General features: G+C 32.5%; 1 protein-coding gene across 3 annotated transcripts; it reads right to left on the bottom strand.

Annotated features, from left to right (window-relative positions):
- Nucleotides 1–12,606: 12,606 nt before the first annotated feature.
- On the bottom strand, nt 12,607–47,030 carry LOC131029850 (disease resistance protein RPV1). Of its 3 annotated transcripts, none has more exons than XM_059221672.1 (7): nt 46,302–47,028; nt 45,444–46,209; nt 45,153–45,377; nt 44,884–45,045; nt 39,781–40,104; nt 38,372–39,679; nt 12,607–12,645 (listed from the first exon to the last, which is right to left on the bottom strand). In XM_059221672.1, the coding sequence occupies exons 1-7, from the start codon at nt 46,760–46,762 to the stop codon at nt 12,622–12,624; spliced, it is 3,270 nt and encodes a 1,089-aa protein (XP_059077655.1). In that variant the 5' UTR covers nt 46,763–47,028; the 3' UTR covers nt 12,607–12,621. The 3 variants fall into 3 exon arrangements, with proteins under 3 accessions (XP_059077655.1, XP_059077654.1, XP_059077656.1); XM_059221671.1 differs by lacking the exon at nt 12,607–12,645 and adding an exon at nt 16,001–16,296 and having other exon boundaries at nt 46,302–47,030; XM_059221673.1 differs by lacking the exon at nt 12,607–12,645 and adding an exon at nt 26,527–26,797.
- Nucleotides 47,031–72,089: the final 25,059 nt, after the last annotated feature.

Here is a 72,089-nt window from a genome sequence, read left to right as displayed (position 1 = left end):
AATGTCCTTGGAAAGGACCAAGCAATTCACCCAAAGTTCTAATATTTTCTTCTTTCAATTACTTTTTAATATGATATAGTTGTGATTTAAAATTTAACTATCCAATGTCCTTGGAAAGGACCAAGCAATTCACCCAAAGTTCTAATATTTTCTTCTTTCAATTACTTTTTAATATGATATAGTTGTGATTCAAAATTTAATATACTCAAAGTCAAATCGTCTATTGTCCTCAGAAAGGACCAAGCACTTCACCTAAAGTTTTAATATTTTTATCTTTCATTTTCTTTTTAATATGATTAAGTTGTGATTCAAAATTTAATATAGTCAAAGTCAAGGATGTATAGTGTTCGAATTGTCTATTGTCCTAGGAAAGGACCAAGCACTTCACCCAAAGTTCTAATATTTTCTTCTTTCATTTAGTTTTTAATATGATTTAGTTTTGATTCAAAATTTAATACACTCAAAGTCAAATTGTCGATTGTCCTAGAAATGGACCAAGCACTTCACCCAAATTTTTAATATTTTCTTCTTTCATTTTCTTTTTAACATGATTAAGTTGTGATTCAAAATTTAATATAGTCAAAGTCAAGGATGTATAGTGTTCAAATTGTCCATTGTCCTTGGAAAGGACCAAGCACTTCACCCAAAGTTCTAATATTTTCTTCTTTCAATTACTTTATAATATGATTTAGTTGTTATTCAAAATTTAATATACTCAAAGTCAAGGATGGGGAGTGCTCAAATTGTCTGTACAGATGCTAAAAGAACAAAAGATTTGTGATATGAGAGTTTTTGGAATTTAATGATTAAATTAAAAATCATTGATTAACCTGATAGTTTTTGAAATTTAATAATTAAATTAAAATTGAAAACACTATTCTAATTTTTAATTTAATCATTAAATTTCAAAAATGTCCTATCACAGACCCTTTTGATGCATAGACATCTCCCCTACCACCACCATTAAGCAGCCATCTAAAAAGTATATAATTTACTTTTTATGTGGTTATTATCCCATCACTAGGTAAATGAGGCAAATAAATGCTTTGCATAGACCTAGTTGCATCGAAAAGGGTGGAAGTCGGCACGACTTATGTGTCTGGATAGCAATACAAAGAGTGTGTTGAATCAACATAATCAACAAATAAAGATAGAGAAAAGGAGCCAATAGTCGCCATAGCTAACTTCATGCAGCTTAAGCTCCTAAACGGTTCATCCGATTTTAACGATTTTTTTTGGTTCTCTCCATATGTGACTTAACTGCTTAATTATTGTTTTGTCTTGTGGGTAGTAATGATGCACGTTGTGGAATTCGTTATGTGCACAAAGGTAAAAAATTACACATTTCAAAGTGTGGTCCAATACATGATCACCTTTGCGCCAATAGTAGATAACTCAAAATAGCTGGTAGTAGTGGACAAATGCCCTAGTAGTAGTCGACAAATACCCAATAGTGGTGCACAAATGTCCCAGTAATGAGCTAATTATGATAAAAGAAGCTAAAAAATGCACCACTATTGATACATGTGATATTTATTAATGGACCTTCTATTACCATTTTTTTTTTACTCTTATTATGTCTACTAATGAAAGGTGAGGTTGACAAAAAAAAATGTAGGTTATTGAAGTTGCTTGGAAACTGTGCCACAATTATTTGAGCCAAACTAAGATGTCCATCCTTTTCATGATGTTCGGGTAATCACTTTGGTTTTATCCAGGTAGTCTAGATTCCCGTTAGTTTACCTCCATAAACCATGGCTTCGACTGCTAGCAATGAGAAAGAATTAAGTATTCATGGGCTTATTTCCAGAATAGACAAGTTAATGAACCTCATCCCTATCTCATCTTGTGTTTGATTTAGTAAACAATTTACAACTACAATTCTCGGTAACAGACACACATAATGCAACGAATCATCCATTCACTAACCTATGGACCACGAATCACATACCTCTAAAACTTTGTGCACATGGAGCTCACCATAGAAATATCTTTTTTGGAGTCTAGCGCTAATTTTCAATTAAATATAATTAACGTCATTTCATACAAATCAATGGTTGATAGTCGCTTAGACGCGTGCAAGATGATTGAAACGTCTGCCGTCGTCGATTTTTTCGGTTGCTTTATTATGTTATTTGAAATCATATTCGCCGGTTTGTCTTCCAAAGGGTTTCGACATATTACTCTGCCCACATAAATATCTTCTGGACACTTTTACCTAGTCTTCCACCTGCTCCCCAGTCACATCGAAGTTGAAATTGTTACACGTCTTTCGTCCATTCATCGCTACACTAGCAGATTCCGTAATGTGATCATTACTGCAATACTAATTCATTTGTACTTTCGTAAGAAGTACCTATTATTTCTCTTGAAATGAATGAAGACACAACATTTAAAATTGGCATTAATTTATACATGTAACTTTAACCAAAAGAACTCACCTCTCTGATCCATATAGTTTACTTAATATTTGGTTCTAAAACATTTTTTTGAGGATACAATGTTTACACAAATGACCTAAAACTTTTTTTAATATAATAAAATATTATTTTAAGATTGAAAATACTATTAAAAAAGGGAACGTTTTTCAAGAATGTTTTTTTCATATATTTTGTTATCTTTTATATCAATTATTTTATTATATGTTTAATTTACATAAATTTTATATTATAATTGTATATATTATTATATATATCTTATAAATTATATATTTAAATATGTTCATATTAAATATAATATATGTCAAGGAATATAGGGGAAGAGCACCAATAGCTGACATAGTTCCAATAACCATCATGTTATCGTCATCGTGACACCCTAATGGCCGTCATATTGAAAAACACCATTAATAAATTTGTTTTGTACCAATAGCCGATCATTTTTTGTTGATAATTGACCCATTTATGCACCACTATTGGAACATTTTTGCAAAACTATTGGGACATTTGTCCACAAGTACTGGCGGTTTTGAGTGGACAGTTAGTAGAACATCTTTAGTGAGGTATCAAGCGACACTTTGAAATGTGTACTTTTTGACATTTGTGCGCATAACTAATTCCACAACGTGCATCGTTACTACCCAGAAGCCAAATCAATAGCTTTAAGTAGTTAAGTCGCATACAAAGACAACAAAAAAAAAATTCAAAATCCGATGTACCATTTAGGATCTGTAAGTACGCAAAGTTAGCTATGACGACTCTTCCCCTAGGTTTAGTAATGATCTCATTTAATGTATCCAAACAATCCCATATTATTTTTAAGAGGAATTATATTTAATAATATGTTAGAAAAATTATATATATTATTAGTAACTTATATTATAATGTGGCACTTATTTATAATTTCTAATATTTTTTGGAAAAATGTGTATAATAATTTATTAAAAAGATATATTCAAGAAAAAGATGTAATATATATCATTTGAATATTTTTTTAAGAATTAATTAAATTAATTTATAATCTTGTATATATGAAAAAAAAAAATTTTAAATAACTTTATAGAAAAATGTAGAAAAAATTTCAATGAAAAGAAATTAAATATATCTCTCATGTAGTAATCTTTTTGGTTTTTAAGGTTTTCTTTTATGTTTTATATTGGACTCTTGGTTTTATATTTGTATTATAATTAATTAAATATTTTTTAAAAATTTAATTAAAATAAGATAGAACTATTTTTATTATAATAATTTTTAATTAAAATAATAAATATTGTAATAAGCTTAAAATAAAATCATATTTAAGAATTATATTTAGGATTAAGTTTAATAAATAGACATGTAGATATATGATATGAACAAGATTATTTTGAGTTGAAGCTTACATGTTTGAATGCACATTATTATTAGTTATTTGTTACATTTATATTTAAACACTCTAATAGTTAAATTATGTTTTCTTATTGGCCAATAGGATTGTAGGAGGGTACAATTGTTTAGTAATTTAATTTATTAATTGGAATCCATAAAATTCTAAAACATTAATAAAATGAAATTTAGTTATAATTATGTGATTTTAAGAAGACTGTTTAATTTTTTTATATCTTATTTACATAATTAATAATTAAAAATAATTTTTATTAAAATAGTTCACTTAATCAATTTTTGATACAAAATATACAATTGTCAATGTTTAAATATATTCAATATACATATTTTAAAATAATATTAAATAATTAATTTTGAATAATATCATATTTAAATTTTTTTCATATTATTGATTTGAAGAATGTCTAGAAAATAATTTTAAAAATTTCATCACAAAGCAAAAATTCAATCAAAGGAATACTAGTAATGTTATTGACTATCTATCATATGTGACACTTTTCACATTACTTACATGCTTTACCATTCTAGATTTAACTATTTGTTAGCATATACATTTTGTGAGATATTGAAGAACTAGATGGGCATTGTTAGATTGCAAGGTTGCTTAATCTATGGAGTTTTGTTGATAAAAAATGATTCATAAGGTGTGAAGCTATAAATCTATTTTCCACATCCCATTAAACATAATATTTAATAAAATTTTGAATTTTGCAAATGCACCACACTATCTCTCAAACTACTAGAAACATGAGATGTCCCACACAACATTCAACCATTGTCAATCCTATGTTCTAGATTCCATCGTCATAATAAAATCATGCATCTAATTTATTCATCAATGTCTAATCCCTTTTCTTATTAATTGGATGTATTTCATCTTCTAGGAAAAATATGTCAGTATTATATGTAATGAATTCTTGAGTCCTCAAGCACATGATGTATTGGATTGGTGGACACTTCCCATGGAAACATGCCATATTTTGATTGTTGACCAAAATGACAATAAAATATCAATTTCTCTATTGTCAATATCTCCTTCCCTCTATATCCATATGTGTTCTCCCTCTTTCTCTCTTTTACCTCTCTATCGATTTACCTCTCTCTCCCAATCATATGTCCCTATCTATATCTTTATTCTTATTTATCTCCTTCTCTAAATCCCTCTTTCTATATTCCCATCTCTCTATCAATATTCCTCTCAATAATCCTCTAACTAACACCCTCCCTCTCTTTTTCTCTCTTTTACTCTAGGGTAAAAGCACAAAGTTGTGTCACATTTTAGGCTAACTTATCAGCACAAGTGAATTTAAGGAATTCTAACTAAAAAATAATTTTAGTAAAACATATGGTCTATATAGATTCATTATAGCTAAGTTATATATGAGCCACAACTTTTCCAATTGGAAGTGTCTACTAAATGTATATTTTATATTACTTTTGGTCTAATTACAAAAAAAAAAAAAACTCGATGTTTCAACAACTCCTACTCTTATAAATAATTTTTTTTTTGAAATGGAAAAATTCCCTTTTATAGATCTATAAGTGAATTTTCCAAAATATATATTTTTTAATATTTTAATTAGTTTTTATGTTTTATATTTTATTTTTATTGAAAGTAGGTCATCACACTAAAAATATAAGGTTGATTATCTTGTCAAGGAAAAATACTAAAATTTATTAGAAAAATTGAAAAACATATGATGGAGCAGAGAAAAGAATCTATGTCAAGATGATATAATTCTTTTATGATTTGGATAAATAATTAAGAAAAAAGGTGGGAATTGGAAACAGTTATATTTCAGCACATACAACTTTTCAAATTTAATGAAAAATATATTATTATATAAAATAGTAAACAATATATCCATGCACTAAAGTTTCAAGTTATCAATATACAAAAAAAAAATTCAAGAAAAAAAAGTAAATTTTATTAAATAAAGTGTGGTGGCTTGTATAACTTCAATTTCAGCATTTTTTCAGCAACTAAATTATAGTATTTACTTTATAAAAAACTATATTCAAATTATTTTCAAATTTTTTGTTAAAATTATAAACTTAAAAGAGACATAAGAATATAAATTTGATTAGTTTACATAATTTCAAAATTCAAAACATATATTTCACTTTTGTTGATTTAATTTAAAAAGTTGAATCAGCATTGGCCATTTCCTTTATAAAAGTGTGACTCAACTTTGTACTTTTACGCTCTATCTCTCTCATATATATTCTTCTCCAAGTTATATATATATATATATATACCTTTCTCCATTCTTTCTTTTTCCTCTTTCAAACATCTTCCTCTCTCTCCCTCTTGCCCTCTTTCTCTTTCTACCTTCATCTTTATCTCAAACTCTTTATATAATTTTATGTTTATCTCTCTTTTTCTTCATCTCTCTTTGTTTCATTAGATTCCTTTAACTCAACTCTTTCTCCATATCTATCAATCTACATTTATTTTATCTATTTACCTCTCTCTCTCTCACTCTATCTCTCCTACTATATATCTCTATATTTCTATTTATACCTCTCTCTCTCTCTCTCTCTCTCTCTCTCTCTCTCTCTCTCCCCCCTCTCTTTTTATGTGTCCCCTCTCTCTTTCTCTTTGTCTCTCTCCCTCCCTCGCTCACTCCCTATCTCTACCTCTCTCCCTTTATCTTCCCATATATCTAAGCTATATCTCTTTCCTTTCTCATATATATCTGTTCTCTCTCTTTTTTTGTCCCTCTCTCGATCTTCTCCTATTTTTATCTCCCTCTCTCCATCTCTGTTTGTCTATATCTACTTCTCCTTGTTTGTTTTACTCTCAAATTGTCTCTTTGTTTATTTCCTTCTCACCCTCTCTCTATATCCTTATATCTCTATCATCATCTATATCTCTCACTATCTATCCCTCCCGCTCTTCCTCCACATATCTCTATCTTTCTATGTCTCTTTAGCTTTATCTCTCTTTACCTATCTGTATCTCTCCATAAATTTATTTTTCTCATCATATCTCCCTCAATATTTCTCTCTCCTCTTCTATCTTTACACATGTACCCCTCTCTATCTATTTATCTCTCTCCCCCTCCCTTTCCCTATCCTTTTTATACCCCTATATCTATATCTCTTTGCATATTCATTTCTATCTCTCCATATTTCTTCTATTTCTCCCTCTGTATATATCTTGTTATCTCCCCACATCTATCTACCCCTATATCTCTCTATCTAGCTCCCTCTCTATATCACTCCCAATATCTAAATTTATCTTTCTATCTCTCCCTCTCTCATTCTCTTCCTTCGTCTCCCTCTATATATTTATCTCTTCCATCTCCATCTTTTCATCCTCCTCTCCTTATCTCTCACTCTCCTCTCAATATCCATCTACTTCTCCATCTCCATATCCATATCTATCTCTATCCCCTATTTTCTATCTCCTGACCCCTCTCTCATTGTTTATCTCTTCCCCCTCTATCTCTCCTTCTTTATATCCTTACCCATCCATCTTTTTGTCTCCCTATATTGTAAACATAATGTGAGCATGTTGATAATGGGCTCTAACTATTGACCTTCCAGATCTTAAGAGTGGAAGCCCCACAAAATTTGTGTAGAGAAAAACTTGTAGCAAACCAACCACAAATTCGGAAAACCCCAACCTCAAAAGACCAAGGCTTCCATCTCCAAGGCTGCAGATAAAATATCTCACTCCCAAAGCCAAGACCACCCACCACAACCATTGCACCTTCCTGTAACCAGACATAGCCTCTTGCAGTCCCTAACCCTTGCCAAGGAGATCCAAGGAAAACTGGAGGAAAACATCACCTCCTTCCCCACCGTAATCAGCCAGATCTCAAGAAAACTGCAATCAAAAGCGAAACCGTCGCGTAGGGCAAAACAACAAGCATGGGTTGAAAAGAGAAGACCTTCTCCTAGCCCATTGCATCATCTGTTCCCGAAACCCTAGCTCATCCGCTTCCAGCATACACAATTCATTGTTAAAACAAATAAAATTTAATATAATTAAAAGTTGTATAGATTAATAATGTCTATATTCTCTGTAAGATATGACTATATATATATATATTTTGATTGTAATAAAGAAAAGAATTGTTATCAAATTGTTTATTACTATAAGTTCTCATTGGATAGCTACAATTTATTATTTGCATTTTATCTTTTTATTTGAGGCATACATTTTCTACTAAGATTTCACATTTATTTGATTGATCTAATTATTTTAATATTATTCTTTAAATATTATATTATCACATTTATTTTGTTGATCTAATTATTTTGATTTTATTCTTTAAACATTAGGTTTGTTAAAATTAATTTACTTATATTGTGAACAATTTTCACTATGCTAAACGCTGGTGTGAAATAAAAGTAGGAAAAATCTGCATAAGTATGAACTGTCAATTCACTCTCATGGCTCTATGCAGAGAGATACTAGCGATGTCTGTTCCTGCAGTCAAGTCAGTTGTCGTATAAGTTTTTCATCTACATTTCATATAGCGGAATGTGTGGTCAAGGAGCTTTGGCAGCAGCAATCCAAAGCTGTCATTAATTTGTTCTATTTAAGTCCATTTCATACAGCGAAATCGGGGTGAAGAAGTGTTTGGCACGGAATTAAATCTACGGCTGCGAGTAATTTGTTTTCTTCACACAATTCAGCGAAATTAAATCACTGTACCTATCGCTCCTTATGTCGCTGACATTGTTATAGACGTCCATTACAAATCGAAAATAGTGGAGGGTAGTTTCTCATTATCTTCCCTCATAATAACTTCGAGTGCAATCATGCATATAATATGATATCTCGTTGAATATTTGGAGATCTTGTTGGGTGCATTCCCTTTTACATTATCACCTAATAGATAATTAGAAAATGATTTATGTTTAGCATATTTAAATTGAATATATTAAATTAATTAAATCTCAACTATTTTTAAATATAATCTCGGAGTCAATTAATTTTGATGCATATTAATTTTTAAGTTATATTCTTCAAATTTGTTGAATAGAAAATGTTGCATGGAGTATTTCATCATTTCTTACATTTTAATATTTAAAATATAAAACAAACTATATTGAGTATTATCATATTTAGATTATTGTATTATTAAATAGATTTTGTTTTTAAAAATATAAGAAAGTTTTAATCAAAATTCATAATAAAAGGTCCACCCTATTGTTTGAAAATTCTATCAAACAATAACTATTAGCTATAATTTGTTTTGATGCATATTGCTCCAATGTGTAATTTTATTTGTCTAAAGTTTAGTATATTTTTATATGAGAGATATAAGTTTAAATAAGATTACTACATGTTGAAGAATCCTATCCCTAACTCTAACCCTAACCCTAACCCTAACCCTAACCCTAACTAAATATTTATTCTTATTCAACATTAAAAATAACCTTAATTAAAACCCAACTATAATTAATAAAACCTAATGATAGCCCTTATTGAACCAAAATTATAATCCTAATTAAACTATAATCTATCCCCTAATCAAATCCTAATCATTTATTAAACTTAATCCTAATCCTAAATGAAACCTTAACCTAATTGAATCACGACCCTGATTGAACCCTATACCATATTAGATTATAACCCTTCCACTTATTGAAATAAACCACTCACTATTAACCTAGCCTAATTCAATTATAACATTAACCCCAATTGGACTGAACCCCAATCTTATTTCAATCCCAAGCTTATCTCAAGACCAACATTAGCCCTTACCTTAATTAAACTCTAATATTAATCCTAAATCTCATCATTGGTCTCTAATCTTGAATGTAATAGAATGCAAAATTGAACTCTAATCCAAATTGATGCTTAACCCTAACTCTGACCCTAAGAAGACACTTAGTTAAATTCTAACCCTAGACCTTATGGAACCCTAATGCTAATATTATTTGAACCCTACCCTGATCTTAGTTACACCCAACCATATATGAGCCCCAACCCTTACACTAATTGAACTCTAACCCTAACCCTAACCCTAACCCTAATTGAACCCTAAACCTAATTGAACCCTAAACCTAATTATATTTGATTCCCAACTCTTACATATTGAAGATTCCTAGTCCTAACTCTAATCCTAAAACTAAAATATTTACCCTTATTGAGTTGTATCCCTAACCTTAATTAAACACCAATTGTTATTAAAATCTAACCCTAACTTTTAGTGAACCAAAATTGCACTCCTAATTAAACTATAACCATTTCCAAAATTTAATCATAATAATTTGTAAACCTTAACCCTAATGTTGAATGAAATCTATGAATATAATTGAATCACAACCTAATTGAACCCTGCCCATTAGTGACTACTAATTCTTTTTCCTAATTGTAAGATAAGTCACCATTAACCTAATTGAAATGTAACAATAAAATAGCTTAAGTTAATTAATTTTAAAATTAATTTCAATTTTTGTTATATTAAACATATTTTAATGTAATAATTTTGAATTGAATTTTATTTTAAATATAAAATAAAATGATTCATATTTAGCATATTTAAATTGAATATATTAAATTAATTAGATCATATTAAATATTTTTAAACATAATCTTGGAATCAATCTTGTTGTATCCAATCTTTTTTACATTATTAATTGCTTGATTGATGTACATTATTTTTGTAGTTTTATTCTTTAAATTCATTGAATAGAAAAAGTTGTATGGATCATGTCTTAAATTTTGATATTCAAAATATATAAGCAACATTTCATATTATCGTATTTAGATTATGGTAATATTAAATAGACTTTATTTTTAAAAAATTAAGAAGTTTTTCATAAAAATTCATAATTATTAGCTATAATTTATTTTTTATGAATAAAGTTATCTATAGAAACTATTATTGCAGTATGGGAGATAGAAGTTTAAATAAGATTACTACCCTTTGAATAATCCTAGCCCTAACTCTAACCCTAACCCTAATTGAATATTTATCCTTATTCAACATCAACCCAAACCTTAATTAAACCCAACTATAATTAAAACCTAATGCTAACCTAACTCTAATCTTACTTCAATCTCAAACTTACCTCTAACCCTAATTAGAAGTATTATATTTTTTTTTCATATTTTTTTAAATTTTATAAAGTTAAGATGCATGATTTTTATTTTTATTTTGAATTCTAATCCTAACCCTACCCCTAATTGAGCCCTAAACCTAATTATATTTGATTCTCAACCCTTACATATTGAAGATTCCTAGTCCTAATTCTAATCCTAAAACTAAAATATTTACCCTTATTGAATTGTATCCCTAACCTTAATTACACCCCAATTGTTATTAAAACCTAACCCTAACTTTTAGTTAACAAAAATTGCACTCCTAATTAAACTATAACCATTTCCAAAATTTAAGCCTAATAATTTATAAACCTTCACCCTAATGTTGAATGACTCTATGAATATAATTGAATCACAACCTAATTGAACCCTACCCCTTATTGAATTCTAATACTTTTTCAAATTGTAAGATAACCATCACCATTAATCTAACTGAATTATAACAATAAAATAGCTTAAGTTAATTAATTTTAAAATTAATTTGAAGGTTTGTTAAATTAAATATAACTTATTATCATGCAATAATTTTGAATTGAATTTTCTTTTAATTATAAAATAAAATGATTCATATTTAGCATATTTAAATTGAATATATTAAATTAATTAGATAGTAAATATTTTTAAACATAATCTTGGAGTCAATTTTCTTGTATCCAATCCTTTTTACATTATTCAATGATATATTGATGCACATTATTTTAGTATTTTTATTCTTGAAATACATTGAATAGATAAAGTTGCATGGATCATACCTTAGATTTTAATATTTAAAATATATAAGCAACATTTCATATTATTATATTTAGATTATGGTAATATTAAATAAACTTTATTTTAAAAATATTAAGAAGTTTTCCATCAAAATTCATAATTATTAGCTATAATTATTATTTTTATTAATAAAATTATCTTTAGAAACTATTATTGTAGTATGGGAGATAGAAGTTTAAATAAGATTACTATGTATTGAAGAATCCTAGCCCTAACTCTAACCCTAACCCTAATTGAATATTTATCCTTATTCAACATCAACCCAAACCTTAATTAAACCCAACTATAATTAAAACCTAATGCTAACCTAACCCTAATCTTGTTTCAATCGCAAACTTCTCTATAACCCTAATTTAAAATCAATGACTTTTTTTAATTAAAGAAACTTGTTTAATAATAAAATAACTTAAGTTCATTTTTTAATAATTAAAAACTTGTTTAATAATAAAATAGCTTAAGTTTAATTGAAAAATCTATTTTGTTTAATAACTTAAGCTATTTTATTTTTAAATAAGTATAACTATTTTGTTTAATTAAGTTATTTTATTATTAAATAAATATAGCTATGATTTATTTTGATGTGAACTAAAAATCTATTGATTATTTTCCTCAAATTTTGGGCATCTATTTTATTGTCTTAGTCCATGCTACATAGTTTCCATCATAGATTTTCAAGACTATTGTCTACTCATGGATAATGCATGAATAGTAGACAATTAAGTTCATTGTTATAAAATTCTTCTAAGCCTTTCACTAGTTGTTGCCAAGTCTAATTAGAGCCACTAACTAAAATTTTAACATCGTATGAGCAACTAAAATCATAACAAAGCATTAGGTTTGAATACAAGGTTAAAAGAAATGTATATCAAAAATAAATTAGTGACATCTTACCTTTAATTGAAAAAATAATCTCTAATTCATTTCAGATCACTGGAGGCTTTTCTTGTCCATTGGAAGCTATTGTGGATCGAAATGCATTGGCTTTTACAGAACATAACAACTAGCACCTTGGTGTGCAATGGGTATGCCGAAAGAAGTGTGGAAGGTTAATCAGAAAAGATTTGGTTTATTTTTTCACATATAAATTATTTGTAAATTATTTTATTCTTATAAATATTATTAAAATATTTTTATTCATAAAATTTAAAATAAAAAAAGTTAATAAATATTTATAAATCATGTTGAATAATTTATTATTATCTTAATATTTAACATTAAATTATTATTTTCAAACTACACAAATAATTTTTTTTTAAATTAAAATTTTATTTTTCTTACTAGTATTTAAATAAAAACTAAAATACTCATATCATTTTAATTCTATTAAAAATAAAAACAATAATAGTAGACAAATTTTGAAAATTATATAAATTAATAACAACTAAAACTTCTAACTTATATAATAATTAAATAAACTCATAATCTACGTTTTTGTGTCGTACTAATTTCTAGAAATAAGATTTGTATGGGTTGGATAGGGTTTTCAGGGTTTCTAGAAATAGATGTACAGAATTATTATCTCTTGTAGTTAAGGATTACATATTTTCCCATTTTAAAAATAAATTCAAAAATTTATTTTACTCAAACAAATAAGATAAAATATCTTAAAAGTGCAATGAGTGGTTGTCTAATTTGGAGATGAAGCATTTTTCGTACTTCGTACCTATTGTTTTCTTCCCACAAAAGCTGCAACCACCAAATTGTTTAGCCATTTTTCAATGTACCATTACTTCGTCATTAATACATGATTGGTGTATACAGTTCAAATATGTTCGTATAGGATGCATTTGAAACAATAGTATTATAAGGCTGCATTTACAACTTTCTACGCAATACTTCTTACCTGAAATTTGCCCAATAGTAACAGTGTGTTGCGGTGTAGTTAAAGCGATATGTATGTTCGTATTGCAAAGTTGCTCAACAATAATAAAACAAATAGACGGTCGTGATTTATTTGATCGTCTTGCAAGTTTTGAATGACAATGTCCATCGTTTATAGATCATATGAGTCCATCTCAATACTAATATACTAGCAATTGCATTTTGGTGTGCAATGGGTACGTCGAAGAGGTGTGGAAGGTTAATAAGGGAAAAATGGGTCTGTTTTTTTGCATACATTTGTGCAGTACATGAGGTTAATTAGTATCTTTGCAACAAAGGTCTCAATGGACAAGTGATGGCTTCAAAACAACTATTATAGAAATCTAAACATGATTGAAGCAAAACCTTTGAATAAAAAGGATAAGTAGGTTTCATTACCAAAAGATTCATCTTTTTTTTGTAATAGAGAGGGACGGGGATGAAAAGAGAGAGAGATATAGGGGTATAGAAAGATGGAGTGATAGTGATATAGATTTAGAGGGAGAGATGGAAAAAGAAATCTTGAGAGTTAGAGATAGAAAGGCAATAATTTATAGATATAGAGCTATAGGAAGAGAGGGGAGGGGGGGGGGGAATAGAGGAATACAAAGGTATAGATGAAGATAGAGTGAGAGATGAAGAGGGAGATAAATAGATAGAAATATCTAGAGAAGATAGAAGGAGAAATAAAGATAGGTAGATAGAGAGGAATAAATTGAGAGGAAGAGAGAGGTATAAATGTCTCACTTCAGCCCATGTAGGGTAGGTGGGGAGATATTTCCATCTTGATCATAATTATTCTAGTGATCAACCATGTTGATTAATGAGGGGTTAGATGAAAGCAATCTCTCCTTAGTAGTTTTGATAATAATCTTGGGTTGACTGAGCACTTAGAATAGTAAAGGGGTATGGAGCTCATACTACCTATAAAAAGAATAATGGCAACGGGAGTGTTAGTTTAGTCTATTAGGGGTGGGTTCGAGCTAAGAAAACTAAAAAATTATCTTAGAAAATAAATAAATATTTTCCTTTTATGTTGTCTACATCTTGAGAATACTATCAAGATGGATTTTAAGGAGGATTGTAATTGCTAGGTGATTCATATGCACTATGACAAGTTTGATCTAATTTTAATGATTGTTGTCTTGAATGCATTGAATATTCTCCAATACTTATGTAATAGAGGTGAATTGAGTGCATAATTTAAAATTGGTTAGGGCATGATGTGAGACTTGAATTGAATGCACTGAATTTTGTTATACATTAACATAACCAAAGTTAGACAATTAAGTTGTATTTGTTTCTAGAATGGGGTTGCATTATGTATAAAGATTGAACTAATCATCAATATTAGATAAATAAGTTAGCAAGACACAAATTTTGTGTCCATAAATAAAAAAGATTAAAAAACAAGGATAAATTATACCTAGAGTCCAACTACACATAAATTATTATTTTTATAACTATATAAATACATTACAATATCAACCCAAATTAAATGATAAAATGCATTAAAAAGCTAGTTTTCACCATCATAATATTATAAATATATTGAATATTGATTTAATTTCATTACAATTTTTTTATATGATTTATTTTAATAAATATTTTGAATATTGATTTTAATATTATAATATTTTTCAATAATTTAATCTATTAGTAATACACAATTTATATAATTGAAAGAATATACTATTCAATCATAAACATTGTATTACATTTTTTTTATTTGAAATATAGAACAATAAATAAAATTAGATGTATAAAAAAGTATAACCATATCTAATCTTTATCAAAAACTAATATTTAAACAAAAATAAAATAATATCTAAATAAAATTTTATTTATTTTTTATTATCATAAACAAATGATAAAAAATAATTTTACAAAAAATTCTAAATTAAATTTATACAACTTTAGCATATACTATTTTAATTATCAATAAATAACCATACCATATATAATCTAAAATGTTATATTCTACTTTTTAATAAAAGACAGATTTTAAATAAAATATAAACTCTAATTAATAAAAAAATACTTTTAGATTCTATAAAAATATGATCTGAACCAAGCATTGAAAAGATAATATTATTTTTAAAACAGATTATTTTGGAACTATATGATGGTAAACTATCTTATTCTCATTTTTATGAAGAATAACATGAGAATGTTTAATGTCTTTTTGTTGATCAAGATAGATGATTTCAAGAGGTTTTTGAACTTACCTTATGGTTAGTTTGAATGAAGATGTACATAAGGCTCTATTTATTCAAAGGGTTTCTTGCTTAAATCAGACTGGTAGATAGAAAAATGTGATCTGAACCAAGCATTGAAATAAATAAAGAAAATCTCTACAAAAGTTTGCACAAAAATATAACGGTTATAATAAAAAATATTACATGGGAAACAGTGATAGGTACCAATCCTTCAATTAGACTTGTACAAGCGTGGCAAGCTATTAATTGTGAAGGGTTTCCAAGTGCCCGCAAAAGAACGAATACTATGCGTACAGTTCACAACAAAAATAATACACAAGTTGCTCGATACGGAAATATCATTTGTAGTTGGACATTATAGTGGATGCGAAATGCTAAGCGGGAAAACCGATCACGCTCACTACAGAATTGGAATCTGACGGCTACAGAAAGCATAAGCAAGACAATACGTAGGAGCTAGTTGCGTGGAAGAATACAGACCATAAGAGCTAGTTGCATGAAAGAAGCTAGACCATAGTGATGCAGTCACTAATGCAAGCTGACAAAAAGAAATCTGACCAATCAAAAAGAGAGAAAATGAATGGCCAAGATTACATTAGAAGTGCCAATTAATATTTCTACCATTTGGAAAGAGTCCTAGCAATCTCAAGCATACAAAATAAAAATTAAACAGTCAAATTATGCATTCCCTCGAACATTTATAAAAGTGAGAATATTCCAATTTGTTGGTTGAATCAAACAATTAGATTTAGAAAAAATGCCTTGTTTGATATATGAATAATATATTCTTCACTTCAATCAATAACAAAAAACCTTTGTACAATAGTAGTTTCTTATGAAACTTTTTTTTCATTGGACATAAAATGTAATTAAAAACTGTTTGGTATGTAAAGATGTTTCTTGTATACATATAACCACTATTCTAAAGTAAACCATTAGTCTAAAGTGAAATCAATATTATAATAATAATCTAAAAATGACAAAAATAATATATGCACTAATTTCCTTTCATAGTTGTTTAATGAAAAGGTTGACCAAAATAACCTACCAAGAACCAAGGTAGAGCTTTTGATTGTTGATAATAATTTAATTTAATTCTCCACATCATTAATAGTCGTTCATTATTTATTTTTAATTTTATTTTGAAAACATATAATCTCTACTTCAAAATTAAATTATGTTAGTATGTTGTAATTAATTATCTTGTTATATTATGATAGTTATAATATATTGTTTTGATAATAAAAGAGGGATATGCCCATACCATTACATATTCGTAGAGCGACATTGGGGCACATTAGAGATGCAAATCCAAAAAAAACTCCCCTTAATAACACATAAAAAAACCAACTAGGGTACTCTAAAAGCTAGTAGATAAACTAGAAAACAAACAGAAACAAAAAAAACCAAAAAAAAAAGCCAGCACAACGACCCATGAAAGGAATAAAGAGATGGCTAAATACATGGGGGAAATTTTATCCTACCAATCCTTGCATAAAATTAACACTTTATTAGAGAATGACACCTTTTTCAAGACCCAATTCTAGAGTTAGAGGACACTAAACCAAAATCAGGGGTGGATTTCACTAGGGACTCCATGGGGTCTAAGCCTGCAATCAAGGACTTGTTCCATTTTTTTGCTTCTCCCTTTTCCTATTCAATTTGGTTTATATGGTCTGGATAGCCTATAGAGAGGCATTATGTGTGTTGGGTGCATTCATCCAAGATATATTTCCTTCCTCAATTTTAATTTTAAGGGCATCCTAAGAATTCTTAATCTCTTCCACCTCCATTATGGTCCCATTCCTCTTAAGCTTGGAATCCATGTCTTCAATCCTCTTGTTGACCTTGTCCCATTTCTTCATAAGTCCGACAAATTAATTAGCAGATCTCCATATTCTATCATCATCAACCTCCTCAAAACAAGTATTAGCCCTAGCTTCTGCCGCAACAACCACCTCCAACCTATTAATTTTCCTTATTGCCACATTCATATGCGCAAAAAATCCACTTCAACAAATCATCCTACCTTTGCACATCATCATGAATGTCTTTCATAGTTTTAGTGAGGACCCTAATCAAGCCTGGGGTCTTAGTATTTGTAGTGTGGGGAGGAGGGATTCTATATATAGTATTGTAGAGGCTAATAGGTTTGAAATCAGACATTCCCTTAGCACCATCCTTTATGGGAATGAGGAAAATTAAGGCTTTATTGATTTTATTGAGGATTATAGTACAAGATAAGAATTCCCTAGCCACAAGGGTAATATTAGGGCCAACAATATCCCAATACTCCTAGAAAAAGAAGGGTGGAAACTCATCTAGGATAGGGGCCTTGAAGGGGCCAAAGGAAAAGACCACAACTTTAACCTCCTCCTCTGAGAAGATCCTCTCCATGGACATAAGGTCATCATAACTAATGATAGAAGGTGTGAAATTGATAAGTTTGGCCAAGGTTTCAAGAACAATATAATCCATCACTGCCTTGGAGTTCAACAAAGAAGAAAAGTGAGAAACAACTTCTACACCGATTTCCTCTTCCTCAGTCCTAGAAGTACCATTAGACCATAGGAGCTTCTTAATATAGTTACGCTTTATGTGATGACATGAATATTGATGGAAGAACTTCATATTTTTATCCACCTCCTTAATGTAGTAAACTCTAGATCTTTGATTTTAATAAAGTTCCTCTTTAATAATCAAATTGTGAAGGTCACCCAGAAGTCCACATTCTTCCACTCTCTCCCCATCTGAAGCCCCAAGGGATTCGATGCATTTTTTAAGAAAATCAACCAAATCCTTAAGATCCTTCTTCTGACCAAAGATGTCTCCAAAAGAGGATTTACTCCAGGATCAAAGTTGTTCTTTGAGCATTTTCAATTTATGGGAAATAGTAAATATTGTCATTCAATGATTATTGACATTTGACTATTATGCCACAAAGTATTTAAAGTCAGGAAGTAGGGTCCACATGATTTGAAAATGGAAGGGAAAACCTCTTCTAGGATGAGGAATGTGCCAGGAGACAGATATGGGATGATGATTAAATCCATTATGAATAAACAATGAAATCTGGCACATTGGGGAGATATTCGACAAGAAGGAGATGGTGTAGCAATCCAATCAAACCTGAATGAGATTCCTATATGTTAGTTGGTTAGACCAAGTAAAACTCTTATCTTCAAGATCTGGGTCCGAAGGACAACCATTAAAAAGGAACTCTTGGACATCCAACATACTCTTAGAGACATCAAAAGCCCCTCCCAATTTCTCTAAGGGGAAGAGCAAAGTACTAAAATCTCTCATGACAATCCAATGGGGACCACAGAAGCCACTCCAGTGGGATATCAAAGAGGTCCAAAGATCCCACCTAAGAACAACATTATTAGGTGCACAAATGTTAGTGAGCCTCCAAGCCCTAGTAGGGGGTTGCTATCAAAGTCAATGCATTGAATTTCTTATCTTGAACAACCAGGGTGCTAGAGAAACAACTCAACCTCCATAGGACCAAAAGACCATCAGAAGCACCTTTAGCATGACTAGTATTATATATCATTACAATACATAATACTAACATATATTATTACAATGCATAATACAAATCTTATTATGTTTGTTATATTGTACTATATATTATTATATTATATTTAATTTTTAATTTTTATATTATATTTTATTAATTATATATTAATAAATTACACTACCCTAACCTTGATCTAAATAAACAACTATTATTAATTTATAATTGTGTGTGACTTGGCAACTAGTAAAAGCACATATGGTATCAAACAAATACATGGAGGTGATTGTCAAACATAATAATACAAGACATTCATGGTTGAGAGTTCTTTCTATAAAATAAAGAAAGAAATGTAATTATAGGTCTAAATAGGGATAGTGTTAAATTTTTTTTTATTAAATTTTACTCTACATTAATATTATATATATATATATATATATATATATATATATATATATATATATATATATATATATATATATATATATATATATATATATATATATATAATATTTTAAATTACTTTTTTTCATGTTTGTTTTATTTATTTGGAATATGCATATTAATTTAAAATATTAAGTTTAATATAAAATGTTAAATATCTGATCTAATTTTAAATGTAAAAGTACATATTAAATATTATGCAAAATTTTAATTTAGAATGTAAAAAATAAAAATAAAATTAATATCATATATAAAGTATAAAATTCAAAAGTTAATGTGAATCATAAATGATAATAAAATTTGCTTCATATTGTTATAACTTATGATTATTTTAAGTAAAAATGAAATAATTTTTAGAAAAAATAAAATATTAAACATATTGTAAATTTTTAATGGAAATAAAATATAAAATGTGAAATTAAATATAAGTAAAATATAATGTAATTGAAAATTGTATAAATCCCACTACAATACAAAATATGTAGAAAATAAAATCTATTTGAATATAAAGAGTTATTGAATGAAATGTGTAATCAATGTATGAGAAAAATATAAAGTAATATTAAATAGTAAACAAAAATCCGTGTAAAAGTAAAAATTATAAAAAATAGAAAATGATATTTTTTAAATTTTTTATTAAAAATAGAATTAAATATTTAATGGTATTCAAATATTTAATTTCATTAATTATCAAATTACACACCATTGAAAATATGTGATTATATGAATCTATTTCAGGAATAAACAAAATTAATTATATACACAATTCATTGTTAACACAAATAAAATTTAATATGATTAAAAGTTGTATAAGATATGACTATAATTATTTTAATATTATTCTTTAAATATTATCTCGTGGCTCTATGCAGAGAGATGCTAGCGAAATAAAAGTAGGAAAAATCTGCATAAGTATGAACTATACCAAACGCTGGTGTGAAATAAAAGTAGGAAAAATCTGCATAAGTAGGAAGTGTCAATTCACTCTTATGGCTCTATGCAGAGAGATGCTAGCGATGTCTGTTCCTGCAGTCAAGTCAGTTGTCGTATAACTTTTTCATCTACATTTCATATAGCGGAATGTGTGGTCAAGGAGCTTTGGCACCAGCAATACAAAGCTGTCATTAATTTCTTCTCTTTATGTCCATTTGGGTCAAGAAGTGTTTGGCACGGAATTAAATCTACGGCTGCCAGTAATTTGTTTTCTTCACACAATTCAGCGAAATTATATCACTGTACCTATCACTCTTTATGTCGCTGACATTGTTATAGACCTCCATTACAAATCGAAAATAGTGGAGAATAGTTTCTCATTATCTTCCCGCATAATAACTTCGAGTGCAATCATGCACATGATATGATATCTCGTTGAATATTTGGAGATCTTGTTGGGTGCATTCCCTTTTACATTATCACCTAATAGATAATTAGAAAATGATTTATGTTTAGCATATTTAAATTGAATATATTAAATTAATTAAAGCTCAATTATTTTTAAATATAATCTTGGAGTCAATTAATTTTGATGCAGATTAATTTTTAAGTTATATTCTTGAAATTGGTTGAAGAGAAAATGTTGCATGGAGTATTTCATCATCTCTTACATTTTAATATTTAAAATATAAAAGAAACTATATTGAGTATTATCATATTTAGATTATTGTAATATTAAATTGATTTTGATTTTAAAAATTTAAGAAAGTTTTAATCAAAATTCATAATAAAAGGTCCACCCTATTGTTTGAAAATTCATTGAAACAATAACTATTAGCTATAATTTGTTTTGATGCATATTACTACAGTATGTAATTTTATTTGTCTAAAGTTTAATATGTTCTTATATGAGAGATCAAAGTTTAAATAAGATTACTACATATTGAAGAACCCTATCCCTAACTCTAACCCTAACCCTAACTAAATATTTATTCTTATTCAACATTAAAAATAACCTTAATTAAAACCCAACTATAATTAATAAAACCTAATAATAGCCCTTATTGAACCAAAATTATAATCCTAATTAAACTATAATCTATCCCCTAATCAAATCCTAATCATTTATTAAACTTAATCCTAATCCTAAATGAAACCTTACCCTAATTGAATCATGACCCTGATTGAACCCTATACCATATTAGATTCTAACCCTTCCACTTATTGAAATAAACCACTGACTATTAACCTAGCCTAATTCAGTTATAACATTAACCCCAATTGGACCGAACCCTAATCTTATTCCAATCCCAAGCTTATCTCAGACATAACATTAACCCTTACCTTAATTAAACACTAATCTTAATCATAAATCTCATCATTGGTCTCTCATATTGAATGCAACAGAACCAAAAATTGAACTCAAATCCAGATTGGACCTTCAACCTAACTCTAACCCTAAGAAAACACTCAGTTAAGTTCTAATCCTAGACCTTATGGAACCCTAATGCTAATATTATTTGAACCCTGCCCTAATCTTAGTTACACCCAACCATATATGAGCCCCAACCCTTACACTAATTGAATTCTACCCCTAACCCTACCCCTAATTGAACCCTAAACCTAACTATATTTGATTCCCAACCCTTACATATTGAAGATTCCTAGTCCTAACTCAAATAATAAAACTAAATTATTCACCCTTATTGAATTGTATCTGATGCTCTGCAAAAAGGACAAGTTTAGATTAAAACCTGTGGTCGTATAACACACAAAAACACAAGAAATCGTAAGTGTTATTCAATCAAAGATTAATCTAAGCATGCATATCAAAAGAGACACCAAAAACATGAAAGAATATTTAACTAAGAAGGTAAATATAACGATGCATCTCCAAATACCTCCTAAAATGCTCTTAGCTCCTTCTCCCTTATTCCTCTCCTCTCCAAGTTCCAAATTAGTGTAGCTCTCAGCAGCTTTTTGCACTATGGATGCTTATGGAGATTCAAGATTGTAGATGATTACTCTAAATGCTTATGCAAATGTAAAATAAACTAGATATGAGAAGCTATGAAATGAACTAAGATTTATTTTAGTCCAAAATGACAATATATGAGTTGATTTATGCTAAATGCTCTCTAGAATTCACTATAGATTAAATGCATACAATTTTTCAGGATCTGGATTATGAAGGAATGGGCTCTATTTATAAGAAAAATGGAGCAATGGATGGCTGAGATTGAATTATCTCAACAAGGGTCAGGATTGAATGATATTCAATCCATGTGAGGGCTTTCAACCCAATCCTAGGATGACAAGTGTCAACATGAGAGGGGTTGAGAGGAGAGGGAAGAAGCATTAAATGCTTGACATGACCTAAGGGTTAACTTGGGAGTTAAGGTCAATGGTTGGGTTGAGTGAATAAATTTATTATCCAAAGGATAATGCTTTTATCCAATGGATAAATTCTTGTACAAAGGTAAAAGGGATAACCATGGTCAAAGCAATAAATGCTTGAGGAGACACATGAGTGCAAGTTGAATTAACCATAAATGGTCATGTAAGAGCCATTAGTGGTTTGGAAGACTTTGAAGGTTAAATTGTTGAACACACAAAGCAATAAATGCTTTTCAAAGACTTTGAGGTCTTTGAGAAGTGACTCCAAGTTGCTCAGGAATATGACAATAATTAGGGGATGGATTAGGTTAATTAGGAAGGGCTTAGAAGAATTTAGAAGGGGGTTTAGGAGTGCAAGTGGATTTGGTGGGTGAGGGAAAATAGGATTTTATTAAAATAAAAATTCATTTATTTCAATAAATGTATCCAAGTTGCATTTGTAGAAAAATGCAAGTGGGGGGATTTGATGATTTAAATAAATATTTTATTTAATTTATTTAAAAGAGGAAAAGGGGGATTTAATTAAATAAATAGAATTTATTCATTTAATTGATTGTGAGTTTGGTTTAATGAATTAATTAAAATAAATTGAATAATTTATTTAATTAAACTGGACAAATTTATGTGACTGCAGTATCACTAACCTTAATTAAACCCCAATTGTTATTAAAACCTAACCCTAACTTTTAGTGAACCAAAATTGCACTCCTAATTAAACTATAACTATTTCCAAAGTTTAATCCTAATAATTTGTAAACCTTAACCCTAATGTTGAATGAAATCTATGAATATAATTGAATCACAACCTAATTGAACTCTACCCATTAGATAATACTAATACTTTTCCTAATTGTAAGATAACCGTCACCATTAACCTAATTGAATTGTAACAATAAAATAACTTAAGTTAATTAATTTTAAAATTAATTTCAAGTTTTGTTAAATTAAACATATTTAAATGTAATAATTTTGAATTGAATTTTGTTTTAATTATTAAAAAAAAGATTCATATTTAGCATATTTAAATTGAATATGTTAAATTAATTAGATATTAAATATTTTTAAACATAATCTTGGAGTCAATCTTGTTGTATCCAATCCTTTTTACATTATTACTTGCTAGATTGATGCATATTATTTTTGTAGTTTTATTCTTGAAATTCATTGAATAGAAAAAGTTGCATGAATCATGTCTTAGATTTTGATATTCAAAATATATAAGCAACATTTCATATTATCATATTTAGATTATGGTTATATTAAATAGACTTTATTTTAAAACTATTAAGAATTTTTTCATCAAAATTCATAATTATGAGCTATAATTTATTTTGTATGAATGAAGTTGTCTTTAGAAACTATTATTGTAGTAGAACTATAATTAAAACCTAATGCTAACCTAACCCTAATCTTATTTCAATCTCAAACTTATCCGTAAAACTAATTTAAAATAAATTATTTATTAGTACCTGCCTTATTACTCAATTGTTTCTCCACCAATTAGAAGTATGATATTTTTATTTTCATATATTTTTAAAAAAATTTATAAAGTTAAGATGCATGATTTTTAATTTTAATTTTGAATTTTGAATTTTGAATTCTAACCCTAACCCTACCCCTAATTGAACCCTAAACCTAATTATATTTGATTCCCAACCCTTACAAATTAAAGATTCCTGGTCCCAACTCTAATCCTAAAACTAAAATATTTACACTTATTGAATTGTATCCCTAACCATAATTAAACCCCAATTGTTATTGAAACCTAACCCTAACTTTTAGTGAACAAAATTTGCACTCCTAATTAAACTATAACCATTTCCAAAATTTAATCCCAATAATTTGTAAAGCTTAACCCTAATGTTGAATGAAATCTATGACTATAATTGAATCTCAACCTAATTGAACCCTGCCCCTTATTGAATTCTAATACTTTTCCTAATTGTAAGATAACCATCACCATTGACCTAATTGAATTGTAACAATAAAATAGCTTGAGTTAATTAATTTTAAAATTAATTTGAAGTTTTGTTAAATTAAGCACATCTTATTTTAATGCAATAATTTTGAATTGACTTTGTTTTAATTATAAAATAAAATGATTCATATTTAGCATATTTAAATTGAATATATTAAATTAATTAGATAGTAAATATCTTTAAACATAATCTTGGAGTCAATTTTGTTCTATTCAATCTTTTTTACATTATTACGTGATAGATTGATGCACATTGTTTTTGTATTTTTATTCTTGAAATTCATTGAATAGAAAAAGTTGCATGGATCATGTCTTAGATTTAAATATTCAAAATATATAAGCAGCATTTCATATTATCATATTTAGATTATGGTAAATATTAAATAGACTTTATTTTAAAAATATTAAGAAGTTTTTCATCAAAATTCATAATTATTAGCTATAATTTAACTTTTAATGAATAAAGTTATCTTTAGAAACTATTATTGCAGTATGGGAGATAGCTGTAACCACCAGTTCGCCTTCATGTGTGGAAAGCCTTCCTTCGAAAGCAGGAAAAGAGCAAAGTCTGGCCGAAGGTGTGGTTTGTCAGCTATATCGGGAAGGATGGGTGGAGATCGCAAGGAGAGAGTTCGTTGATAGCTTTCTGACTTCCTGTCTCCCTTATTCTTGCTCGGTTTAGTGTTGATGGAATGAGTGAAGCCGCAGCACCTCTTCATGCTGATGCACCGTATGTGGGGAACATTTGAACCCCATATTCAACAAAAGCAGGGGGTAGGGCGGTACGTCGTCCACAAGGGAGCCCTTAAAGGTTCTTTGAACCCTGGAGATCGATACCTTTCTGAAGAATTCTAGTTCTAATTCTAATCTTAATTTTAATTGAATATTTGTCTTATTTAACATCAATCCAAATCTTAATTAAATCTATTTATAATTAAAGAAACTTGTTTAATAGTAAAATAGCTTAAGTTCATTGTTTACAATTTATTTCAAATTTTGTTAAATAAACATAAATTATTTTAATATATTAAATTTGTTTTGAATTTTATTTTAAGTAAAAATTTATTTATGTTTAGCATACATAAATGAACTACATTAAATTAAAAAATCTATATTAAATGTCAAGACTTACACTTAATTTCAATTGATATACATTAGTTTTGTATTTATATTCTTGAAACTTGTTGAATTGAAAAAGTTGCATAGAGTTTTTCATCATATTTTATATTTTAATATTCAAAATATATAAGCATCTTTCTCATATCATCAAATTTTGATTATGGTAATATTAAATAGATTTTGTTTTTAGAAATTAAAAAATTTCTAATCAAAATTCATAATAAAAAAATTCTTCTATATTGTTTGAAAAATCTATAAAAACAATAAGTATAGCTATGATTTATTTTGATGTGAACTAAAAAATCTATAGATTATTTTTCTTAAATTTTGTGCATCTATTGTATTGTCCATGCTACAGACTATTGTCTACTCATCGATAATGCATGAATAGTAGACAATTAAGTTCATTGTTATAAAATTCTTCTAAGCCTTTCAGTAGTTGTTGCCAAGTCTAATTAGAGCCACTAACTAAAATTTTAACATCGTATGAGCAGCTAAAATCATAACAAAGCATTAGGTTTGAATACAAGGTTAAAAGAAATGTATAGAAAAAATAAATCAGTGACATCTTACCTTTAATTGGAAAAATAATCTCTAATTCATTTTAGATCACTGGAGGCTTTTCTTGTCCATTGGAAGCTATTGTGGATTGAAATGCATTGGCTTTTACAGAACATAACAAAAATAAGAAAATTAACAATACACAGGAGGAAATTCTGAGGAAGCAAATGAATTGAGTGAAATTCAAAGAATGGCAATGTAAAGGTAGGATATGAAATGCCTTATGCTACAATAATAGTGACTAGTTCACTTGAACACAAATCATTTTCAAGAATCCTACAGAATATTCCTCAATGCCTAAAATGTGGACCAATTTTTAAATTGAATTTAAAAACCAATTTTTAAATTAAACTTTAAAACTTTTCTTGCCTCAAGCTTATCAAGATTTCTATTCTATGATTCAAAACATTGTTTACATAAATAGTTATATGTTTTGAGTAAACAAACTCAACAACCTCTTAAATTTAGGACCTCCAAATGTTTTTATGAATGCCTTTCATTTGAATTATACATAACAGAGACTCAACCTGTTGTAGGAATATTAGTTTCCTACAATTCGTTATCGTAAGATTAAGTTTTGATAAAAGAATTCGGCCCTCCCTTGCAATGTTCTTTAGTTCATGACCAATGCCCTTATTGGAATATACCATATTGCAAAATATTACCCAGCAGCATTCAAGAAACTGAACCCTTATTACATAGCATATTTCCTCAATCAACAACAAAAAAATTGCACAAGAAACACACTCCTAGAACATGACTTTTTGCACTAGTAATCAGTGTACAGAGGTCTCCTGAGCCTTTTTTTCACTCTAATAGATATTTGTACGTGATCAAGAGTATTCTGCAAATATAAATCCTTATGCACAGAAATGAGTGTCTTTATTACATGCATCCAACGCCAATAGAAAGCTCAAGAAATCCACACGGCTTCCTCAGTTAAGAATAGAGCCACGACCCCAATCCAGGTCCTATGTCGCCAACAAAATATGGAGAATCCACATGCTTTATAGCAATATGTCTCACAACCATATGTTTCACATTACAATAATATATTCTAAGTGTTGGCTTTTTTATTCCAACTCGCCTGATAGGAATATCCTACCAAATCCCTTCTTCATGAAATCAGAGTAGTCACCATAGTGATGACTGCTCCAATTTCAGTGGTATCACTTCATATACCAAGAAAATGTAAATCAAACCCCATGCCAAACTCCTCTTATGTTACACAACTTCAAAAATAAATCGCATGCTCAATGACAACAGCTAGAAGGAATCCAGATGGTGCTTCTTGAAAGTAAGATGATATGTTAAGAAAATCATAAACACACACCACCATATGGAGGCTGCGTAATGTTTGTCAAACATTAATCATTTAAACTATGGAAAATCACTTACCACAAGTTATACCCAAACTCTCACGCCCCACTCTTTAGTAAAATGTTTGCTGCAATATACAAGTGAGTTGTCTAGCAAAGAAATAGTTGTGGCATCACTCAACTTACTCCATAATTGTTAACAAAACATCCAGAATCCCTGAAAAAAATGGCTCACTTCCCACCAACAAATAACTAAAACTACCATTGGATATTTTGGTGCCCTTCACTATCACTACTTAACTCAATATTCCACCTCCCCACTACCCTATTTCGAACAACCTGCATCGATGGAAGAATGAAATTTATGAAGGAGAAGAAAATACTTGGATATTACCTTCAATGCTCAGTTTCCTCTCTACTATGCAGTTGTCATGATCTCTGCCGCTTATTTTTCTGAGCAAAAAGAGAGGAAAAGAATAGCAGACAATTTACCTATTGCAGACTTGGAAAAGAAGATTTTGAGACCAGCCATATTTCCTTAAGCATGAAGAGGGAATTTCTATGTAAATCGCTAACACTAACTCCAATCCTCCACTACCCTGCCATCACTGCAAGGTTTTCCTTTTACTAATGCCATGCAAAATATAACAGCCGAGAGTGGGAATGGAGAAAGCCAATCAAGTGCCATGCAAAATGTGATGAGTTCCTGCGATTTACTATTAGTAGGCTACATCTAATGTGGAATCATCTAGGACTGCCTCTCGACTTAACTGCCTGCAGCAACCTACCAAGAATATTTTTCACCAATGCTACTATACTGCCAAGTCAGCATGTCAATTTTATATGTGTTTATGGACAATATTGATATCATTGTAGATTGCTTATGGGCGAAAAAGTGTCAAGTAGTGGCTAGTACTTGTCTTTTTAGTATTGTAATTTAACTAGTATACTTATATTTTAAAAATATATGTAAACTATGTTAACTTTAAAGATAATAATAATATTTAATAATAATTATAAAAAATAAAGATCAAATTCATTATTAAGGTTATAATAATCTTAATTTATTATTATTTAGTTAAAATTATCAAATGATTATAAATTTAAAAATAATTAATTGAAACTAGAGTTATAATATAATTATTTAGTTTTAATTGGTGGAGAAACATTTTAATAATAATGAGCTAACAAAAACAATGGCAATCCATTGCAATTGTAAGGGTACGAAGGGTGTGAGCAACCAGTTTAGTGAGGGCAAAAGTATATTTTATTAGTAAAAAGTATTTTAATATTAAAAAGTACAAAAATATTGAAAAAAGTATTTTAATATGTTGAAAATACAAAAAATGAAAAAGTATTTTAATATTTTTTATTATTAAAAAGTTTTTTTTAATATTAAAAAAATACAAAAAAATGTAAAAATTACAATTATTTTATGGAACAATAGTTGTCTTATGTGTTGGTTATGATTCATTTCTAATAGTGATTACTATTTTACTAATCAATTTGTTGAATGTGTAGACTATTTTAATCATATTAATGTCATGTGTAGCACTTTGGCATGTTTAAATTTGATGATCAATCTAACCTATCTAGCAAATCTTTTATGATCATTGTCCATTCAAAAATGCCTTTTAAATATTTAGATGTATCATAATATGAATAAAATTATTAACAAACCAAATAAGTATTATGATAATCTTATATGAATTTTTACAATTTACTAAAAAAGTATCTCCTTTCATGTGATAAAGACTTTTTAAAACTATGTTGCCACAAGACATAGTTTTCCACTAGAAGATGGGACAATTATATTGGGGATCTAAAACACCCTCCATGATTCTTTTATGTAGAAGGAATGAAAGTAAGTATTAAGCCAATTGTAATTACTTGCATTGCATTTGCATTTCCCGATATGATTAGTAGTTTCCAAAATTTTCCATTGCTTACATTACATTATGATTGCTTAAAAAACACATGAATAAAATGATGACATGAATTGACAATTTCAATTGATAGAAGTGTAAGCTATTTTTTGGTTGAGGATGAATCTCAAGTACACTATTCAAACACATTTACAAAGTACTTAGGCAATATATATGTATATTTTTCATTCTTTTTTCTTTACTTGTTGCCTTCTCCCACTAAGAAGACAAGGAGCTGATAACTCTTGCTACTGGTATTTTGGAGAAGATTTTGCTTACATTCAAGCATGATACAACTGATACATCCTCCAGTAAGATTAGGAATATGCTACATGCAATTGATTCTCATTTTGTGTCTCTGGAGAAAGTGGTAGATGTAAAAGTTTGAATCAATTTAATGAAATGAGATTGTAATCCTTTTTGAAAGTAGTTCAAGATGATAGGGTGGTTTTGCAATTTGTGGTGAAGAGTATTGAGGATGCTTTAGATACAGGTGGTAAGACATATAATTCATGTCTTATTTTAACAAAATTTACCTTAGACATTGACAAGAAGATTAAGGAATATGAAGGGGAGTTAGCTGCAATTTCACAGTCTTTTTCTCCTCATTCAATTTTTTCTAGTAGTCTTGAAGCTCAAGTTATGGATCTAACAGACAAAATGAAGAACTTGCATAAGGAAAGGGACTAGATTATAGGAAGAGTAGGTGATTTAAGGAGTCTCATCACTCCTCGATCAGACACTTTACATGGTAGCCAGTAGGATGCAGTGAGTGCTCTTGGTAAGGTTGTACCCTCATATCTCAAAGGCGTAGAAATACATGCCTATATGTTTAGTGCTTTGATAAATGTTTTGGATTATTTTCTAAGAGGATGGAATGAGTATTTGAAGTCCCTGAAGATAACATATGTAGACATTTTCAAATTTCTCTAACTTAATGTACATATCCTTCATAAGTTTTGGTGGATTCCTACCTTTGCCATTGATGTCAAAGGGGAAGAGAGTGTGGTGAGAGATGATGCTTATTCTTAGGGGGAGCTTGTATATTCTTGGAGAGTTTGAAATTTTGGTGTTTTGCAGTCTTGAGTGTACAGTTCATTCTTCATAGTGTTTTCATCAATGCTAAAGGGGGAGGTTGATGGCAAGAGACACTATATTGGTGAATATTCATGCATGGAGATTGCTTAGGGGTTGTCATTGATGGCAACCCAATCAATAAATAATATCCAGTGTATATAGATTTGACTAACCAGAAGTCATATTGTTTATAAGGCATTAGTCTGGAAGGTGGAACTCAGTAACCGATAAAACATGAGATCGTTGTGCATATCTTGATTTTGGTGGTGTAATTTTGGTAGCAGTAACTAGGGTAGATGATTGGATATTTGAGGTATCTTAATTTGTATTCTTGACCTCTGGTGTTGATTCATGAGTGAGATTAAAGGTCTGGTATCCAGTGATTCTGAAAGAACAAAGTTCTTGTTTGGTTTGATGGTGTAACATGTGATCCAGAATACGTGGGATTATTTGTGTGATTGGTCCGACTCATATGAAGCTTGATATCATTTTATTTAGGTCATCATATGTATTTGTGGATATATTGAGTCGACAAGTCACTACAGGTTTCATATTTTGCAATTTTGTGAAGCCAAATTGCTTGAGATCTATTTTGTTGGTACAGATATATAATGTCGATCTAGATGATCATTTTGGGTGATATACATGGTGTGTGATATGTGAGTATTGATGTGTGGTATGCAATGAGCATTAGAAAGTAGAATTTGTGCTTCGATAGAAGACTATGCAACAGAATAGGGCAAAAAGGTAGAGCAACTTAAGACAATCAAATTGTGCTTAACCATAACTGATTTTGAACATTTTTAGATGCTATACTCCAATTCAAACATTGTAATTACTCTTGTAACTCATTTGTAGGATAGTGAGTCCCCCAAGGTTGTTTCCCTCTTATGTAATTGAGCAGTGAGCTCTAGGCAGTGTGCTTGAATGCAAGGGCATTCTATTTTGTAATATTATCATACTCATTATAAAAATATAATAATATTTTGGGTACTACATCCCACTATGGTTTTTCCCTTTTCGAGATTCCATGTAAAAATTTTGGTGTAATGATTTTGTGGTTGTTTAATTTTTGTTATACATATATATATATATGAGAGGAGAGCAAGTGGAGAGCTTTACCCTCCTCACGAAAGGAGTGAAATTTTCACAAAGGATTCCCTTCAACTTCTCACGTGCATTACATTTAAAAGAGGGGTGGTTGAATTCACTAGATCCAATCTCAATGGAAAAAGATTGAATGCTAAATGAATTGATAATGAATTTGGAAAGTAAAGTAAGCCTCTTTTAAAATAGAAAAGTTGAATTAAGTGAATTCAAAATAAGCATGAACATGACAAGGAAATGATTATATCTTGAGATAGAGATGCTGGATGAAGCTGTCCACTTGGAATTAGCAGTAAAATGTCGAGATGAATCTCCCTTACAAATTTGAGTGAAATTTGTCAAGACTAGATTGAAAGTGTACTTGGTCCTCTAAAAAACCCATGCACTAAAAAGGATTTTTATGTCTCTGAAAATGAAGCCTAAACCTGCAATTATAGCTGGACACCTGCAACCTACACATAGAATTAACCTCAAGAGATGATGCAATTGAAATGACGATAGAATTGTTTGAAAAGATATGTGGGAGAGAATGTCTTGAATGTTGAAAGAGATCTCCTCTTCAATGGTTGAATCCTTGACCTGAATGCAACACCTAGCCGTGAAAGGAGACTTGATATCCTCAATGGATTCTTGAATGCTTGAATTATTGCACTTGATTTTACTTCTCGAACTTATTTTCGCTTAATTGCACTTGATTGAACTTATTGAACTTAGTTTTATGCTTATGCAAATAGTAGGGGAAAATGCTCCTTATATACTTGCCAATTAGCATTTCTAACAGATTTTTCATCTTAGGCCGACATGGGAAAACCTTTTCTCGCTCATAATTGACAAGCCCAATGCAGGATTTAAATGAAGGTAGCCCAAAATAGGGTTGGGATAGGGGCACCACGCCTCTATCCTAGGAGGACACACCCCTGTCCTAGGGGGGATAGGGGCACCACATCCCTATCCTATCCTAATTTAGGATAGGAAGTGAGAATAGGCAGTGCGGGGTGCAAGAAAATGCAAGTTTTAGGTGGTATGAGTATGTCCCAGGTCTCCAATCAGGTTAGGGATTCATCCGTCAGTGTGAAGACCCATATGCGGTTGAAAATTGCAAGGTCGCAATTTTATGACACTATATTTAGCCCCCACTTTAGCGGGAGTATAAGCGTACACCAATACTACCGGTGAAGTACAAAGAAACAAGATTGAATGACTTTCACCATGTCAAGGGGGCAAGATACACCAAGACCCCAATGGATTAAGGATCTTACAACTTCGATTTACAAAGTAAAAGTAAATATTAAAAGGGAGAGAATCATGACTGCAAATAGCAAGGTTCCCCTCACTATAAGTCATGAAAAGAAAGGATACAAAAAATTACAAAGAAAAGCCAAGTTCACTAAGTAACTTTAAGTATAATGACCAAAATTATGAGCGGAGTGAAGGCCCCCATGATAAAGTGATCGTGCATGCCTTATCAGGAGCGATTTCTTTAAGGTAGGATACACCAAAGAGAGAAAAAGAGGGAGCATGTTATCGCAAGGACTTAGCCCTCAATCGAGGAATAAACTCACGGATAATGAACACAAAACACAAAGTACAAGGTGGTTTTATTTTCCTCGGGGTTAGTATGTTGTATGATAACTCATGTATATCATGTATATATATGCATAGAATAGTCGTCATTCCCCAAAGAAAGGAAACTAACTTAGAAGAAAGGGAACACAAATGTCTTTTGAGTCAACATGAAATAGACCAAAAGTGATCTCAATGCTTCGCATCATCCTCAAGTAGACATCACTAGGGAAAATAGATGAACAAAGATACACATAGAATAATGGTCAAAAAAGAGCAAGAAAAGAGAAAGAGGTAGAGGATCTATAGTGCTAATGTAGCTAGTCTATCATGACATCCACCTCCCGATCTTGCTGATCACTATTTCAGGAAGATGGGAAACACACCAGAGGAGAGACATTGAGCATAGCAAATGGAGGTATCACAAGATCCAGACAAGGACTATGCTCATGTGCTAAGTCACTTTGTTTGATTTGAGGAGCTAGGATTAAGGCTTTTGAAAATTTTGTAGATAAATGTTTGTCAATATCAACATATTCATATTCACTATTAGAAGTATTAGGAGTTGTATTGCCATCATGAATAACATTTTCACCTATTTCTTCATCGAGATTTATAGAAAGAGGAGCACGGACATGAATAGAAGTAAAACCATCACACATTTTTTGGAACTTATGATTTGGAGATTTAGGTTCAATATATTGCTTAGGAGAAAAGCGAATGATATCAATTGTTGGTGTTTTTGTAGATTGAATAGTTTGAGGAACAAATTCACGAGCTCAAGCACGACGCTTTTGTTAGTGTTCTCTCACACAGTGATTTTATCGAGTCTTAGTCGAAAGGCTGAGAAGGAGGAATATTCTCATCTTTGGTAGTTGGAGGTTTAGGTTGAGGTCTTTTAGGTTGAACAAGAGGAGAGGTAGGTCTCTTCTCTCTATAAGAGCATGGAGGCAGAACTCCACCATATAAAGGAGGAATATTTGGTGTAGGAAGGAGACCATTTTCCATCACGAGGAAGAGGTATAGGTCTAACCTTGGGAAGAATATTATTGTTCTTCTTAGGATAAGGCATAGTTTGATCCATGGGAATGAGTTTAGAACCTTCCTTAGGAGGAAGATTAATTCTATCTGTTAGGGGAAGAATGTCATCTTCAAGAATGATGGGAATATCAAGTTTTGGAGTGTGAGGTTGACTTAAGGATAAGATCACATCTTTCTTCTATTTTTTATAAGATTGAAAGAGAGCATCACTTTTTGGTGGAAGAGATCCAAATTGTTTAGGCCAAAAGTAATCAATAGGAACACCTCAACTTCTTTCGGTTGGTTGAAATAAGCTATGGTTAACAGTTATGATTTCTCCATTCTGGGGAATTTCAAACACATATGGATCAGAGAAGTAATAGCCTTCATGGAAGACAACCAAGGGTAGCCTGACTTCACATAGAATTGCTCAGATGAAGGAATGATAATAAAGTTTACATCTATATATTTAGTGTGAACCTCAATAGGGAGTGTGATAGAACCAATGGTGGGACAAGAAAATCCATCAAATAACTTAATGACCACATTAGTGTTATCATAGATTGGTTTATTCAAATGTAAAGCATAAATATATTCCTCAGTGATGACATTAACCATGCAAGAGTTATCAATAAGCACACCACAACAAGGTTTGTCTTGAATCTTCGCAACTATGTATAAGGGGCCATCAAGTGCTCTAATGGTCTCACTAGGGTCAAATGTGATACATAGATCCTTGCTTTGTCAGATCCTTTTCTACTCCTATCTGCCTTCATAATATTCTATAGACACTCCTTCTGGTTTGACAACAATCACACTAGCACAATTAACCAAATAGCTAAGACAATTACAAACAACTCATCGACGTTAAATATAAATACAATAGGCTGATAACACATCCAAAAACCTACAAATCTCATAGAGATTACAAACATATCGGTTCAATCATAACCATTGGATTACATAGCAATCAACTACACATTGTTCTAGACAACTTCAACTGCTCCTGGATCACTACACATTGGATCCTATAGCTCATCATGCTTTTTCACTTCATGCTATGCATTTGATCATTCCCAAAATAAATAGTTATCTTCACGCACCAAATCCACTTTGAAACTCATCACATGCATCATGCTTACGTGGCATCTCCATCTCCGATCATCATTCGATCATAGATCATCCCAACCGATTCACCAAGCTCCATCAGTTAGGGTTCTTCTTATCAACAGGTTGGGGTTACCGGTTGATTACTCTGCTTCAATAACAATACCAATACCGATTGCCTTCATTGCTTTACTACCGGTTGCATTACTGCATCATTACCATTGCAATACAACTTCATTACCAGTTACTATTGACATCAATGACAACACTATACTTCATCAATGCAATCTTCATGGAATGCCAACAATCTCCCCCTTTGGCATTGATGGCAATACAAATATCAATACCCTTTGATTGTGATGATTGAGAGTAAAACACATACATAGGTATAGGAATCCTAGTTTACATATTTCCACATACTCTGCTTCAATTGTATCTCCATGTCTTCAGCTGGTAACTGGCTATTCAATCATATACAGTTCTTCTCCCCCTTTGATAGTTACTTGTTTGGATGTCATTCCTTTCTGATATGGCTCCTACTGAAGACCGAAGGATCTTACTAGTCCTTGATGTGATACCTTTTATATTTTGTATGCTCCATGTGTGCTACCAATGATGATCATGTTTCTCATGTTATTCTTACCTTTTAAGTTGACATTATAGATTGATAAGATCCTAAATCTTGGTCGCCACCACCTTGCCAAGCTTGGTGTTATCTTATCTCTTTGATGTTTTGATGAAAGAATCTTTTGTTTCTCTATAATTTACCAATGATACATGAGCATAAGTTAATACTCGCACTAAAGTGTAGGCTAAATGTACTATTGTCAATTGTATCTTAAATACAACTTCAAACTTAGTTTGGACCTCCTTTGGCGGTTATGCCTAACATACCTAATTCATGTCTAATTGTGCTCCATACAACATTGATTCAACAATCATAATGAATCATAATGTGTTACTCCATAATGAAGGCATGCATCAACATCTTTCAACTAATATCAAGTTTATGGTTTCATATCTAAGGTATATTTTGTCAATTCAAGCATTTTAAATGTTTTTCTAATCTCTATCCTTCTGAAGATAATTCTTTTACATCAATCATTGCTAGCTATCGCAATGGTAAGAACACCAGCGTGGGGTTTCACTTAAGGCAAGTCCCTATACATCAAAACCTATTCTTCCCCATTTTCATGTGTGTAAGTTCAAATCTAATCGTAGAGAGCACTACTAGTGTGCAAAGAAAACAACATACATTCTTAGATTTCAAACAGGGGAAAACACCTAGATTGGGGTGCCCTCTATACATTTTGGCTAAATTTTAGGAAGATGGATCTATCAGACCTTCCGATAAGGAATCTAGAAGTTTTTGTTGGTCACAAACATCTCAAACAAGGGTACCTAACAACTATGTTCAAGATTTTAAAGATTAGTTTGCTACCATAGCTTCCTTTCTATATCCTTTTTTTCAGATCTAAGCTACTGTGTTGATTGCCAGTTTTACATTTCACTTTTATTGTTGAAAGATGCCAATTTCTTATCATTTGGCCTAGATCTTGTGTAGTCAATTCCAATTGCACAACCCTAAAAAAGGGATCAATTAATCAAAGTGTTCAGCTCTTCTTTTAAAATTGAAGTTGAACCTTATTTACTATTTCCCAATGATCATACATAGGCTGGGATCCAAATTTCCACCACATTAGCATGATATGTTTCTAGAAGAAGTATTGTATTGCAAAGCCTCTATATAGAGAGATGATATATAATTCATTCGGTCTCTTTGGTCTTAGATTAGTTGATCAAATTATGTAATCATGTATAAAATTTGACAAATATCATAACATTAGATATAAAGATTTGTGATCATTTTGTCAACTTGAATAAACAATATTTTCTAGCGATTTTTGTGTGTTGTAATTTTTTCACTAACCTTGGGATCTTGTACCAATTTATGTCTTTTATAACAGAGGTAGTCTTTAAAGTTGTGAGCATAACTAAAAAAAGACAGTCATGGTAGAAGTTACTATAAGCCGGAAGCTTATAGTCGGACATTTCTTTTTCTTACCATAAATTATTATGCTCATTTTTACGGCTGCAATTCCAAACTCCAATGCAATAACCCTTGGGTGGAGCCTTGATGTCTTAACAACTATGTTACTAGAAACATTAGAAATCAAAATATTTAAAAGTTGCATCTAAGAAAAGAATTTTAGACACATATAAATTTTATATAGATACAAGTTTTTATCTCATATAAAAAATATATATTAATATATATAGATAAGTTTTCATTCTCTATAGAAATTTTAGTAGTTGTATATATATATATATGGATCTCTATAGAAATTTTATAATTGTGTGCTAAAAACACAATTTATCAACAGATTTATCAAACACAGAAGAAATAAAGGGAAAAAAAATGTTCTAGAATTCTTTCAGGAAAAAAAATGTTTTGGATTTTTTTCAGGTAAAATAAATGTTTTAGAATTCTTTTATAGGGAATAAAGGGTTCCAGAATTCTTTCGGGTAAAGATAACGAATTGTTTTTTATGACTCACCAGATAGCTATGAAGAGATGATAACTGTATCCACCATGCTCGAACGGAGATTTGAAAACAGGATAACTGTGCCAATAGATCCAGACCCTGAAAGCTTCGCAGTTGCCAACACCTATTGGCTTTAATAACTTGTATTGATTTCAGACCTTCCACATTAAGTGTCTCTAGTTCACCACATCCGCTTATGTCAAGAACTTTGAGTCTTGCCAGGTTAGAGAGGCATGCCAGTCTTGTCAGCCTTGAACAGTTTGTCAGTTTCAGACTTATCAGATTGTCTGGTAACCTTCCAATCTTTCTCAAAAGACAATTGTAGGACAGATCAACAGTTTCAAGTTTGGGAAAAAGACTTTCGGCCTGAGGAATGTCTATCTCTTGAATGCGGCTGTGTCTTATGATTAAATCTGTTAAACAACCTGGGTGATTTGGATGAGCACTCTGACCAATACTTGCCTGCACCTGAGAACTATCCAGAGGCATATTTCCTGGATTCACTCCTGTCAGCAACTGCTCCATATCAAGTGGACAAACTTGAACATCCAAAATTTTCATATTCACCCGTGCAATTGTTACAGGTAACGTTCTCATTCCACATTTATATATTCTGAAACTTTCCAAATGTACTAACTTTTCAATAGAGTTGCCAATAAGAAGTAGATTAGTGCACCCTATCAGAGTTAAATATGTTAACCTGCTCAAATTATATAGAGAAGATGGCATCTCTGTCAATCCCCAGCTCCCTATATGTAGTTCTTCCAGATCTTCCAGTTGTTCAAGATTGTCAGGCAATTTCCTCAGCTTAGTATGGACCACATTTAAATGCTTTAAAGACTTCTGAACCTCAGTTCCTTTGGGCATTTCCTCTAGCATGGAGCAACCCTGAAAGTCGAGGTACTCGAGCGTGGAGATTTTTCCCAAATCTTGGAGAACAAGCTTCCTGCAATCTCGCAATGCTAAATATTGGAGTTGCAATAATTCTTCCGTAAAAGAATTTGGCAAAACCTCCAAATCGCTGCAGCCAGATAGATCTACATGTGTCAGATTTGTTACTTCCTCAAATTTTATTGGGAGTGTCTTCAGGCCTGGAATATTTTGTAAAACTATCTTACCCAAATTCCTCAAATTCAGCTTTCCTAACCACGCCTGAAACATCTGTCCAATACCTATTGGAATAGCTATTGGAGGCTGCAATGACTCTGAAGTTGAACCATGTTTTTTGACCACGGCTGTGGATGGTCCAGCTGTGCTCGTGCTTGCGCTTCCAAAATCTCCATTCAATGCGACTTCCAATGCACGCAGTTCCGAAGGAGGCTGCGATACGAACAGTGATTTAATTGCTATTAATATTTAATATTACAAAATGGAAAAGCTCTGCTCTAATTAAAACGCTGGCTGAGGAAAGATGCACATACCTCACGATCATCAAACAAGTTGCAGAAATCTTGAGGGCTGACGCCATGAAGTTCCAACACTCTTAAACTTCTCAGTAAAAGAGTAGGAGTAAACCTTAAACATCTCAATGAGAGCGCAGAATGATTTAAACTGAAGCGAAGCCAAATCAAGTCTCCCGAGACACTATTGAATTGCTGCAGGATTTTTAATCCGTATATATCTTGATTTTGAACCGCTAGAATGTTTAATCCGTATATATCTTGATTTTGCAAAACTACGGGCAACTTATGGGATTCATCTCTACGAATTCCTCGTACTTCGTACTTTTGCGTGGAGACGTGGTACTGATCAATCAGCGGAGATAGAACATGTTAAATTGCAAATAACAAATTTTATTCTAGTAAATTTTTTTTAATACAGATTATTCTACGCAGTTTCTTTTAATGACTATATAAAATAAATTCTCTTCATTAAAAATAAATTCAAACTAACATAAATAATTATGTAAGTGTATGTATAGAGAGTGTAAAAGTATAAGTTATACATGAGCAAAATAAATGTGTTATAATGTAAATAAAATAATTAAATAAATAATATGTACACAATCTAAATAATATACATTAATTTAAAATAAAAATAAAAAAATTATATAATGGTAAGTCATGAATAAAATATAATATTTTATTATTAATAATGATTCATTTCATTTATATTTTATGATGAGATAAACGAGTTGCTATTTGATGACTGATGGAAGAAGGGAAAATGGATGAAGATCGCAGTAAGGGTCTATAGTAGCATTTAAGAAAGTGAAATTATTGAAAAGAGTAAAATAATATAGATTAATTAGAACCTTCACTATTATTATAGAAACAGTAATAAGCTTTCTTCACTCTAATTTTATAAAATTACATTGATCTTTATCATAAATGAACAAATGTTGTGTTTTATTAAATTTTTAATTGATTGTCTAGATAATTATAATTAAAGTTATTGTATCTTTTGGTATAATAATGATTAAGTCTTGTTCAATGCAAAGGCTTGAAACTATTGAATTTCTGCAAAATGATAAAATTTTGTACTCACAAAAAATTAAAGTTGCGAATATCTTGATTTTTTTGAAATTTTGACAACAAATGATCTTCATCTCTAGAAAATCCTCTTACATCATACTATTGGACAGAGCCATGGGAACCAGAGACCTTAGATATGCAAAAACACAATTTATTATTTTATGTAAAATATATTTTGAAAACAATTATTATTAAATTAATGTATAGATAAATTTAGCAAGCATGTATATTATCTAAACAAAGGTGTTGTGGTTATTTGAAAACGCTTCAAATGTATTGAAACCTTCAGTACGAATGTAGAACAAAAATAGGGGATTTCACAAAATAAACTTTGTTATACCTTGATCAAAATTACATTGATATAAATTAGAGATGTGCATTACACTAAAAAACTGGACAACTATTGTATTATTTTTCTTGAGCATTATCTTTAATTACGTGTCGAGATAACTATAATAAAATAGAGCTACAGAAATACTACATTAAAAATATATAAACATATATTAAATTGATTTTCTCTAAGCATTGTTTTTGTTGACTAGAACCACATATATAGACAACCTTTACCAAGGTGGGGCAAGAGAAAGCAATCTCTCGCAAAAATCCTTTTAAAGTTATTCTCTGACCACATTATAAAATGCTATACAAGACGGTATTTAAAGGTCTTCCGAGAGTAGCAAACTAGGGACTTAGAAATCATTGGATTTCAAAATCCTTGCAATTTTGTTAAGGCAATGAAGAAGTTCAGATTAAGATAACAAGAGTAAAAAGTTATAGGATTATTAGGATGTTTGCAGGCTTCTGGACCTTCAATTTACTTTGATATCAATGGTCTTCAAGGAATCCATCAAATTTTGAACTCTTCAAAAAGGGCTTTATTTTAATATTTGCGCAAATGATCGTAGGGGTTGGTCTTTTCTTGCAAGCTTGGAAACAAAACTTTCATTCCACCAATTATGCTCTATGGTTACATCCTCGCTACATCAGATTTTATAACATCCCAAAGGAATATTGGGACGTTGTTCTTTTCTTTGGAATTGGGAATAATTTAGGAGGATTTATGAAAGTCGATGAAAATGTTTATGATGAACAATATCTTGATACAAAAAAGGGATAGATGGTGATCTCCAGGAGATTGGGAATTTTTTTGTTGTGCTATGATCACTAGCCTAAAATCATCTTTATTGGCAATTGTAAAAAATAAGATTATTACATAAAATAGCAAATCTTTATCTAGATGTGGACTGATGGGAGTATAGCAGAAAAAAATGCAGGATTCATTTTCTAGAAAAAACTTTCTTATATTTGATGAACTAGTGATGCTTTAGAGAAGATTTCAGGCACAAAAGAATCGAAGAGAAGCGTTGACAATAACTCAACCCTGAAGAAATTAAGAATAGACAATTTGCAACATCAATAAACTTCTTTTAACAGGCACATGAATATTTAATTACAGCGTGATCACATGATCAATTGATCGAATGATGAGAAATAAGAAATGCACAACAATTGCTTTAATAAAGAGGTCTTGGACATTATGAAATGTAGTCATATACATATTCATACAAAATCAAATTTAAACAATCTAACTTTATCTCATTCAAAAACTGTACATGTTTATGTTTTTCTCATGCACAATAGAAGAATTGAATATTCCAACAACCTCTTCTTTAATTTCAAGAAAGAATTGACTCAACACAAAACAAAAACAAAAAAATAATAATAATTTTTTAACTTTAGTAAGCTTATCTCCTATCACGATGCACTATGACACAATCTCTATTTTGAGAGTAAATTCTTTGCTTCTGTAAAAAGCTTAGATCTGATTTCGGGGTAGGCTAATTTCTGTGGCTTCTACAAGATCTACATCTTATTCATGCAAAGCAACTTTTTTCTAATTTGTAATCTTCCTCCAACTTACTCTTACAAATCAAAGGCTTCACCCTTTTCGAAGGTAGATTCAAACTTGACAAATTATACCAGATGATCTTTTTGACTTTGATCTCCTCTTTTAAGAATTGGCTTCACTTTTTATACAATCGATTTGGAGCAGTGGGAAACATTGGGCGATCTCTTCTGAAGTGGCGCCTCTTTATTAATTAAAAATAATTCTTTCAAAAATGAAGCCAGCGGCTGATGTGTTCTTTGCAGGCTGCGATTCTCGTTGCTATCGAGCAAATCTTCCTCTTTTAGATGTGGCTTTGATGCACATCTGCCAGAGGATAAAGGAAGAGGTTTATGCATGCAAAGTGTGGAATTAAAGACTCAACCATTACCATCATTGGAGAGGGTCGTGAGAAAGGCTGCGTAGAGAGACAAACAAAAACAGAGTAAAAGCTGCGGTGGGAAAGCATATGGTAAACACATCTCCGTTGTATTAAAGAGGGGAAAGGTCGAGGGTAAAAAACCGGACCCAAATAGAGGAGAACGGGTATCGGCCTTGAAGGTAGTTGTGTGTGGAGCGGCTAAGTGAAAAAAAGTTTGAGGCATCGATCAGAAACAGAAATATAAAAAGAAAGATGTGTAGGTCTGAGAAGAGGTGAGCCCTCTGCAACAAAGGAAAAGTGCAAAGGAAGCAGAGTTAGAGCCAGCGAAAACAGAAGAGGAAGAGGGCTGTGAATGAGGTAAAAGGGGAAAGAGGGAAGTGGCTGTTAAATAAATAAAGATGGGAATCAGCTAACGAAGAATTAGGAATGTGTCGGCCCAAGAACAGAGTAGTGGGTGAGAATCGGCCGAGGCAAAGATAGAAGAGATGAGGCCGCTTGGAAATTGATCTGAGCTTAGAGAAATGGGGTTTGAGAGGGTTTGAACAGAGTTGAAAGGCCATTGACAGGCCAAGCTTGTAATTAATTTGTCGCAGTAGCTTGATGGTGAAATGAAATTTAATAAAGTTGAATGTTATGTTGCAATTTTTGTTTTCTTGCTAAACGAGTTTATGAGTTGTGAATTGTCGGTTGAGTGAAGTTGTTGCTGGGGAAGAGTTTTGTTCTCCCCTGCATCAGAATCACTGGATCCCTTGAATGGAGCATCTTGGAAACAAGGGCACCTCTAATTACTTTGATACCCACGATCTTTTTTTCTGTTGATACAAAACATTACGAATATTCCCACGGTTGTATTCAATTTATTTTAGAAAACATCTGTGTTCTTCATCCGTCCCTTCGTCCCGCTCTGATATCAAATGTAGTTTCTGAAAGCAGCCCTTACCCTCAAACCAATTGATTGAATGTATGTGACAGTAGAGGAAAAAGACAACAGCAATAGACACGGTGATAAAATCAGATCACTTACTGATCCCTCTTATCAGACAAGAAAAATAAATTTATCATTCATGGATTTCAACAATTGCAGAATCCTCTGTTTTTTATTACTGAACTGTTTCGATACACAGCAGTCTTTTATTCCAGCTGGATTAAAAACTACGCTGGGCTTGAATACAAATAGAATTCAAAGGAATAGTTCATAGCATAACAGAAGGAACTTATTATGCATTAACAGCAACATGCCTTAACATTAATTATTCGCTGGCAGAGGAAAAGGTAAAACTGAGCTTCTTAGCTGAATTTAAGAGGTTCTTAACTGAATTTAAACAAAAACAAACTACAATTAAAACAAACTGTCCCCATCAATCATCAACAAACCCCTTGCTTGGCAAAGTTTGTGAATAACTAGAGTTTGACATATATCGAACCACGAATAGAAATTGTGCATGGATGAACAGAATGTTAGTGTTCAACTATACTAGAAAATGTGAATTGCGGAGAAACAACACATAGAATCGGTACTGGAGGTCCTAAATGAAAAGATTCAAATAGAAGAACAGGATCAGTTAGCCTATCTTGCGGAGAAGAACTTGGTCTCATTCTCATAGAAGTTCAAAAAAGGGAAGAACTATTCTACAGAGGATTTTGGAGAGGTTTGGTTACAAAATGGAGATTGCTCCAACATTAAAAGAAGTATCGTGAAGATTCTCAAAATAACTTTTGGAAAAATTAGAATTGGTTTTTTCTTTTTTTTTAACTGTTGAAAAAAAATTATGAGATCAAATACCCGTGTGGAGATCATTTTATCGCTTGAGCAACAAAGGCGAAGAGCTAACTCCTGTCTTCTGCCGATTTGTCTCGCCAGGTCCCTCACTAAATCGTGCATTCTTATTTTGGAGCTCCACTTTGCTCTTCTCCAAATACCTCCACTCCAATCCACGCTGTCATCCTGGAAGAAAGTTCATTAGCTACATTACTGTAATAAACAGTTCTAATAACTTTAAAAAATCATGATAATGATCTATGCTTATTTAAGGGCATGCAGGCAGTTTATACCCCTAATCCTCTCTGGCGAATTATGTCTGCACTTTTTAACTCCACGAGGCATTTACGATGGAGCGTCTTAAGGCATTGAAAGCCGTCATCATTCAATAATCCATCCAAAACCCTCTCCACCAGACCTCTATCTTCTCCCATCAAGAAATGGGCAATATCTAAAAAGGCCTCTTTCTCTCTACCGTTGAGAGATTCATAGCTATCCATTACTATCTGACTTAAGACCTCATCCGGCAGTCCTTTACTGAGGCTGTCCAAGTGCTAGCTATCCATTACTATCTGACTTAAGACCTCATCCGGCAGTCGTTTACTGAGGCTGTCCAAGTGCTTCTTCCACATTCTTGGATGACGTTCATCGACGAACAGTTCTCCTAAAACTATTAAAGCCAAAGGAAACCCACCACACATTCTAACCAATTCTTCCACCATATTTTGCAAATCTTGGACTAGTTCGGTGAGACCGAAAGCACGCCAGCAGAACAGCTCCTGGGCATCTTTTGCACCTAGTAATTCGACATCGTATATTTTTACTCGAGGATTCCCAGGAGTCCCTTGAAGCAAAGTGCGGTCTTTAGATGTCACCAAGATCAGACTGCCATTTCCCACATGATTCTTTACAAATAACAGATTGTCTTTTTGCTCTCTATTATCTATATCATCAAAAACAATCAAAACAATCAACCCTCGCAGACGATCTCGAAGGAGGGTTCTACCTCTACCCGTATCCTCAATGCACAAATTTCGGTCACGCAGCAGATCCCTAAGCAGAGTTTGCTGCAGAGATGGTAAATCTCTTTTACTTACATCAGATAAGAAACAACATCTCTGGAATTGGGAACACTTGGAGTTGTAGAGATGAGTAGCCAGAATTGATTTCCCCGATCCGCTAAGCCCCACAATCCCCACGACGTTGGTGCCGCTTGGACTCAAAACCTCCTTTTCCAAATTAGCTGCCGCTTGAAGAAGTCCCACAGGATGATCACACACATACAGTTGTTTCTTTCCCACCTTTTCTAATACTTTGTCGACTATTTGTTTCAAACGATCTCCATGGTTACTGAAAAAAATGAAGAACTTGTCATAAATCGGAAGCTCATGTAAAGAACCCCACATTAATATATTTTCAGATCATTGTAAATAGGTACTTACTCTTTCTCCGTCTCGAACACCACGCCAGAAATATCAGCGACTTTGTTCAGGGCGGTTATCCATCTGTCCACTTGTTCAATGGTAATCCTGCCCTTGTCTCTATGATCCTGAAAGGCTCCGGCATATGCTCCCTTGCCAACATGGCGAAGCTCCCAAGGTTGGATATCATAGAAGATGGGGATAATATTACCATGAGAATCAAACATCCATAACAGCTCATCCAAACACCAAACGGATTCCGCATATGTTTTGGAGAAAATAGCGATGTGGACGGAGGCACCACGAATGGCAGATTGAATTGCAGGGGGAAAGGGATCTCCCACTTCCAATTCCCGTTCATCGAGAAACACCCTCAATCCATGCTCACTGAGTTCGCGATAGATGAGGCTGGCGAGAGTTTTCTTGGTATCAGGCCCTCTGTGATTAATCAAAACATCATAAGATGGAAACACGTCTTCCATAAGGAGATCGTTCACTTTCACGAAGTATTGCAACCCAGAAAAATAGCAGAGAGATGAACACAGAGTAAGGAAATTTTAAAGCTGTCGAGGAACAAGTTAGAAGAAAGCCGGCCACACAAGTTACCCACAATGCGCGTAATCATTATGTCAATTTCATACAACGAAAGTGGGGTCACCGTCACTGGAGTCGAGAATTATCTCCAGCTTTTTCTTTAGTGGAAGACAGCCAAGGGGTGTTCGGGATAAGGAATTAAAACTATTATCAATACAAAGCTGCCAAAAATGTGTTCTTACAAGATAATTGAAGAAAGGACCGTCTCACGACTTACAGTCACTAACATTGCTAGAATATGTACTCTATAAATTGGAAATAATCGGGTGCTCCAATGGTGTAGAGGACATTTTCTAATTATTTTCCCACATTACTCCGATCGCAATCATACATAAGATAAGACCTCTCAATTAATATAATTTGAAAAATTATTGTTTTCTAATGTAACACCCGTAAGTTGATGAATGGTTTAGGTTAACCAATTATTTATATGTTCCATTCCTAATGACATATATCATTTTCTTTTACTTTTTGATGCACATTTTCTTTAACATGAAGACAAAATATTTTTTTGAAAATATTTATTAATAAACAAATAGGTGAAAACAATCAGTTTTCTATTGGATAGAACTTAAAAAAATATATTTATTAATATATAAATATGTGAAATTAATTAGTTTTTCATTGGATAAAAGTTTTTTTTGGTGCGGTTTATGATTGAGTTTCAATAGTGATTTATTTATTTATTAATAATTCTTTGAATATCTACATTAATTAGTGTCACGTGTAGTACTCTTGCACACAAGTTTAATTTTTACAGTCAACCTTCTTTGTCAAGCAATTTATTATGATGGTTCATTCTTTCCTCTCTCACCTAGAAACCTATTTATAGTAGGGCCCTACTATTTATTAAGCCCTATTTAAAATAGTGGGAAGTCAATCAAGATCCTCTAAGCTAAAGTGATATTAAGATATATTTTAATATCAATAAAATTATATACAAATTAAATGAATATTATAATTATATTTTCTAATTTTGAATATCTACCCAATTTATTTCCTTTCATGTAATAAATTATTTTTAATTTTCATTTTGTTTTGTGATAAAAATGCCTAGATATGGTCATACTATAATCAAATTCAACTCCTATCTAACACACTTTAAAACAAAAAAATTTGTTACCTCTTGCAACTTTTACATGTTCAATGAATGCAATGAAGTCTCATACATTTCCTGGCATGTTGTGCAATAGGAGATGTATGGAGCTACTAGGAAACTAGAAAAGTCAATTATCTAAGCTTTGACCACTAGGTCATAAGTTGTCACATGCCCATGGCTTCAACATCCCATTCACTAGAGTCCTATTCTTCTATTATATTAACTTGTAATTTATTCCATCTAAGCTTCTAGTCACCTATATTTATCTTCATACAATGTAATGGAGCCATATGACTATGACTCAATTAACACCTCCAATTGGTGTGTAGCCTCATGAACCTCCTTTTGTGTGAGCAATGGGCATCATAGTAACTCTTCCTAGATATGAATTGTTAATCCACCAATGAGCCGTGCCTTGTTTCTAACATCATATATGATCAGACAATTTTGAAGCTAACTCTTTAAAGTGGTCATCATATACTTTCATAAACTCATCTAGTTTTTTTTCTTATCTCCTTGAGGATAGCTATGCTCCACTATTTCATTTCTAGATAGTCAAATTGAAAAATAAATTGGTCTTTAAATAGCCCACATGTTAGTCAAACTAATAATAGGGTTAGTGCATGCATACTAATGATGTGTGCAAACTTGCAATGTTTATGTCAATAGTTTAATTTGTGTTTGTGAACACTTATATGTTATACAGTCTTGAATACATTTCAATGTTGACTTACATCCTCACCACTCCAAATGGGTTAGTTAGAGTCAACTTGTAACTGATTACTTGATTCTACAATAGGACATGAGAGTATGTGACACAAGAATTTGACATAATTAAGGTACTTATGACAAGATAAACAGTCTTAGAAACTTGATTGAAACTAGAAATAACTTGGTCAAATATTAAAATTTTTGGTGTTACCTCTATTTCCCTTTTTGCTAAAGCCTCACATTGTAATATATTCTTTAAAGACAAATGTATGCCCTTATTACTCAGTGAGCATATTCTAGTATTGGGATTATGCAAAATGGTGAACATAAGTCACAACATATTTCATCCCCATCAAGATGCATACACTCTATCATTGCAACATATGCTCCAATTCAATCAATAGGCATTTTATTCTATAGATCAAAAATCCCTGACTAAGAACTGTTATTTCTCTCCATTAATTTCATTTTGTAATGTCTAATATGATACTCCTATTTCTACACCCACCTCCTTTGTATGCAGTGTGCCAATTTGAATCCTATTTTGAATTGAATGATTATAACATCGTATTTTATTTCATATATTTATCTATGCTCATGACACACTCTATTATTATAAACCCTCTCCATCTCAATCTAGAACTATGCAATAAAATAGTTGTACCCTCAACCACTCACGCATAATTATGGTGAGAGACTACTATTGAGGAAGCTTTCACTTATTTTTCTACAAGTAGCATCTTAACCCATAGACTTGTGATTAGTTGAAAGATCTTACATTTAAGGGGTGTAAAAGTAGTTAGTCAATGATTCTTTTGTGAAAATATGTATGGTAACTATAAACTATAAAATATTAGAACAAATCACACCTTTTACAAATGTAACAACAAAATTCATCCAAACAAAATTAATTTGGATTAACAAGAGATTTGGTGTCACTTTACAGAATTTCATTGGCATTGCCATGTAGACAACTAATTAAATGTGTTTGGAGAGATTAGTCAAGCATTTATCATAGAAGTCACACCAAAAAGATGTAATAACTGTTGTTGATGATTTCTCATGCAAGCTAGAATTTTTCCTTCAAAAAATCTCCTCTTGTGTTCGATTTAGTAAACAATTTACAAATGCAATTCTTGGTAACAGACACACATAATGCAACAAAACATCCATTCAATAACCTACAGACCTCATCCCAATCTCATCTTGTGTTCAATTTAGTAAACAAGCCCATTAATACTTAATAACCAAGCACTTCACCCAAAGTTCTAATATTTTCTTCTTTCATACTTAAAGTCAAATTGTCTATTGTCTTGGGGAAAGGACCAAGCACTTCACCCAAAGTTTTAATATTTTCTTCTTTCATTTACTTTTTAAGATGATTTAATTGTGATTCAAAATTTTATATGGTCAAAGTCAATGATATGTAGTGTTCAAATTGTCTATTCTCTTGGAAAAAGACCAAGCACTTCACCCAAATTTCTAATATTTTCTTCTTTCATTTACTTTTTAATATGATTTAGTTGTGATTCAAAATTTAATATACTCAAAGTCAAACTGCCTATTGTCCTCGGAAAGGACCAAGCACTTCACCCAAAGTTTTAATATTTTCTTCTTTCATTTACTTTTTAATATGATTTAGTTGTGATTCAAAATTTAATATACTCAAAGTCAAGGATGTATAGTGTTTGAACTATCCAATGTCCTTGGAAAGGACCAAGCAATTCACCCAAAGTTCTAATATTTTCTTCTTTCAATTAATTTTTAATATGATATAGTTGTGATTCAAAATTTAACTATCCAATGTCCTTGGAAAGGACCAAGCAATTCACCCAAAGTTCTAATATTTTCTTCTTTCAATTACTTTTTAATATGATATTGTTGTGATTCAAAATTTAATATACTCAAAGTCAAATTGTCTATTGTCCTCAGAAAGGACCAAGCACTTCACCTAAAGTTTTAATATTTTTATCTTTCATTTTCTTTTTAATATGATTAAGTTGTGATTCAAAATTTAATATAGTCAAAGTCAAGGATGTATAGTGTTCAAATTGTCTATTGTCCTAGGAAAGGACCAAGCACTTCACCCAAAGTTCTAATCTTTTCTTCTTTCATTTAGTTTTTAATATGATTTAGTTTTGATTCAAAATTTAATACACTCAAAGTCAAATTGTCTATTGTCCTAGAAATGGACCAAGCACTTCACCCAAATTTTTAATATTTTCTTCTTTCATTTTCTTTTTAATATGATTAAGTTGTGATTCAAAATTTAATATAGTCAAAGTCAAGGATGTATAGTGTTCAAATTGTCCATTGTCCTTGGAAAGGACCAAGCACTTCACCCAAAGTTCTAATATTTTCTTCTTTCAATTACTTTATAATATGATTTAGTTGTTATTCAAAATTTAATATACTCAAAGTCAAGGATGGGTAGTGTTCTAATTGTCTATACAGACGCTAAAAGAACAAAAGATTTGTGATATGAGAGTTTTTGGAATTTAATGATTAAATTAAAAATCAGTGATTAACCTGATAGTTTTTGAAATTTAATAATTAAATTAAAATTGAAAACACTATTCTAATTTTTAATTTATTCATTAAATTTCAAAAATGTCCTATCACAGACCCTTTTGATGCATAGACATCTCCCCTACCACCACCATTAAGAAGCCATCTAAAAAGTATATAATTTACTTTTTATGTGGTTATTATCCCATCACTAGGTAAATGAGGCAAATAAATGCTTTGCGTAGACCTGGGTGCATCGAAAAGGGTGGAAGTCGGCACGACTTATGTGTTTGGATAGCAATACAAAGATTGTGTTGAATCAACATAATCAACAAACAAAGATAGAGGAAAGGAGCCAGTAGTCACCATAGCTAACTTCATGCAGCTTAAGCTCCTAAACGGTTCATCCAATTTTAATGATTCTTTTTTGGTTCTCTCCATATGTGACTTAACTGCTTAATGCTATTGTTTTGGCTTGTGGGTAGTAACGATGCACGTTGTGGAATTCATTATGTGCACAAAAGTAAAAAATTACACATTTCAAAGTGTGGTCCAATACATGATCACCTTTGTGCCAATAGTAGATAACTCAAAATAGCTGGTAGTAGTGGACAAATGCCCTAGTAGTAGTCGACAAATACCCAATAGTGGTGCACAAATGTCCCAGTAATGAGCTAATTATTGTAAAAGAAGTTAAAAAAGGCACCACTATTGATACATGTGATATTTATTAATGGACCTTCCATTACCCTTTTTTTTTTACTCTTATTATGTGTACTAATGAAAGGTGAGGTTGACAAAAAAAAATGTAGGTTATTGAAGTTGCTTGGAAACTGTGCCACAATTATTTGAGCCAAACTAAGATGTCCATCCTTTTCCTGATGTTCGGGTAATCACTCTGGTTTTATCCAGGTAGTCTGGATTCCCGTTAGTTTACCTCCATAAACCATGGCTTTGACTACCGGCAATGAGAAAGAATTAAGTATTCATGGGCTTATTTCCAGAATAGACAAGTTAATGAACCACATCCCTATCTCATCTTGTGTTCAATTTAGTAAACAATTTACAACTACAATTCTCGGTAACAGACACACATAATGCAATGAATCATCCATTCACTAACCTATGGACCACGAATCACATACCTCTAAAATTTTGTGCACATGGAGCTCACCATAGAAATATCTTTTTTGGAGTCTAGCGCTAATTTTCAATTAAATATAATTAACGTCATTTCATACAAATCAATGGTTGATAGTCGATTAGATGCGTGCAAGATGATTGAAATGTCTGCCACCGTCAATTTTTTTGGTTGTTTTATTATGTTATTTGAAATGGCAATGGCTATGCAGCGGACAAAATGGCCCACGCATGCCATGTCTTCTCCATGGATGCCCCCCATGTCATGACTGCACGGCACTGCACCGCCTTCCCTCCTGCTGCGCAAACGTCGGGAACTGCCAATCACTGTCCAATCAAACCGTACACGTCCACCACCATCAATCCATCAGCTCACCGATAGTTGTGTTTTTGGATGATTTTATTCAATTGAATTTTTTTTTAAGAAATTTGGAAAAAATGTATGTTGGTTTAAACAAAAAATATTATCAAAATAAATATATTAAGTCAACATGTTTCTTTCATAAATAAATTAATATTAATTTTAAATTATTTTATTTTGTTTATAAAATTATCTTCTATTAAAAAATTTTTGACAATCATAAAATGTTAAAATATAATTATGTTTTTTATTTAATTAAAATTATGTTGTGTAATTTTTAAATATCAAAATTATTTTTAAAAAGTAATTTTAAAACAATAATAAAAATAAGATAAATAATTCAAAAGCTAATCTTAAAGTAAAATAAATTATTTTGACTTAATAAAATAATTACATACATATATAAATCTTAATCTTAGAGAAAAGATTGAATAAAAATCTTAATATAAATGAACACTTAACAATATAAGATTCATAGACATTTTTACAAGAATGCCACAAACACTTATTTTCAATAAAACGTTATAGTTGATTCGCTAGTAAGCTAGTTCATAGTCACATAAGTTACATTTGCACAAGAATTTATCCTTTGAAGAGCTTCCATTTGTAGGCTTGCATAACCTTCTCAAACTTTACTCTTTTTTCTCTGGCCTCTTCTCTACCAATGTTCTTAATCAGATCATCTGGAAAATATGACTTATGCTCTCCAATCTTTAGCTTCTGTGATGACCAGGTTGTCCTTATATATCCCTCAAGATCAAAATTTAGCCTTGGGTCCCCCATCGCCATGCCATAATAATCCAACTTTGTCTGCAACAAGCCATAACTTTTGGAACTTTTCATAATAATGTCTGAAAAGACTAACAATCCAGGTACAATTGACTATTTCCCATGGCTTGTTAGTTGCTCTGCACTCACAATTGATAGTTGCCTTACAATTTCCAAGCATGCCACTCTATTAGGCACTATAAGTGGTAATAGATACAGTCTTCCTTCAAACCTGTATACCCTTACTTGTGTACAATCTGAAAAACAATACCAATCTCCCCAATTCTGGTCAATTGAGGAATCTTCACCAAAATCCTTAGGTCTCAAGAACCTTTGAATCTCTGGTGCAAGGGAATGGTCATATGGACAACCCAACAATCTATACAATGTCTTAACAAAGAACTCTTCAAAATGCCAATACTGATTATTTGCATATCTCTGGTCCCATGAAGAAACCCATAACTGCACTGGTTTTCTCACTCCAGCCTTGTCATATGCTCTGACACATAATTCTTCCGGCCACAATCCTTCATCTTCACCAACATATAGAAACATATGCATAAGAAGGGAATAATGCTTAAAGTGTACATTGATTACATCCCCTTTCAACTTCTCCAACTCATGATTGAGGGTGTCAACTAAGTAAGCAGCAAAATCAAAGAAGCGAGGGTCTCTAGACTGCAAATTAGCACAAATGACCATGGCTGCAATATCCAGTAAACAATGGGATTTTATCCCTAAGACCTGAGCAACACAGTAATAAGTGTATTTGAAGTGAGGGTGGAATGAGTTGACATCATAAGGGGCTTTATCATCCTTGCCTAATGGCACTAAAGACCCTGCATTTCTATGCCTGTGTATGGGGAGCCTCCATGTTTTGTAAATGTGTTGTAGGTTGAAATATTCATTTGTCATTTTCTTGAGATCAATTGGTTCCTCAAACCCCTAGTCTAACTCAAACACATTCTCGATAACCTCCCTTCTAATTGAAAGAATCGGCTTACCCATATAGTCATATATGGTTCTAGTTTTAGGGTCATAGTTGTTTGCCAAGGCTTTCATGAGCTCTACATTTGCAAAGACATTAGCCATAGGCAATTTGCCTAAGTTTAATCACCATAAATTACTTATAGGCTAAGGGGAAACTCTTCTTTTGTATCCATATACGAAAAATTCATACCCCCTTAACTCGGTCCATGTGTCTCCAAGATCCTCAAATCAATCCTCCACACCTTCCTCATCAGCTTTAATCTTTTTAGACCTTAAACTAGATGATGGCCATTGGTCAATCAAATCTTGGGCCAAAGAACACCCTTCCTTTTTCTATCTCTTGGGTTTTTCCTCTATGGTAAGAGGTTCCTTCCCCTTTCTAGTTTTACTAGCCTTAGATGATGACTCCATTTGAATTTATAAAGGGCCTATGGGTATGGACAACTTACTTGAAATCTGTGAGCCTTCTCTATGAATTCGCCCAAAAATATGACAAAGTGACCAATACATGTCTTTAGCCCTTAGAGTAAACAAATTCAGAGAGAAGGGATCCATGGTACTAGGGCCTACAATAGTTAACCCTCCTATTTTGACAAAGAATTCTTTCAAAGGGCCGCTCCTGAGGTGATCTCTCTACACATTGTAGACCTGTGCAAGTGTATCAAAATTGATTGGCTCTAAGTAGTTTGATACCTCATTAAGCTTAAACACCTTCCTAAAATCATCATCGTTAATCTCAATTAAGGCTCCCCCATTCACATTTCTCACACATTTAGCAAAAGGGTCATAATTATTTGCAACCTGGGTTAATAAATCTACATCCATAAAAAACCTAGGGACTATGAGCTTTCCCACATCTAATTCCCATATATTGTTCATTGGAGCAGAGGAATGTCTTTGGCCAAAACCCACCTTGAAAAGTCCCAGCCCTGATATCCCTATCTATGAATCCCTCAACCATTTCCCTTTGTCATACAAACCATCTCCAATTCTCAAATGGGGGGCCTTGGGCACTAATTCTTTGATCTTAGCAGTGACATTTGTAGACATGGTTAATTGTTCCAAGAAATCATCACATATATCTCTACCCTGATAATTCACTTTCCCTGTGAAATCTCTTCGTGGTGCCATCTTGACTTATAACTAATTCAATTTAAAACTCAAACAGACCTCTGAGAATTTAAACACCCAATGAAACCAATTTGAACTGTAACTTTCAAAATGAGTGCACAACTTACTTGTTGCTTGAAGAAACTCGCTCTGCGCAATGGTTCCTCTGCAAAATTCCTTGAAATGATACCAAAATTCCATTGATGTGAGTCTTAATAGGGCAATCGAGCATTGAATTGCGACATTAATTCACATTGAATTTTAAAAAAAGCTCCAATAGACCACAAAGGAAATCTCATTGTCCTAGCTTTTCGCTGTTTTGTGAAGATTAAAAACCGTGCATTCGCTCAATCTTTACTCTCCACAGTGACTGCTAAACCTTTTCACTAACCATATGAAGTCCTCATCACTAATGGTTTTTGCTGTTTCACAAAGTTTAAACACCTTGCATCTTCAGGCTGCGAAACAATGCTCATCATTGGATCTCTTTCGAGATGTGCAACCGTTAACACACTTTATCCTTTGAAGTGGGCCCTCTGCATGAAATCCACTTGCCTTATATAGCTCTTATATGTCAGCCATTTATTCATCCAGGACTGCCACATGCTTTACTTAACCATGACATATTACCTTTTTCCTTATTGATTTGGACGCGTCTATTTTGGCTCCAAAATGACAGTACGGATTGACTAACATGCGTGTTAGTTGCGCATTTTACACTGTTGATTTTGCAATTAATAGCTACGATTGACTAACTTGTCACTAACTGTTTTGCCACATCATCCGCCATGTAACCGCCAACTCATTTCGCCATTGTTCATATTTTCAAATTCTAGCATGGTTTTAGAACTATTTTAGTGCAAAAATAGATTTTAGTTTCCATATTTCAAAGATTCAAGGGGTCTAATAATTTTTCTACAAATTTCCTAAAAATGTAGTATACTCTTCTCTTTCATTTTCATATCAATAAGAGAATTAGAAAAGTTTGAGGTAAAATTTTAACTTAAATGATTTTTTGTGTAATATTTTATAAAACCTATGTCTACGACATTCTAACAATCTCAATAGAAATTTTAATTGTTCCATAGTGTCTAGAAATCTCAATAAGTTCATATTTGGCTTTGTTTTCATCAAAATCAACGCATGGAAAATTAAAGGCAATATTGGAGGCATTTCCATTTTTGCATTAAATTTATGTCTTCTTCAAGCTAAATAGAAAAATAAATTTTGGGTTTTGTTCCCAGGCTCAAAAAACCATCACAATATCTATTAGATGTTACAAATATTGTACATATTTGACAAAAATTGCCATCCAAAAAAGTGTCATGCATCCATTTTTCCTAGAAGTTAAAGGTTAAATTCACATCATTTTTGCATCTTCTTCTTATTGGAAAGAAAAATGCTTTTTGGTTACCTTTGTAGCATTAAAATATTTTTGGGTTTCTATTATTTTTTACATCAAATTAGTAGATATTTTAAATATCAAATCAAAAGTAAAAAATAATTTGCTATGAAAACCATTCTTGTAGGACAAATTTAGTTTTCAATCTTTTTCCTCAAGTGTCAAATTTCAACGAACAAGATATCTCTGGAAAGCTAAAGATGAGAACTTTCCATTCATGTTGGTTTAGATTCAATTTGGTATCTTTTTCTCTAGATATTGCAAATCAAACTTATTCTTTCCAAATTTTGTATTACGTTCTATTTTGTGTCAAGTGTTGTACTTTTGGCCATTGTGGGCCTTCACACTATTATAATTTGGGAAAAGCTTTGTAATTGCACTATAGAATAAATTTCCTACATTGTAATATTTGGGGCTAATTTTTTAGACTAGTGAAAAGGGTGCGGTGTATTGGTATTCTTGTGTTCTCTTTCCTTCAATACTTCTTTCTATATTTTTGCATCGTGAATAAAACAATAGTGTCTATTCTAACTCCTTATAACTATATTGAGTGGCAATCACACATGACAATATACTTAAGAAAATCTAGTTTGCATAGGATAAGAATGGGATTAGAAGCTAAACATGTATTGGATATAGAAAAGTGTAAGTGGTTTAATAAAAGTGATGAAGTGTATGAAAAATTGTGTTTGTCTATTTATCCAGTTACTCTTTCATATTGAATCCTTGAGTACTCCTAATTAAATATAGACAAAGTTAGAAACTCTATTTGGAACTCAAGATTCAATGAGGGGTCATATGTTGGAAAATGAACTCATAAGTTTAAGTCCAAACAATTTTATCATAATCTAGAATTTGTTCACAAAATTGAAATTAGTAAGGTTGTAGTTAAACAATGTGGAACTGAAAATAAATATGAACAACATTTTTTACTATCCTCTCTAAGTTGTGTTCTAGGAAAATTATATATTTGTTTCTACCTTCTATGCTACTAAGAGTGCACTTGGGACTAATTTGCCATGCCATCATTGGATGATTTTTCTATTTCTCTCACATGAGATCATGATAAGCTAATCTAGATGGGCACTCTAAAATCCCCCAAGTCACATTCCCTAGCTACCAATGAAGGCACAAAAGAATAAAATGGACAAAGTAGTAACAATAAGTATAAGAAACAAAAGAATGGCAATGACAATAAGGATAAAAAACCAACTGCCACAAAAGTAGGTAATGAGACCCAATCTTCTAATGATGGAAAGAATAAGAAAGATAGGAACAAATGTACCTATTGTAAAATGCTCATTTATGATGAGCATAGATGTTTGAAGAAATGAATCGAATGCTTGATACACATTCTTGAAAAGAGTAATATTAGTGTTCTATAATTAATAAAACAGAGTTCAAGAGAGGGGTCCATCAAGGATTAAAAAAATCAATTGGGGAAGGAAAGGACAATGCCCTTGTAACATTTTCTTCACCACTATCGACTTGGGTTCTTGGTCTGGGTGTCTCATACCACATAAGTTCATTAATAGATAAAATTGCATATTTGGAGCCATGTTATATTCCTTCTCTTTTGATGGATGATGACACTCCTGTTGAGGTCCGTGGGAGAGGATTTGTTGATATGGGGGATGGCACATTCCATGATGTTGTTTGTGTGCCCTAATTATCAACTTATCTCATATTATCATATCAGATCACTCACACAAGTTCAGGAAAGTGGGTCAAGGGGTTGAGTTATCTCCTGATTTAATTATAATTCATGACTTGCATAGTGATTCTATAGTTCTAGTTGGGAGAGAAGATCATCATTCATGGCTTTATTTATTTTCTCATTTTGTTCCTAATCCTCCTTTTTTTGTTTTTCTCACTCATCCTTATGAAGTGAGTAACTTGTGTTATCAGTAGTTTGTCCGCATAAACTATCACTACTTGCAGCATCTTAGTTAGCATGACCTAGCTAGAGGATTGCCTCTAGTTCACTTTTCTAATGGTATTTTTCAAGGATTCATTCTTGGATAGTATCTAGAGGATAAATTTGACAAAGGAAAGGATTGGAGAGCTTCACATCTTTTGGAGTTGGTATATAATGATTTTGTTGGACCAATTCCACATTCATCTTTCAATAGGGCCCGATATGTTTTGACATGTATAGATGATTATTCTAAATACACTTTTGTATATTTTTCCAAAAAAAAATCTAAGGTCTGATTACTATTAGACTTTAAAGAACTTTTAAAGAAACAATATAGGAAATCTATTTTTCCACGTACAAATAATGGGGGATAATATATTAACAACATGTTTGAGTGGAAATGTTATACAAAGGGCATTAACATATAGTATGCATTTCCCTACAATCATCAGCAAAATGGAGTTTTAGAATGGAAAAATTAGTCCTTGAAATAAATAGCCAGCTATATGTTGCACTCTAAATCTTTGGCACCACCATATTGTGCATAAAATATCAATTGTGTTTGTTATATCTAGAGCTAAGTCCCTCACAAAGATATGAAGGGAGTAACTCCTTTTGAATCTTGGACTAGTTGGAAACCCTTAGTTAAGGACTTTCAAGTGTTTGGTTCTCATACATTGGCCCACATTCCAATATAAAAATGCAAGGACATGGTTGTGTAGACTAAGCCTTGTATATTTTTTGCATATCCAAATTATGTCAAAGGCTAAAGGCTTCTTGATCCTACCAATCATAATTTTTTCATTGAGATCCATGTTAATTTTTAAGAGACTTACACTAGCTCTTCTTCTAGCACTTCTCCATCTACTATCACTTTGGAGACATTACATCATAATGATAGTTATTATGAGGATCTTAGGCCTCTTAATTTTGATGAGGATTCTTCATTCTCCACTTCAAATGCTAACAACAATCAACAATGATGAGGATTCACATTCTTTCCATAGACATAATTCAAGGGATGATGATTCTCCTTTGGATTCTCCAGTCTCAAGACTTCTTTAGGCTCGTCAAGCATTGCAGTTAGTAGGTTATTGGTTTGGTGATCCTTTAGATACTAGAGGAATAAGTTCATTGTTTAAGTAGCCTCCATATCTCTCCATTGCTCCAAATTTTGATCTATGGTCCTTTTTAAAAGCTATAGGTATCCCTGAGTGGGATGCAATTATGTAGGAAGAGTTTAGGTCCTTGGAGAGGAACCACAGTTGGGATCTAGTCCCTCTTCCTAAAGGAATAAAAAAATTCAATGTAAGTGGATCTATTAGATAAAATTTTCTTTAGAGGGTCAGTTTATAAACATAAGGCTCACTTGGTTGCCAATGGATTCTCTTAGATTCTTGGGATTAACTGTTATGAGACTATTGCACTAGTTGCCAAAATGAGTTCCATATAACTTGTCGTTGCTATTATTATAGACCACAAATAAAATTTCATTAGATGAATATTAAGATTTGTTTTCTTCATGGTGATCTTCAAGAGGAGATATACATATAGCAGTTATAAGGGTTCTTCCAAGATCCTTCACTTGTTTGTCATCTTTGAAAGTCTCCCTATGACCTAAAAAGGGTCCCTCGGGCTTAGTATGCCAAGATGGACTCCTTCAAAATAATATTTGGTTTCACTCCTTTACATTCTAATCTGAAACTCTACATTTGACAACATGGTCATACTCTCACATTTCAGGTTCTCTATATTGATGATATGTTGACCATAAGGAGTTGTTCATCTACCATTTAGGTAGTGAAAATTTCCCTTAATGATAATTTCTTGATTTTAAACTTAGGCCTATCACACTACTTCTTGTGGATTGAGATTGCTTATTCTTCTTAAAGGGCACTCCTTACACAACCTAAGTGATCTCTTTATATGCTCTCCATATTTTGCACGGCTAACTATAAGCTTGCATTGGCTATTTTTTTTAGGGTCAAAATTGAGGCTAAGTGTTCTTCACATTTGGTGAATGGCATGTTATATCAATAGCTCGTTGGTAGTCTCATATACCTGACTCATATGAGACCTTACATTTCATATGATATAGGAAGGGTCTCTCAATTTATGTGAGAGCCCCATGAGCTACATAAAAAAGTGGTTAAGAGGATTCTTCACTACATTCAGATTAGTAAGGCGATTCTCAATATCACAAGTCTACTTTAGGATATTGCTTCTCTCTGGGTTTTAGTCTAGTTCATTGGTTGATCAAGTAGTTTATTATTTCTCTTTCATGTATAGAGGCTGAGTACAAAGAAGCAATTAGTTTTTCTATTGAGGCTATTTAACTTTAGAATATTCTCATTGAGTTTTGCATTGCTTTTTAGAAGCAAACAATCATCTTTTGTGACAACCAATTTTCCATACAAATATCTCACAATTTGGTCCATTATCAGAGGACCAAACACATTGAGATACACATACACTACATTCAAGAGTTGATTCATGAGAAGATTAGTGATCTCATATATTATCTTACATCAGATTAGATTGTAGACATATTTTCCAAATCCTTCACTAAGATCAAGTTCCTTCATTTGTAAGCTTTGTTAGGGGTGTAGCAGGTGTCCAATGTTGGGGCTTCTTAGTCTTCTTTTATCTCTCCATCTTGGACGGGGATAGGTGTTCTCTCTTCATTTGTGGCGGGATTTATTTTCATTGTGCTAGGGGGGCTTCTTCTCTTCAGAGATTTCCTTTTACATGGGTACCTAGCATGACCACATTTCTCAGGACCCATCATCTTTTCACCCACCTAAGATACACTTAAGGGGGTTGTTAGTGTAAGTTTTTATATCCTTGTTGGTTATTTATTTGCCTATTCCTAGGTTTTTCCTACAATTATAAATAAGCTTTCGTAGGATTAATAAAGTTAGTATTAGTGTTAGTGGGTTCTAGGAGTCAACATCTTCCATGGGAGTTACACTTGCCTATTTTAGGCTATTATGATGGAATCTTCCCATTGGTCATATTTGTCACATGTCCCCTCTCCCCTTTTTTATATATATTGACTCCTAGCTAGTCTTAGTATTCTAATCCATTGTAATTGCATTATGCAACTATTTTCTCTTTCATTCTCCTAATGCTATTTTTAATTTGCGACATTTGCATTTCTCTCTTGGAGACTCTGTGTTGTTATTTTGATCATGTATAGCTTATATTTGTAAAGTGGAAAATTGGAGAACCTTAGCCAAATTCGCCAATTAGGAGAAAGATGGGAACTTAACTAAGGTTCAATTTTCACTTGAGAGGGACTTTACATTCAAAAGAGGGGGATGAATCTACTAGATCTAATCCCAAAGGATGCAAGGATTGAATACTAAGTAGATTGGAATTTAATTAACCCTCTTTTGTAAGTTGAATAATTGAATTAATTAAGACAAAGTGCTGAAAATAGAGGCAAAGTATGCAAAATTACTAAGCTATAGATTCGGGATTCAGTCGTCCACCTAGATCTAAGAAGTTTGAGATGATTCAGAGCTTCTCTACGAAATCCATCAAAATTTGTAGGGATCGTGTGTTCGGACAAGGGTGTCCTCCTATCGGTCCTTCAAACTTTTCATGTGTTGAAAAGGGTTTTTTTCGTTTCTGCAAATAAAGATTAATTCTAGAAGTATAGCTACGCACCTGTTTCCTGCACATAGAAAGAAAGGGAAATGTGTTGGGAATAGGGGTTTATCTTTGTATCAAACCTCAATTTTGGAATTAACCAAGTGGTTGAAATAATATAAATGAAAGGACTAAAAGTAGAAATCCTCCTCTTTGAGGGGATGTAAAATTGAATGAAATTGAAATGCTTATACCTCCTTGTGAATTTTTGCTTGCCTCCACATGGAGTGAGGGTTTCATGAAGTAGAATGTTGATCTCCTCTTCAATGCCTGAAATCTTGTCTCTATTGCTACTCCAAAGTTTGAAGGAAGACTGAAAATGCTCAATTTCTCTTGAATGCTTGAATGCTTGATCTCTTGAATGCTTGGATGCTTGATTGAATTTTGTTAGATGTCAAATGATAGGGTAAATCCCTCTTATATACTTTCTAGTGGGTTTAATTGACTGATTTTCTGACTTGAGCTAACATAAGAGGGAATTCCCGCTTCAAATTTGAATTAGGTCCAAGGGGAAAGGATCAAGGGAGGTCCCAAATAAGGGATCCTAGGGAGCCACACCCTATTCCTAGTGAGGAACAAGGTGACATGCCCTAGTCCTACCCTATTTTGGGGCAAGACCAAGGTGCCATGTCCTAGTCCTACCCTATTTTGGGGCAAAATCAAGGTGTGGGCATAGCACAAGGTTGATTTGCAATGTGTTTTTGATGTGCATGAGCATCTTCAGGTCTTCGATCAGGCCAAGGGGAATAAACACTAAGGAAAAGACCCAAATGTAGTTGAGAATTGTGAGGGGTGCAATGTTAGGATATTACATTTAGCACCCACTTTAGCAAGAGGTATGAGCTTACACAAATACTACCGGTAAAGTACAAGGATTTTAGATTGAAAGACTTTCACCACATCAAGGAGGCAAAAATCACCAAGCTCCCAATCGACTTTAGGATCTTACGACTTTAATGATAAGGTAAAAGGGAAGATCATGAGAGAAAGAGAGAACCATGACTATAACTACTAAGGTTCTCTTACTATGAGTCATGAAAAGAATACCAAAAATTACAAAGCAAAGACAAAGTTTGCTAAGTAACTTTAAGTATCAAAAGATAGAATTATGAGCAAAGTGTATGCCCCATGTTAAAGCGATTATGTACGCCTTATGAAGAGAAATTGCTTAAGGTGGGATACACCCAAATAACATGAGCACGTTATCACAATAATTTAGCCCCAAAGAGAGGACATAACAAAGGATAATGATCACAATCACAAAACACTAGGTGGTTTCACCTAAATTTGGAGTCAGTATGCTTTTTTATGATAACTCATGTATATCATGTATATGTATATATATGCATATAATCATCCTCATCCCCCAAAGAGAGGAAACCACCATGGAAGAAGGGAACACATGTGTCTTTTGAGTCAACATGGGAGAGACCAAAATAGATCTCAACGCTTTGCATCGTCCTCAAGTAGACAACACTATAGACAAAAAAATAGAAGAATAGGGAGAACAAATAGAAGAATGTCACAAATAAGCAAGAGAGAAGAGAGAGAGAGAGAGAGAGAGAGAGAGAGAGAGAGAGAGAGAGAGAGAGAGAGAGAGAGAGTCTAGAGTGCTAATGAAGTTAATTAAGAATGTCATCCTCCCCCTGATCTTGTTGATCATTATTTTGGGAAGGTGGGCAACACACAAGAGGAGCCACATAGAGAATAGTAGATGGAGCTATCACAAGTTCCAAACAAGGATCATGCTCTAATGTTAAGTCACTTTTTTTGTTACTAGGAGCTAGGATTAATGCTTTTGAAAATTTTACAAATAAGTCACTGTCAACATCAACATATTCATATTCATCATCAAAAATATTATGATCAACATTTTAATCATTAAGAACATTTTCACCTATTTCTTCATCAAGATTAATAAGAATAGGATCTCTAATAGGAATAGAACTTGAACCATCATTTGTTTTAAGTATTTTGCATCTTGGAGAATTAGGTTGAACATCTTGTTTAGGAGAAAATGGAATAATGTCAATTGTTGGTGTTTTAGGAGAAGAAATGGTTTGGAAAGCAACTACACGATCTCTAGCATGACATCTCCGTCGGCATTCTCTTTCACATTGATTTCCTCTAGTCTTGGCTAAAAGTTGAGGAGGATTAGGTTCAGTAGGTATAGGCTTCATCTCTTTTTTAAGGGAAGGATGAATGGGCTGAGGTATTTTAGGTTGGACAATGGGAGAGGTTAGAAAGTTCTCTCTATAAGATGAAGGAGGAGGAACTGCATCATATAAAGGAAGAATAGGAGGTGTAGGAAGGGGACCAGATCCACCATGAGGAGGAGGAATAGGTCTAACCTTAGGAGGGATAGTTTGTTTTTTAGGAGGAAGAGGAGACTCATCCATAGGAGAAGGAATAGGCTCTTTGTTAGGAAGAGGGATATCTCTTTTATTGGGAGAAAGGATACTCTTCTCTTTAGGAGAAGGAATAGATGCTTATTTGGGAAGACGGTTATTTCTTTCCTTAGGAGGAAGAACAATCTTATCCTAAAGAAGGGGTATATGCTCATCAAGATGAATTATAGGTGTTGGATTTATAGGTTTACTCAAGGATAAAATCCTTTCATTTTTCTAGTTTTGATATGATCTAAAGAGAGCATTGCTTCTAGGTTCAAGAGGCTTGAATTGTTCAGACCAAAAATATTCAAGAAAAAGTTCTCCATGCCTCATTATAGGTTGAAATAGGCTATAATTAATGGTTATGATTTTATCATTATGAGGGAATTTCAGACACTTGTGAATACTAGAAGTGATCACTTTCATGGAAGAGAGCCAAGGATGTCCCAACTTCACACAAAATTGATCATATGTAGGAATGATAGAAAATTTAACATCTAAGCATTTATTGCCAGCATCAATAGGAAGTGTTCTAGAACCAATAGCAGGACAAGAGAAGACATCAAAAACTTTCACTATCATGTCAGTATCATCATATTTCACTTGATGCAACTGCTAATTATAAAACAAAGTCTTCATTTTTCACATTAACCATGCAAGAAAGATCAATAAGAACTTCTCTAGTGGGTATACCTTTGATTTTTGCAAATATGTATAATCGGCCATCGGGTTCCTTAATGGTATCACTAGGATCAAATGTTATGCACAAATCCTTAGGAGGTTCTTTTTGATCTACAAGGTTCACCATGTTATTGGATTCATTGGTCACGTCATTAGGAGAGAAAGCTAGATGATCAGTCTCAATCACATTAGTGGAATGGTATGGTAAAGGATCATTAAAATTTTGAAGGGTCTGATTAGGAGGAGCTAAGGATTTGTTTCCTTTATCATTCACACCTACCATAGATATAATATTGTTATTAATAAATTCTTGAATATTACTTCTCAATGAAAAACACTTTCAGTATCATTACCAGGCTGATGATGATATTGACAAAAAGATTTAGCATCAAAGTAAGGGAAAGTTGTCTTAGAAGGATCAATTGGTTTGGTTTGGGGAAGTTTCAACACATTCCTCTGTATTAACTGAGACATAATGCTATGCAAAGATTAATTTAAAGGAGTAAACTCATTTTCTCTTTTAAATAATTTAGACAAAGGAGGCACACCTGTAGCACCTACGAATTGAATGTTGTTGTTATTGTCATTGAATTTGATGAATCCTTTGTTTGGTTTGAACTTCGGAAATGGTTATTGAGCACTGTAAAGCAGAAAATTGATTGAACCCTAGTTGCTCTCCCCTCTTCCAACTCCAAGGAGAGAGAAGGGAGGTCGCTAGGGTTGACGGTTTTCACTTAGGGGAGACTTTACATTCAAAAGAGGGGTTGAAACCCACAAGATCCAATCCCACACAAGGCAAGATTGGAAGCTAAATGAGTTTCAAGGGTTAAGACAGCAAGGCTACCCTCTTTTGTAAAGAATGTTGATAGAATGATTAGGCTAGGAATGCATAGAAAGTGAGAAAGATTCGCTTATAAACTGAGATAGGGATATAGGATGAAGCTGCGGACCTGGAATTAGCAGTAAAATGTCGATACGGCGTTGTCCTGCAAATTTGAGCAAAAGTTGACGGGACGATGGTGCTCGGCATGCACACGGTCCTCCGAAAAATCTGCGAAACGAAGGGGGATCTGTTCGTCTCTGCACAAGGATTCCAGATCTTCAATTTCAGCCGCGTACCTGCAACCTACACACAGAAAAGTGAAGACGATTGGGGGGTTAGGGATTAGGGGTTTGCCTTTAGGTCAAACCCCGGTTTTGGAATTAACCAAGAAAGGAGAAATGCTGTAAATGTAAATGTCTGTAATGTAAAACAAGTACTAATACCTTGTTGTAAGGATGTTTGTATCCTTATGTGCGAAGGTATAGATGTTGTTGTATGTTGTATGTTGTAGTAGTAGTATGTGATCTCCTCTTCAGTGGTTGAATCCTTGTCTTGAATGCAACACTTAGCCTTGAATGGAGACTTAGAAGGAATGCTTGAATGCTTGAATGCTTGAATGTCGTTTCCACACTTGTACACATATGTCCTTCTTCTCTTTTCATCTACCCAAATGGGAGAGGAAAATGTAGTTTATATACTTGTCAATTAGGGTTGATAGATTGATTTTCCCGACCTTAGGCCGACCAGGAAATGATATTTTCCATTTTGCAAACAAAAAGACCCGAAGTCCCATAGGAGACCGAGCCCAAAATAGGGCCAGGGACCAAGGCGCTGGGCGCCATGGTCCTGGGGGACCAGGGCGCTGGGTGCCCTGGTCCTAAAGGACCAGGGTGCTGAGCGCTCTGGTCCTAAAGGACCAGGGACAGCAGGGTGCAAAGGAGGTTTAGGCCAGGGTGCTTGAAAAATGTTGTTTTTAGTGTCATAAACAGGTTTTGGGGTCTCCATTCAGGTTCCGTGTTGCGTCGCCATCGTGAAGACCAAAATGCAGTCGAAATTGCAAGTGTCGCAATTTTAGGACACTACATTTAGCCCCCACTTTAGCGGGAGTATAGGTGTACGCTCATACTTCCGGTAAAGTACAAGGAAACAACATTGAAAGACTTTCACCATGTCAAGGAGGCAAGACACACCAAGCCCCCAGTGGACTAAGGATCTTACAACTTCGATTGACAAAGTAAAAGGGAAGATCATGAGGGAGAACCATGACTGTCAGTAGTAAGGTTCCCTCACTATGAGTCATGCAAAAGAAATACCAAAAATTTTCAAGGCAAAGCTACGTTCGCCAAGAAATTTTCAAGTATCCTGAAGGGATAGACGGGGTGTATGCCCCCCTACGTTAAAGCGATCGCACATGCCTCAACGGGGGTGATTGTTTTAACGTAGTGATAGACATAAGAAATGAGAAGGGAAAGGAGCATGTTATCACAAAGATTTAGCCCCCAAGTGTGAGATAAACCCAAGGATAATAGACACAAAACACAAAGCACGAGGTGACTTCGCTTTCCTCGGGGTCAGTATGCTGTATGATAAGTCATGTATATATATCATATGTATGTATGCATAATTGTTCTTCATTCCCCAATCAAGGAAGGTCACCTAGAAGAAGGGAACACATGTGTCTTTTGAGTCAACATGAGAGAGACCAAAAGAGATCTCAATGCTTTGCATCGTCCTCAAGTAGACAATACTAAGGACAACAAACAGAGGAATGAGAATAACACATAGAAGAAGTTACAAAAGAGAGGAGGAGAGAATATGCTATGCTAATGAAACTAGTCTAGCATGTCATCTACCCCCCGATCTTGCTGATCAATGTTTCGGGAAGGCATGGAACACGCTAGAGGAGGAACATCCAACACAGCAGATGGAGCTATCACAAGATCCAAACAAGGGCTATGTTCATGTTCCAAGCCACGTTGTTCTTGTCTAGGAGCTAGGATAAGTGCTTTATAAAATTCGTTAGATAAATGGTTATCAATATCAACAAGTTCATATTCACTATCAGAAGCAAGAGGAGTAACATGTTCATCATGAATAACATTTTCATCTATATCATCATCAAGATTTATAAAAATAGGATCTTTAACTCGCACAGGATCAAGACCATCATGCATTTTATGTTTAGGAGATTTTGGAGAAAATGGAATAATGCTTGTTGAAGGTGTTTTTGGAGATTGCAAAGTTTGAGAAGCAGCTGCTTGAGCTCTAAGACGACGCTTTTGTCGGTGTTCACGTGTAGAACGATTTCGTCTAGTCTTAGTAGGAAGTTGAGAAGATTGAGGAGGAGGAATGTTCTCATCCTTATCACTTGGGTGTTTAGGTTGTGGTCTCTTAGGCTGGATAATAGGAGAAGAGGAAGGTCTCTTCTCTCTATAGAAGGAAGGAGGAGGAACTGCTCCATATAAAGGAGGAATTTTTGGTTTAGGAAGAAGACCAAGTCCATCATGACGAGGAGGTATAGGTCTACTTTTAGGAATTTTATTAGGCATAGACATAGTCACATCCATAGGGATGGGTTGGGAATCTTCTTGAGGAAAGACATTAGTTTTATCTTTCAAAGGAAGAACTTCCTTCTCAAGAATGATAGGAATATCAAGTTTAGGTGTTCTAGGTTCACTTAGAGATAGGATCATATCTGTTTTCCACTTTTGATAAGATTTGAAAAGATGATCACTTCGCGAAGGAAGGGATTGGAATTGTTTAGGCCAAAAATAATCAATAGGAACACTAGAAGTTCTTTCAGCAGGTTTAAAGAGACTATGATTGACAGTAGCAACTTCACCATTATGGGGAAATTTCAAACACTTATGAATAGGAGAAGCAATAGCTTTCATGGAAGATAGCCAAGGATATCCAAGCTTCACACGAAATTGTTCGGATGAACGAATAATAGCAAAGCTCACATCAATGGATTTGTTATGAACTTCAATAGGTAACGTAATAGAACCAATTGCAGGAGAAGAAAATGCATCAAATAATTTCACAACCATATCTGTTTTGTCATAGATCACTTGATTCAATTGCAAAGTAAAAAGAAATTCCTCAGTAATAACATTAACCATGCACGAAGGATCAATAAGCACTCCACGGCAAGGTGTATTCTTGACTTTTGCAACTATGTATAAAGGACCATCAGGTGCCCTGATAGTTTCACTAGAATCAAATGTGATGGAAGGTTCTTTAGGGTTTTCTTGCTGCTCTACAAAGTTAATCACATTTGGAGTCATAGACACAAGACCATCAGATGAGAAAGAGGAATCATTAGTCTCAATCGCATTAGAGGTATGAGAAGGTAATGGATCAGTAAAAATATGAAGATTTTGGTTAGGAGGAGCTACAGATGTGTTGCCTTTATCATTCACTCCAGAAACAGAAATAGTGTTATTATCAATCAAATCTTGAATTTTACCCTTTAAAGAAAAACATTTTTCAGTATCATGCCCAGGCTGACGATGAAATTGACAAAAAGATTTGTTATCAAAATAAGGTGAAGTAATCTTTGCAGGATCAATTTGCCTTATAGGAGGAAGAGTAAGCACATTTTGTTCCAATAACTTATTCATAATACTATGCAATGATTCATTCAAAGGAGTATACTTTCTTTCTTTCTTGAAAAATTTAGAAATAGGAGGCACACCTGATGCTGCATTCACATTGTTGTTGATGATGTTTTCATTGAATTTGATGGAATCTCTGTTCGGTTTAAACTTCCCAAATGGTTGTTGACTACTATCACCCTTATCACTCGGAGCCATAGGATGTGATTGTTCCATTTGACTCACAGTCAGTTGATAATTGTGAAGAGTTGCACACAATTGTTGGAAAGAAGTAAACTCAGAAAATAGAAGTTTGTCTCGAATATCTTTTTGTAAATTAGAAATAAAGATTCTTTGAATATCATTTTCAGGCACTGGAAAAGAAATTTGAGCATACAAGTGCTTATATCTACCAATGAAATCAGTCACTTTTTCTTTAACACCTTGTTTACAATGCATTAAATTAATCAAAGTAACTTTAGGACTTATATTGTTTTGAAATTGTTGAATGAAAGCATTTGCAAGTTGTTCAAAAGAAGTAATAGAATAAGAAGGCAACGAGCAATACCATTGTAGGGCTTTGTCTCTTAATTTTCTAGTAAACAATTTTGCAAGCAACCTTTGGTCATAAGCAAAATCGGTACTTATTGTTTAAAAAGTCTTAACATGTGTTAGAGGATCACCTTTACCATTATAAAGCTCTAAATGCGGGATTTCAACATGTTTAGGAGGGATAGCTCGAACAATGTCAAGAGAAAGTGGGCTCGCAACATCAAATGTGGGCACACTAAACTTACATTGATTCATAGAGGCAATTTGTTGCTGTAAAGAAAAGATAGTTTGTGCAAGATTGTTAATGGTCACTTCAGTTGAAGAATTCATATTAAATGTGTTAGATTGAGATGGAGGTGTTATGTTATTGAAAGAAGGTAAAGAGTAAGGTGGCGGGACACTATGATAGTTAGTCATAGGAGAGGATTGGAAAGGAGGAACACTACAAGGAGGAATGGAATGGTTGAATGAATTGCCCCCTTGCGTCATGTTCATTTGTGGAGATGTAATAGGAACACTCATTGAAGGGATGAATGAAGAAGTCAGATTAAATGAAGAAAGAGGGTTAATTGAAGAAGGGGGATTGCCCCCATGACCAGTGATCATAGGAGGAACGTCTTGTATTGAAGTAGTCATTATGTTTGATGTAAAGGTAGGTATGCTAGCAATAGAAGTTGTCAAAGGAATAGAATGATTGACTTGAGTGGGAGGTTGTGTATAACCTAAAGTTTCAGCGCAACTCTTCATAGGCATCACATTCGAATCCACAATGTGTGCAATACCACGCAAAATATCAATTCCATTCTTATCACTTTGAAGCATATGTTTTAGACCCTCAATTAAAGGAAGAGCTTGACTATCGGGATATTCTTGAGACATCCATTGTCGAAAATCGTCAAATTGATTATCCAATTTCGCAAGTTGTTCTACAGAAACCTCATGGAGAGATTCTTTGTCATTAAGAGGATTAGAGGAATTACCCATGTCCTCGTTAAAAAGGCTACTCAAATTAGGTTCCATCTCCTCGGTAGTTAAACCTCGAAAAGACTTAATTCTACGGCTTCGTCTAACGGGAATAGTGTAAGTAGGGCTTATTGTTGTAAAACTCATGCACTAAAGAGAGAGAGAAAATTTTGAATTTTAGAGGTAGCAATTTTCAGTGAAATCAGCCAATCTTCTAGATTTAAGCTGTTAAATACAATCAGGACAATCTCCCAAAATTTCAGAAAAAATGTCAGGGACCGTGGCACTCGAAGTGCACACGGTCCCGGCAACTTTTTTCGAAATTTGCAGGGATGAAAGTTATGATGATTTTAAAGCTAATCTGAAAAAATTGAGTGATTTTACGATCTGTAGATAGGCCAAATTAAAGTTGTAATCTCAAAATTGAACCCTACCAAGATTGTCGAAAAATGCAAAATTTGAATTTTGAAAAAGAGAGGGAAACTGAAATTTTGTATTTTATGATTTTAGAGGGAATATTAAAAGTAATGCAAGTTTTGAAATTCAAAA

This window comes from Cryptomeria japonica, chromosome 5, assembly GCF_030272615.1.
Source record: "Cryptomeria japonica chromosome 5, Sugi_1.0, whole genome shotgun sequence".
NCBI lineage: Eukaryota > Viridiplantae > Streptophyta > Pinopsida > Cupressales > Cupressaceae > Cryptomeria > Cryptomeria japonica.
This window is presented reverse-complemented; position numbering and strand designations above follow the sequence as displayed.

Excerpts from the sequence above, each read along its gene's own strand:
- LOC131029850 (XM_059221671.1), bottom strand. The coding sequence starts at position 46,762 with ATGGAAGACGTGTTTCCATCTTATGATGTTTTGATTAATCACAGAGGG. Across the intron at positions 45,046-45,152 it reads TTCGCCAGAGAGGATTAGGG|GATGACAGCGTGGATTGGAG; the intron begins GTATAAACTGCC and ends ACTTTCTTCCAG. Across the intron at positions 16,297-38,371 it reads CATCTCTTCATAGCTATCTG|ATTTCTTTTTGTCAGCTTGC; the intron begins GTGAGTCATAAA and ends TTGATTGGTCAG.